Raw genomic sequence first — 72,089 nt, forward strand, 5'->3', positions numbered from 1 at the left:
AACACTAAGATCACCTAGTCCAACCAGCAGCCCATGCCTGCCACCACTCAGGACCACAACCCCCAGTGCCACCTGGGCACCCTGCTGGCTCACACTCAGCCTGGCAGCTAACACCCCCACATCCAACGTCATCATAGGAACACCAGTAGCATTTCCTGTTCTTTACAGATTTTAAAACACTGCTCCATTTCAGCTGATGGTTTAAAGCCAATGCCTCACAGCACCGCAGGGCACAGCGGCCAAACCAGTCCCTAACCCACAACTGCCCATCTTAAAATCATCATCCTCACAATTAACACACGTGAAAGCAAACTTGGCACACACGGATGGACAGATTTTTTCCCTTTGAATAACCCGGTTACATCCAGTTTCCACAGCAATTGTAAGAGTGTTTACAGTGCTTTTTTTCCTCATTTCCCTTTTCTAATAATACAAAGCAGACGCGGTGTGCCTGATTTACCCCAGGAGGCGGTGGGAGAGGAAAGGTGCTCCTGGCTCCTGCATGGAATGTGTGGAGAGAAGAGGGGGGGAGGAGCTGCGGTCGGCCTTATTTATTTTGTTAATATCTTCAGACCCCAAGGGTCCCATTCTCGTCCTCCCTGGCTGATATCCAGACTGGGGCTGTCAGCCCAGGGAGAGTGTAATATCTTCAGGCTATGGCCCATTTCAAGCTTCTCCACAGCTCTCCCTGAGCATTCCTCTCTGCTCAGGGAGGCTGTACTGCTGTGGGGCACAAGTCACCCACCTGGCACCCCCCTCCTGCTGTGGGGCACGTCACCCACCTGGCACCCCCCTCCTGCTGTGGGGCACGTCACCCACCTGGCACCACACCTGCCTGGGCTCCCCATGGCCCACACTGCCCCACAGCCACCGGCCTCATCTCATCACCCCAAGTCCTTCACCCCCTCACGAACCCTGTGAGGAATCCCTGGGCTGAGACTGAGGGCCTGGACTTCCCCCCTCAGGGTTGACTCACTGGCAACTACTCCCCTTACGTGTTTTCCTTCTCTTCCGGCTCCTCAGGGAGGCTTGATATTTAATTACAGCATCATGAAAGAACTAGATATTTAATTACGTGATTATGTCAGATAGCCTAGCTTAACAGAGCATCATCAATCCTCAAAAACGCGCTCTTGTTGGTTTTAAGCCAAAGCAGAAATTGCAGACAGGGCCAGATGAATCCTTTGGGCAGTAGAAACAGAAGCAGCATCAGGCAGGGCCACATGCACTTGTATTTTTCCAGTAAAAATATCGAACCTTGAAATAAAAGCCATTCAAAATTAAGCTTAGTTGCTTATTCCACTGGCACAAGGGTATGGCTACCTAGAACAATGCCATTCATTAGCATAGTTACTGTCAACCAGAGCTCAGCACTAATGAGACCATCATGCCTCCAGTGCCTCGAGAAGCCAGCCAGCCTGCTGGGTGCTGCCTGGTGCCACATCGCTGTCTCTAATGGCATTACACCAGGAATGCACCAGCTAATTATGTACACAGTCACAACGTTCAAACCTCAAAGCAAGTTCTGAACAAGGCCATACAGGGGGAGGGGGATAAACAATTAAATCGTTTTCTCTTTACCTTAGGGTTTAGAATTATTGTGACAGCCTTGAACCAATGGCACTATAACAAAAAACAAAGAAAAGCACAAAATGCCTTGCACGGCATAGCTCTGCAATGGAGAATCCCAGTGTGAATGCCCCAGTGTGATATCAACTCTCCAGCCAGAAGCACAAACTAGAATTTTGCTAAAGTTGTGGCTCAATCAGACAGCAAGCCTGGTTTCAAACATCTACTCTGTAGCACAAACACACACTAATAGGCAAATTGCTGCAGTGGTTCAAACTGACCTTATGAAGCTCAGGTTTGTTCTGACTGCTATGGAAAACTACCTCTGTTCTGGTAGGCTGTATGCCACATCGAGTATTTCTGGTCCTTACACAATTGGTACAAAAACACAGAGGCAGCTCAACCAATATATTGACAGTATGCTCTGGCTAAACAGACAGGAGTAAACCGTGAATCCATTTGACAACCTAGTTGAATTAGTACTACTGGGTGATCCAGTGTTATTCAGTAAGTATATTCACTAATAGTGAAACCATAACCTGGGTAAACAATTCTTGCTGCAGTGACAGGCTGTAAAGTAGAAAGTTTGGCCTTCAGAAAGTATCCTAGTTCTCTACTGACCACACATGGCCAGGTGGTCCTTGATCAAAGCCCACGTGTAATGTATTTAAAATGCCATCTGACCCAGGGCAGCCCTGTGACATATACCACTCCTACAAACATCATCTTATATTACTACCACAAACATCCATCTCACTGTCCAAGCAACAAAGTATGGATTTCATATCAAATTCCATGATAAAGTGTAATCTGACTCTCCTGTCTCCTCTAGTTGCAATAGTAAAACTATTTACTTAGACATCAATTTAGCAGTGAACATAGGATTAAGTGTAACCTAGGCTTAAAGATGAATGTCACACTCCCCCTTCCTGACATGGCTGGAAAAGGTGTGCTAGGATTTCATCCTGATGCCTGCATCGTCGTATCACAAAGCTCCCAAATATTTTGGGGCTACCCTTTCTTATACACTGACACTCAAAAGAGAAAGCACACTACACTTTCTGGAGCTCTGCCCTCAGATATGCCAGAGAATTAGGGATCACGTAGACAGGCTGCAACAGACTGAAGTACAAACTGCTGATCCCTCCAGACCTATGAAACTTTAACTCTCATCTGACTGTTTTCAAAAGGAAGAAAAGGCATAGATTGTGTGGCAGTCTCCTGTAGACCTTCAGTCTACCAGTAAAAGCACAGTCTGATATCTCTCTTGGTCAAAATATGAGGCAGAGATCCTCTTCTGTGGAAGATGAGCATGATACCTCATAAGACAGTCGTAATGGCTGAAATCTGAAATGCTTTGCCAATCCTCTTAATGCCAAAAGCCAAACAAAATTGATAACCCTGAGAAGCTACCGGTAAGATAGAGAACAGACTCCTCTGAACATCTGGCTAATATATCTGACCTGTGTTCTGTTTTGCAGGAGGACTCTGGCATCCTAGTAACAATATACAGTGTCTGTGCTCTAGGTGCTTTTTATTTTATTTTATGATGCATTATCTACAAAGTGGCAAATTGTAGCTTCACTATTGATTGAATATATTTTTTTAAACTTCTTAGCCTGTAATGTAGGCACACAGCACAAAAGTCAGCTCCTATTGTATATACTTAAAGCTTTTTTATCTTTGGTTCTTTACAACATCAGAAGCCATTCAGGAAACAAAAATACCCAAACAAAAGCAATGAAATAACATTTTATATGAATATACGTCAAGTGTCTCAACAGCCACTAAGAACAAACCCATAAAATCTACTTCCTCTCTCTTGCGTGTCAGTTTCAGTCCAAGGAGGGTTCAAGACAAAGTCTGAGCTCTTTTCTCTCTGCACAAACAAAGCACAAAAAGAATGCATAAACAGAATTTACATCTGCTACAAATAATTCAAAGTGAATTTTATTACCATTTTCTATCTGCATTTTTCAATCTTGGGAAGAAGTAATTAATGCTGGAACACAGAACAGCTGATGACTAAGAAATTACCCAGACTGCCCCATCCTTTCAGCAAGATCAGAAACCACAACTGGAGGAGGTAACCAGAACTGTCAATGTACTTCAGATTCAAGATCTGATGAATGATTTCCATTAAATTCCACAGGAGTTAAGGCAGCCAAACCATGCTGTCAGGTTTTAATCACCAACAGAACTGAAAACAGTGGCTGCCTTTGTAAGAGAGGAGTATGCTCCAATTATGGGATCAAGCAGCACAGAAAATAACAACAGCCCAACCTGATTACTCCTTTATCAGTCCACGCATAGCTGTTCTCTGTCATCAGTTCTTTGTCCACTGGAGTTTTACAGACCCACAGATGAGAGCCTACCACATCCCACAGGAGATCATTAAACAGACAATTCCTCTTTTATAAGATCTTTAGCTTTATAGTCACAATCCACATTTTCCTCCTGGCTGCATCCATCCATCTTTATTCCAAGTCTTCCTGAAATGCATCTTGCTGAGTAATAAACCTCTAAGTAATCTGTCGCCCTTCTCTACATTCTAGTAACAATGAACAGATTACATTGTCAGAAATGTAACACTACAAATTTCCAGTGCATATTTTCAGCAGTAAGGTACTAGGTATTCTAATAAATACAAGGTTATAGCTAGAGGAAATGAATTACCAAGTTATAGATCAGCGAGCAAAAGGTGAAACTGCTGAAGAGATGCTCTTATTAGCTTATCCACTTCAGGCCTTATTTATAGCTTTCACTGTGCTTCCTTATCCATCATTTTTATGGTATGTAGAAGGAGCTACAAAGCACAAATTGCTTTTTTTTAATTAACATGGACATTTTAGACAGGCTCAGAGCAGGATAACCAGGCTAGGTTACTTTTTTTTTTTTTCCCCCCAGAACATGAAAGCAGAAAACATATATTTTATTGATCTGGGAGAGCTGTAAGAGCATTGAATAAATTCCCCATCAGTCTATTCAATACACTTGTCAGCTTGATGCTTCCCAATGCGTTTGGCTATGATTAGTCAAGAAATGACAATAAGCTGGGAAACAGCTCTGCTGAAGTGGCCCCAAGGGTTTGGATAGAGAGTAAGTCATGGGAACCAGCAAAATGCCCACTCAGCCTGGAGCAAAGAACACTTAAAGGGGATCTAAGAGCAGCCCTCCAGTACCTACACAGAGATACTCAAAAAGAGAAAGCTAGATATAAGCTGAAACAAGAGTAGTCTTAAGGGAAAACTTTTTCTCCAGAGGACAGTCACATTCGGTAGAGGATCTTCATCTGGCCTCACAGCTGAACAAGGGTACTCAGGAGGCCCTTCCTAACTAGAACTACCCTAGGAACCCAGGCCAGACTCATGACTTCAAGATTTTAACAGTTAGCATAGAAGGGACTTTCTAAATTGCATTCAAACGCAACTCTGCCTCTTCCAGCTCAGAAAAGGTTGATGGTGCATGTCAGGCTAACACCACCATTCCCTACAGTCCTCTTAACCTGTTGGGATAGCATAACTCATCCAGTGGCTTAACAACACTGGCAGCCAGGCCACACCAGGGCTGCTTATAGCAGCAGTCTGAGTGGGAAACAGTGGGAAGGTGTTATGTTGACACTTGGGCTGTGTGGAAGCATAAATTAAGCTGAAAGTGGCAATGAAGATTATTCGGAAATCATTTTCTGAAAAATCTCTCAGCTTGTCCAGGGCCACAGGCAACAAAGACACAGACCATCACAAAATAAAAAGAGAGAAAAATGCACAAATGTGGTCATTTTAACATAATGAGTAAATAACACTTTTCAAAACATGTGATTTTGCAATTACAGCCCACATCAGAAGCTTTGACAAGGAATACAGAAGTTGCACAAAAGTTGAATGAGTATCTATTTCATAGCTGTTCCCTCACCACTGTTTTAATATCAGCATCAGATCTGGAATTGCAAACACTGTTTACTTTGTCCCATAGCTTTGGTACTATCTCTTTTAAATGTTTTAGTACATATAAACATCTCTTCAATACTTGTGAGGGAAACCATACTCTTAGCACTATCATATTTTTAAAGATTCTTTCCTTACATATTTCGAGTAACTTTTAAAAAACTTTATTCAGAATTTCTTTTCAGCGCAATTGAAGTGGTTTCTATAGCTGGAATGAATCACAGCACACTGTCAGGGCTTCCAGAAAAGGTCCTTCCACCCCAGGAAAGTTCAGTTGCGTTCTGCTCTAATGGCTCTTGGCAAGCTTGCACGATTGTTTTTGTACAAACAGAAGTAAATTTGCTATAAATAAAAAATGGAACTTTACATGAACGAAGCAAACATCAAATTCCCTAATCTTCAAAAGAAATTCTATCCCTGAATAATTAACTATGATATATTTATAAAACTAGAATAATTGAAAACAGGATTCTAAGTTGATTCATGTAGACTGCGCTGAAATATTTATTATTGCAAGTCTAGCAGATCTGTCTGGGTTTTGTCACTGGAAATGTCTAAACTCAGTGTCCAGATGTTTATTTAAGTTGCTCCCACATAGTTCTAATGTCAATTACCAGAGGTTATCAGAGAGCATCACTGTGTATCTTCCTTGACTAATATTCTCATTTCTTCTGCATCTTTGATGTTTTCTTTCATTAAAATTCCTGGCTCACAGCCACAAAAATCTGCTGCGCGGGCAAAAGAAACCAAGTCTGCAGACATGACATATGATGATGCCCTATGTCTGTGCAAGGATAATATTTATCATCAGTTATCATTTAAGCAGTGCTATATCAGTACAACGTCAATTTAAAGCAGCTCAAACCAATGTATGTGAAACCAATGAAGGAACATTTTTAACTGATACAAATCAATTGTGTCAGTAAATAAAATATTATTACTCAAAATGAAGACTTTATGAATCTCTGTTACCTTCCCCCACCCCCTTTCAGGAAAAGGCAGGGAGAAGGCCAATAACAAAGTAATTTCACACATAATTACAACTGCAATTGATGAATCTGTAGCTCTGGAATCCACAATTACATTGAGACTTTTATAGTAACCAGGAGACAATGCAGGACACTCCTAACTGACTCAAGCAGAAAGAGCTCATAGATTCATTAGGTTGGAAAGGACCTACAAGATCATCTAGTCCAACCATCCTCCTATCACCATCCCTACCCACTGAACTACTAAATCAAATCCCTTAGCACCTCATCTAAACGCTTCTTGAATGCTTCATCACACAGTTTCTGAAGATTTCCTACATTCAAATGTAAATAGTTGGCTAACAGCTCATTTTTATGTAAACCTGTTGCCCAAGCCCTGTTGGTTCATCTAATTTGTGGGCGAGTTATCAAAATTTATTGTTACTAGTTGTAAGAAAACAGAAGAAAAATCAATGCCAATTCAATAACTGGAAATAGAGACACAAGATGCCTGGGGACAATACTGCCAACACCATCTCGTGTTTTCATGCCAGAAGCCAAATGAACCAGGTTCCTCTCTTGGGGAGGAATGGTACCCGTTTTAATTCTAATTCATCAGTACAAGCAGACACCCCACAGTGTTAATGGATAACGATCTAAACAACTTCAAAACAAAAATCTCACTGACTTTGTAATTTACATCACAACTTCCACAGTTGGTTTGGGAAGTGTTCCCATCTACCAGGTAATGTCCTGGCAGCTAAGTCCTTGGTTTTGCTGAGAGTCACTCTGTCCAGCTGAGACTCTCTACAAACGCTGTCATCGCACCTTCAATTCAGTTGCAATTTGTGTGCATAATAAAAAAAGTCCCGTGGCTCCTGCAGAAAGCAAGTTTTGTCACATAACCCACACATGACCTGCACTCCCTGCACACAATCTGCAGGTCACGGCCAGGCTGGATAAGGCCTTGGGCAACCGGATTGAATGCCTGATTTAGTGGCTGGCAACCTTGCCTGCTGCAGGTGGGGTGGAACTAAATGATTTTTGAGGTCACTTCCAACCCAAACCATTCTGTAACCATTCTAGAGTGGTCCCAGATCAGAGGTGGACGAAGTGAACCACGTGTTGTTATAACCAGAGCAGGCCACTTCCACCACCATCGAACTCACCTCTGAGTAAATTAAATGTACACTATTGGCAACAAAATCCAATTGGGAAAGTGTTTTGAAATGAGAAAACAAACTGAAGAAAAACATGGACAAAATTTTGCAAATGAAATTCTTATCCGCAGAAGTATATTAAGAAATACCTCCTATCAAGTGCTCACCTTCCGAGATTCAGTAAAAGCTCAGACTGCCACTACTTGCCACTCTGTATCATTGCATCAGTCTAATAAGCATCAGCATTAATACCAGCTGTGTGCATAGGAGGGAGTAATATGAATATGTTCATTAAGCATTACAGCTCCACTCATCCCCCTCGTGACTTCAGCTTATAATCCCCTGTGCTAAAGTCAAAAGGAAAGCAGCGAGGTTGTCATTTAGTACCAATCCTTCTAAATTTCTCTGTCAGAAAAATCATTCTTACACATAGTGCAGGAAGACACATTCACTCATATCTGGAAGATGAAAAGTAAAATACGTAGTTCAGTGATTCTGGCAAGTTAAAAATCAATTCACTTCCCATACACATTTCACTGTGCTTGTTTGTGTCATCTTCGCATATTAAGTAATTGCTTAACTGTTATTCACATATTCCCTTGCACAAAGATTAAACAAAACACAGAGGCAATATCCCAGCTCAACAGAGCACTTGCATATAAATGTTCCTAGAGGAATCACGCCTTGACTTCAGTGTACGCTTTCATGCTTCAACAAACCAAAGGCCCACTTAGTAAAATCTTATTAACAAAATGATCAAACAGTGGCTTTAAATAAAAGATAACAATGCCTCCAAAGCTTTGAGTACACATGGAATAGCAATGACAGTATTCACAAAGGATTCAGTGTGCATCCCATGGAAAGTCAGTGGTAGTAAAAGATACCTGGACTATGGTCAGCTATCATTTCCCAGCCACGGTGTCAGCAGTGACACAGCACTGCAGAAGTGTGAGAATAAAACACAATCGTTAGCTTGTGAGGGAAAAAGAGCACCACACAGAGTAAAATAAATGCTGTTTTCACACAGCTGTACTTTCTACTTCTCTTTCCCTCTCCCCAGACCTGTGAGTTCACAGCCCAAAAGCAAACAGCAGGAAACCAGGAAATGTCCGTGGTGATCTCCACACCACAAAAGCCATCCAAAAGAATCTCATCAGGGTGTCCTCGGCAAGGCTGCTAAAGGCTGCCAGCTGCTGGTGCGTCCACAGCACGAGAATTGGCTGTGAGTTCCACATAGAAACCCCCAAACTACTGCCCCAAGGCTGCACACGGAATATGGCAGCTCTTCCTGTGCCCCCCCACGGTTTCCATCAAGCAGTCTGCAGGGCCTGGGTGTTCTTCCCCTGACTGCTGATGCAGTGTCCCAGTGGCACATTCAGAAACCTGTTTCCTCCACTCAGGAACCCAACCTGCCACTTTTATTTATCCCGAGGTCCATAGGAGCAGTCCACGAGCCGCCAGACTGAAAATTGCTGAATTAGATCTAGTTCTTAGTAACTGGGCAAACCTCTGGGCCCTTTCTAGCCTTTATCTATTCTTACATTAAAGAAATAAAGTTAATGCACAGCAGCACTTTGATCTTTAATTCTTTCAAATGCTATTTCTCCAGTACTTACCAGTCCTTCAGGCTGCTAAATGCCCTAGATCATGCTGTCTGCACAGCTGACAAATCAGACTCCATGTTCTCTCCCTCAGGAAAGCTTTCACCTGTGAGCAGAAATTGCCCAAGAGATGTTTTTCCTGCATGCAGCTGGGGATCACAGACCCCTACCATGTCTCAGGCAACGCAAAAACAAAATGCCTGCAGGTGCTGCCACACAGATACCTCTCCCACTTGCTGCAGCTATCAGATTTGCAGCACACCATTCAAGCACCTAGTGCCATCCTTCAGACCTCCGTCGTTGCCCACCTTCAGACCTCGTAGACCTTGTCCATTTGAATTCCCTTTGGTTTTCTTTCCATTTATAGCAGCTATCTCCTAACTCCATGTCTAGTGTTTTCCTTGTTAAGCAGTGAAGCAAACGTTCTTGATTTTCCCCCAGATCTGACTGCAAACTTTACACAGCCAAACCAGCGTGTTATTCACATGAGGAACTTCAGAAACACATTTTTGATTATTTATTTTCTGCCAGGTGAACAGTTCACTCCAACAAAGCAGCTCACTCCCATAGAGCAAAGCAAGCTCCTCAATTCCCAACGTGCGCTTTGAAAGCATAAAACTAGTGAATGGTGAAACACACAACACCACACTTGGTCAGGAACTTAAAATTAAATATGACTAAACCATCCCAGCACCCACCCTCTTACTGCGTAGCCTATTACAGACTTCTGCCTTGCATACCTTTATCATGGGACTCTCTATACTCACCACCCACAAAATCTCAGCACAGAGCACACATTTGTATTCAGAATCTTGGATGATCCCCCCACAAAAATATACACATTTCACAGCAACTTACAATTTACACCTTGAGCTTAATTCAGCACCCACACAGCTCTCCCTTCTGCAGCACTGCCAGGTATGATGCTGAGCAGCTCCCACTTGGGCAATCCACTCCACCTGTTACTGCTTTTTTTTCTTAAAGGTACAGTTTGCCCATTGGAGGGATTCACTCAGGCATGTCCCAACATGTTGAGTGTGTTAAAACACAGGTCAAGAAAACTGCCCCTGCTTCACCATTTAGAAAGCAAAACTAATCCTTAACAGCCTCATGAGGAGAACGTAATTTTTGTTATCATGAACCACACATCAGTAACCTAGGAAACAAATTCTTTACTCTGTACTTTTCATTCCTTTAGCACTGAAAAGCCAGCATGGAAAAGCCACACATTGTAGCATAATAGGGTGCGATGAATAGGCATCAGAGAGATGCAAACAGGTCTGGAAAGATAACAACCTATGTTTCAAGCAGAGACAAAGGGAAGGCCAGTACACTTCTAAGGCCTTTTGTCCTTAAGGAGCAAATCAGACTGAGATGAGACTCAAAGGCGAGACACAGCTGGGCCAACAGGCGGCAGCACGGACCGCGGTGATCTGAGCTCTGAACTGTATCCACCAGAAGGGAAAGTTCTGCGGGCCCGTGCAGCCAGAGCCACTGCAATGGAGAAGGCTGAGCAGGGAAATCCGTGCAGCTGAGGGATCGGGTGGGTCATCAGTACAGAGACCAAGGTCTGAATGACTAAAAATGTGCCAGAAATCAGTGCTGACAAGAAGCTGGGAAGATGAAGCAGGAGCACAAAAGAGGAAAACAAAAAAAAAACCAAAAACAGGAGAGGTAATAAGGACACAGGAGTGGTAAGAAGAAAGAGACAAAAGGCCTGAAAGCATCCCAAGCATACACAGTATGCAGTCTGAACCCAGGATGAGAAGCTTTGCTATGAGAGCAGCTACAGCAAAAAACACATTCACATGTCTGCAGATATTGAAGTGAGGGAGGCATGCAGGTGTCCAGGTGCACAGCTGCTATCTAAGTGGCGTTGCAGAAAGCAAGAGGAGACCACAATGGCAGAATTGCTAGTGAAGTGCTGTTGGTGGCATCAGCTGCTTTATGCACTCAGTAAGCAGCAGAGACTTTCAGCCCTTGTTTCTAAATGACACTGTGCAGCTTGTTGAATGACTTGCATCGTGGTTCTGGAGACATCACTCATGCAGTATGTACACATCCAGGGAGAGCCTCGCACACGCAGACGTCCTGTATGCACTGCTGCTGGAGCAGCTCAGGCTACACAGGGAACCCTCAGCTTTGTTTCTTAAAGCTAAAATAAACTCACAACAGGGTTTGAGTATGCTAGTCAACAGTGGAATACCATTGTGAAATGCATCTCACTTGTGTTCTGTATCTTTGAAAATTCATAATAAAAGGCAGAAAATGTTACTGCAAAGATTTGTTTTTTATCTTCAAAGAACAGCTAAGCCTGTAAAATACATAGAACTTATTTTCTCCAAGAAAACCAGAGGTAGATCTCTTGATTTACAGTAACATTATGAAAAAATAGTATTCCAAAGTTTGAAAGCACTGTACAAAAATATGAAAAGACACCAAAACCTTTAATAATCTGAACAGATCAATATTTTAAATGTAATCTCATGATGTGCTTCGCAGTGGCTTCCAAACACAGAACTGCAGAATCCCATAGAGCTCAAAGAGAATTTGAGTTAGGTAAAAACTTCATGTTATTTTCTATTTTCAGCAAAATCTCAAAAAGTGTTATTTTAAGCTATGGGCATAGAAAAAAGTTCTCATGATAAGAAGAAAATAATCACAAATTTATTACAGTCATTTGGGCATGTATTGTCCCCATATGGTAAAAGATAGATGACCTCAACAGAATAAATTATGCCTCAAAAGAAGTGACTCACATTTATACAAACAAGGGATTTCATAAATATAGTTTCCATGGGGCAGTTCACAGGCACCATAGCTAACTTTATGGTCATGGATTATGAGGCTCTTTGCACTCACATTTCTTGGCAAAATAAACCTCTTGCAGATCATTCATCACAGACTGGAAAAGCACTTTAAGGAGTTCACTTTACTGTAGTTGAAAACTACTGGGCTTTCCACAAGGTTTAAGTGCCAGAGGTGTTCCAAAAACAGTCTCCACGTAACACTGGGGCTATCACTTTATAAACCTCACAAACCTAGGTGTTATTATAAACCCTTTCCATAGCTGTAACATTAAAATTTTCAGAAACAACTGACTAGATCAAGAATTCTCAATATTCTTGTTTGGGTTTTAAGAAGTACTGCATACAGATCAGTTAGTGGCCCATCCTCAGACATCCCTTCCTGAATTCAGTCCTCAGCTGAAAAATAATCTTCATCTCTCACTTCTCTGTATTGCATCGCAGCCTCCCCTTCTGGTTCAAAGCTGGTCATTTTTATATTCAACCTCTCTGCAAGCTTCTGTGCTGCAAGTTTGGCTTGCATTTCCTATGTTAAAAAAAAAAAAAGACAGAAGTTAGGAAAGTGTTTTTGTCATTTTTATCCTGGTTGTAAAAAACAACATCAAACAACTGAGAAACTTGACACAGTAATATTAGCAATTCCAGACTGGATTTAATTAAAATATCTAATACCTAACAACAAAAAAAAATCTTTACATTTTAAACTTTACTGCTCTATTAGTATTTGAAGACAGTTTTGGTTTTTTTGAGTTGAAGATCTGAAATTCCCCTTATGACAGTTCTCATCTCACGTCAGCTTTAGCCAAACAAAATCAGTCTATACATCAGCCCTGTATGTAATCATGTAGCAGTAGCAATGCCCTTCATTCAGCAACTCCAGCAAAGAAGTCCTTCATTTTACAGATAAATTAGCTACCTTCAAGTGTCAAAGACAAAACTAGCAAGTGCTCGTAGAACAGTAATTAGCAACAAACACTGTTACAGTATTGCCTGGTTTAAAATGTTCCCTCCGCATCATTTGGAAATCAAAATGGAAATCCATTACAAATAGAAATCCATTACAGAAGAACTGAGCAAGCAATTTTCTTAAAATTAATGAACTTTGGAACATGGATTCTTCAGACACAGAACAAACTAAGCCAAAGGAAGCTACCTGAGTATCTTAAACATACTGACCACCACTAGTCTTTCATTTATGGAAGAGCCAAAAACAAATTAAAGGCTAATTCATCAGGGTCCCACTTCTATTTCTAGTCAGAGATGAAGAGATTGTAATGAAGTTAGCATAACTGCACGTGAAGAACAACACTAGATTTTGTTTGAAGCAGGAACAGCCATTTCAGAAGGCATTAAAACATTATTTAAATACCTCATTAAGAGTCTCAAATATAGTCTTCTCAAAGACTGCCAATCTCAATTTTATCATCAAATTCAAAAGTATCAAAAGATGCCATTATGCTCTCTTCTTGTTCTCGTGTTTGTTTTGTTTTTTTTAAAGGTTGAAGTAATTAAATAATTGCTTTTGAGGATAAATCATAAATTCTTACCTCATAAGCTTCTTTTTGCTGTATCTGAATTGCTATGGACTCCTCTATGGACAGCAGCTTAGCAGGGGCATGGTGAAGCGGTGGCAGCCGAGCTGCTGTGATATCATTCAAATGTTTCTTATCTCTAAGTCTTCTTTCTTCAGCAGTAATCGGAGAGCCAGCCCCCCCAGGTGACTGACTGGGTGAAGAACCGTGCGATGACCCACACTGCTCTCCTGATAATCTAGGAGCAATCAAACACAGAGCTTGTGACCAACATTTGAAACACAAGGCTTAGAAACTTTGGTTCTAAAAGCTACCTTCAGCATCTAAGGGTACAAAAGTTTAAAGAGCATCTGAAGGGTTATGCCACTCACAAAAAAACAAGCAAAGAACCAAAGAAGTTAGAAAAGACCTCTAAGATCATCTAGTCCAACTGTCCAACTATTACCAATATTGCCCACTAAGCCATGTCCCTCAGCACTACATTTACCCTTTACTTAAACACGTCCAGGGAAAACTAAAAATAGTACTATTTTCCTCACCTAGTAGCATACAGCTTCTCTACACAGAAACAGTGTCACAAGTTACACCAAATAGCAGACAAACAAATGAACAATTAATCAGCAACCACAAAACAGCAATGCTTTGGGAGCCAAGGGAAACAGAAATTGTTATTATTGCCAACACCGACAGTGAGAAATGCAGAGTCACAGAAATGCAGGAAAAGCAAAGGCCCACTTGCTATTGAACTCTTACAAGTTCTAGAGTCAATCCAAAACAAAGTTTTGCCAGTTTTGTAACAGTTCTATAGCTTAAGTTATGAAATCTGATGAAGATGTGTGATGTTTTTTTCAAATTGGAAGAACTGGACCACCACTCAGCACTGAGATTCCACAGCACTTAACTGAAGACCCAATATATTAGCACAGTATGTCATATGACTTTAAACGTCCTTACCAACAACCAGAAAATGAACTCACCTTGTTTATTTCTGCAACACTTCCAATCCTAAGCAAGTCAATTATTTCTATCTAGAATAGATTCTTCTGTGCCATGATACTTACGTGTTTGTTTTGAATTTGCTTTTCTTTATGACTGGGTTTTTTGCTCTGGACTCTAGAACTTCAATATAATGTGGTGTCCTGGGGTGCAGGCTTCCAAAAATATTGCCCTTATGTTTTGACACGTTCTGCTCTTTTTCCAATACTTTTTCACTATTTTCCCCATCTCCAATGGTAACTTTTTGAAAGGCATCAACCAATGTGCCTTTGCAGTAGTCTGAAGCACATCCTGCACCACCCTCAGCGTCGCTCTGAGATGTCTGCTGATCACTGCTCAGATGACTGACTGGGGCCGACTCGGAGACAGCTTCACACCAGAGATTCTCATCTTTTATAACAGTCTTTATTCCATCATTTTTGCCCCGAGTCCTCTCATTTTCCAAAGCCGTATGTGTGGGATCATGGCCCAAACGTTCTGCCTCCTGTCTTTGGGAAAAGATCTTAGGAACTTCAGCGTGAGGGTTATCACTGAGGGCTGAGGGATCCTTCTGTTGTAGCGTGGGCTCACCCAGGACGACGTGCTGCCTGTCGGGATGAGCCCCGCCCTGCTCAGCCTGGAACTCCAGCCTGATGGCAGACAACAGCTGTGCTGTCCGTGCCAGCTCCTCCTCTTGTGAGATGGCACGCATCAGCTTCTCGGCAAAATCGGAGATCTTTTTGCCCTTATCTGGGAGCTTATCAATGAACTTCCTAAAATAAGAACAACAATAATTAAGAATAGCACCACGAGTTGTTTAACTGTGTCCAAGCAACCCTACTTCATTCTGGCACACAGAGCTGCTCTACCAGAGCGGTTATCGCGTGCTCATTCTGTCAGCAAGCGCCTTCCCACGCTGCAGGATTTCCGAACGTCGGCCAGACGCCAAGCAGCGACAACTGCATGTGGCGAGGCGCCTGTCCCCTCTCTCCCTCCCACCCCGCGCTGCTGACGCGCGCAGCGTGCCCCATCTCTCAGCGTCTCCATGCCGCTCTTACCGGTCCGCCAGCAGCCGCTCCTGCCGCCTCAGCATCTCCCGCAGCTCGGGCAGGCTCCGGCCCCGCAGGGAGCCCGCCGCCGCCATGCCCGGCCGGGCCCGGCCCGCCCCAACGCCGCACACACCGGCACCGCTTCCGCAGCTCCGCGTGGACCGCCATCTTACCGGAAGTGACGGCGGCCGGCACGGCACGGCGCGGCGTGGAGGGCGGGGAGCGCTCTGCGGTCGCGATGAGCGCCGGACCGAACAGCGCCGTTCTCAGGTGGGCGTTGGAGAACGCGGGAAGGTCCGCGTGGGGACGGATGCTGCCTCCGTGAAGTGAGGGATGAGCGGACTGCGCCGCGGGGATGATGGCTCATCTCTGTTCAACTGCTGTAACTGCGTGTACAGAAAAATAACGCTGGCGAGTTCCAGCTCGTCTCCCCAACCTGGACAAACGCAGCAACGGAACAAAAGAAGAGAATGAGGTGTAATAAGGTGATTGCTGGGTCGTGACTGATAGGTCTGTATCCTCGCTTGCAACGCCACTCAGCGGTCCTGCTTTGTCCCAGCTTGTGGGAAATAAACGTTTATCTTTACAGTTTGTGAGAGTTAACCTTTAGAATCTGCTTCTGGCTGGCACACGGTTCCACAGTGGTGAACTAGGATTAAATTAAAATTTAAAAAATTAAATTTCATTTAATTAAATAAAAATTAAATCATAATGATGTGTTGTTATAGTAATTTATTTCCTGTAACCGTATTTTCCTAAAACACAGCAAACCCTGCACTCTTCTGTTCATTTTTTAATCTGCTGGCTCCCTTTTACTTTGGGGAGTTTTCACATACCTCAACTTGTAGATGGCTGCGCCAACCTTTGTCTTTTTCTGCATCTCTTCCCTGTTCTAGTGCTGAAGCTTAGGGTTGGAAAGGCCTTAAACCCATCGGGACTCTGCAGAACATTTCATCTTTTTCTCGTGTAAATAGCTCCAAGAACTGAATAGGAGTGAGATGAGATGCAAGTGGAATGAAACTGTCAGCATGTGTTTCCATTCTGCAGAGCAAGTATTTTCTGTACAGAAATACACACTTAATGTGGAGAAATACTTCTGAACTATTTGCTCCAGATGTCAAAATGAGAATTTAAAGCCTCTCCCAAAAAGTTGAGAATGCAACTCACAGAATCCTATCTTGCAGTTTCACCACTGAGCATCATCTCAATATGATTTTATGATGTACTTTTGGCAGTCTCTGCTGAAGAGATATACACGGGAAGATTAACGAGGTGAAAGCTTCACACTGTACAGCTGAGCATTGCAAACCAGTCACTAGTTGTCATGTTTGGAAAAAACTCTGAAATTATTTGACATGGAAGATAAATTGCTGTTATCAATGAGAGGATATAAACTTGAAAAAAAGAATAACAAGAAAACACTGGGCCACATTCATCCCAATTTCATTCTTCTGAAAGCTGGAGAGCAACGTCCCAGCTGCAATCAGATGTTATCTGTGGGTTCTGCTTTTATTTATTTGTAAGTGAGAGTGTTACGTTGCCCCCGTCCTGCTTATCCTCTGCAAGTCAACAGTTCTGTATTCTACAGAACAGTTCAGCTGCTTTTGTGACTTGGCTTTGAGAAGAGTCTTCAGTCTTTAGCTAAGGAGTGCCTTCCTGTTCTCAAGAGCACATCTGCCAAAGGAAACACTGACAAGGATTGCAGGCTGCAGAGCAACCACTTTTGCATTCATACATGTTTTGAACAAACAAGATTATGCAGAGTAAGAGCTTGTGAGGTTTTAAGGTAAGTTTATTTCCGAATATTTACACAACAGAATGGAAAGTTTAAATACAATATTTATTGCAGTTTATCCTTTTCAAGTCTTACATACAGGATGTTTTAAAAGCATACAGTGTAATTGCATTATTTACACAGCATGTATGAAAACTGTATCCCAAAATACTTTCCAGAAGATCTGGAATAAATCACAGAAGAACACTTGCCATGGTACAAATGAAGTCATACAATTGACTTATATTTAATGCACTTCCTTGGACCTACCTATATGGCTCTTATTATGTTTACAGAAATGTCACTACTTGCTAATGTTAATAGTACTAAGCATTCCAATCTCAATTTTCAAAACTTGTACTGAAGTGCTAAAGTCTCTTCAGCCAGCTTTGTTATTCTCTCTGATAATTCACACTGCTGTTGATTTGACTGGAAAGCTGTATACTTTCATACAACACAATTAAATAAATACTGTTCCTCTCCTGTTCTTCCCAGCTACCAAATTTAGATCAATAGTTCAATCAAATAACGGCCATCCAATGCACTGAATATCAAAATACTCTACAATACAGCATAAATAGAATTTACATGGAAAAGCTGTGCGGGAGAGATTTCTGCTGTCTGGGTGCAGTTCTGAGCAGATGATCACCATTCTGCAAGTGGAAGTATTTTCAGAGATACTCTCAGAATTATATTATAAGCAGAATTAACTTCCTTTTGAAGTCTGTATCAAAACATTTTGATATTTCATCCTGCTCTCTACTACTACAGTCTGAACATGTAGCTATGAGACTCTGTTTTCTGAATTCTGGCCAAAACCAGGCAGATCAATGAAGTATTTTTACTTAATTAAACCTTATGATTAATGTCTTTATATCGTAACAACTTGCATTTCCTTTTATCTATAAATAAAACCTTCATTGGTTAATCTTATTTTGAACATAACTCACCAATCACAGTTAATACAATCCTGCAACAAGGCTTTTTGGCCGCATAAAATGGTAACAGGCTGGTAATGAACTGAGGCTGCATCCAGAACGGATATTAGTATGGCCAGCTGCGGGTAGTCTTCAGTATTTTTCTCTTCAGAACATACTGTCCAATTAACAGCTAATATTTTTTGCTTCTGTGGGCCACTAGAGGGCGACATGATTACACACATACAAAACTTGTGCCTGGAATTCGGGTTGGGTCATTACCCATCATCTTTTGGATTCATCTGTAAACATTTCCATTTAAAATGCTTTTGTATTTAGAGTTCAACTCCCAGATCTTTGCTGTACATAACCTAATTCATTAGTTGTTGGTCAAATTAACTGTTATTTGGGAACTCAAATCTTCCAAACACACTCAATCATCAAAACTTCAATCAAGAATACACTATGTGGGGTTAAGGCTACAGCTTCATCATGTGTCAGCTGTTTTCTCATCTTTGATATTCCAGTATTTGATATTCCTCTGCTATGCACAATGAGATGGTGCTTTGTTTGGAGGACCTTTTTATAGGGAACAGAATTCTTAATTCTCAGGGATCTCCTTTTCAAGCTCTTTCCCACTCCAGAGCTTTTGCACCTCTTCTCTGGGAGAAGCAACTTCAGTAAACGTGTATTATAATTTCTGTTCAGCAGCTGTTTTCCCTTTTGAAATCTAGGAGATACTTTTCACTCCATCGCATGCAAACTCAACATGAGGCTCCATTTAGAGCTATAAAGTTAACTTGGTAAAATTTTGAATTTTTCTTGTTAAAAGTAATACTGAGCAACTGTTAATGCTGTGCCTTCTATCCCAATAAAGATTACAGGCTTACCTCAACAGTAGATAGCCTATGTTCTTGTCAGTGGCTTTGGCAGGAGTATTTCTTCAATTCTACGCATTATAGAATCTGCAATACTACGTCTGACTTTTTAGAAAGAATGACCATTCTAAGTTCTCAAAAGTTGATCAGGTCATAAGGAAGAAAAGTAGCTCACGTGCAAATGGATGATAATCCAAGCATAAAAGCTCGAGAAGTTTCAGTTTCTCGTTTTATTTTGCTTTTGCTTTAATTACACCAAGCAATTTTGTGTTCCTGTGAGGTACCTGTACTGCATCAAAACATCCTCCAATCCATCCTCCAACACAGACTTCTTTACTTAGTAGTTAAACAGCACAGTTACAGAATAAACAAACTTTTCTAGCAAATTAAGAAAACTGTGAAAGAATGCAGAAATAAGTTTGGGATTATGAGGTAAATATTATTTTAAATACAACTTTGAGTGTATTAACTGAACAGACAGTACTGAGTTTAAGAACTTGCAGTAGACTGGAGACATAAGCAATTACTTTATGCAGCCCTGTGACAAGGTGAATACCTCCTTGGTTTCACATTTGACACAAGAATTATACAGAACATAATGTGTTTGTTTTCTATAGCAGTTGCTGTAATAGAAAAAACTTGCCACACATTGATGTTAACAGGACTACAAGAAAATACTAAACTTGTTTATTTCAATAAAGCTGGGAGATCAAAACAAAATGTGAAAAATAAGACTATGTAAATAAATGCAGTAGTTAGATGCAGTCATTCTGCTGGTACTCTGAAGTCAGGGATAAGATTTTAAGTGTTTGGTGGGAATGAAAACTTATTCAAAACCAAAGTATTCATTCAGGATAGTTACTGATGTAGGAATGGCAGGAACTGCAGGTTACTGCAGGCAATATGCTGTTCTCTGAGAATTCCTTCTTGTAATGCAAAAGGAACCTGAAAAAAGCAACAGGGATTTTCCTACACAGTTACAGGAGAATGTATCACCAGTGGTCACTCTGCCCTGTGAGTAGGAAGTACAAACCACATATTCATCCAACAAAACAAAATCCATCATAAAGATGCTATATTGCTTTATATTTTGAGCAACAAACACAACATTCATCTGTACGCGTAGAGGGAATTTTCTGAGAACATCCCAGTTGCATTTCTCCCTCTCAGCAAGAGAATGGTGGTTCCTAGTCAACTTGTTCTGTGTGAATGGAATCACTGCAGGTCTCTATGACAAGTAGGAGCAGCTCTCACACTGTACACAAAGGTGGAGCTTTGAGATTAATGCCCTCTACCAAGGTAGTTTTAGATTTTGTTTCTAGTAGTATTGAAAATAAAATAGAGATTCATCGTACAAACGGAATTAGAACACATTTCAAGAAAATCTGTACAGCTATACAACCCCTTCCATGTAGGTATTTGAAATGACACATTGCACTAGACAGCTTCTAAAGAAGCAATATAGACTGCCGTTTCATTCATCCCACTTCTTGCCCATCTCCCTCACAGTTAATGTCAGTAGTAACTTCAGATAGGAAGCTACTAGAAGCTGCTTTCAGGATAAATTTAGCAAGACTCCATGCTGCTGTTCTTCTCTATGACTTGATAAAAAATTATCTAATCAAGCTGCAAAGGCGCAAAATACTTGTTTGTATTTAGAAAGCACATTGACTTGAATGCTCAAGAGGTACTGTTCTTTGTGCTATATTCCAACACTCTCTTGAATGGGATGTATGTCCTTATTGGCCTTGTGCTTTCAGGAGATCTTCCGTTATCATTACTTGTACTGTTAAGGATACAAGAAGAAATTACAGGGTTAATGTCAGAGCATCAGATGACTGGACTGAAAGTGACACTGCAATGAACCTGTGCCTTGTTATTGATATTGACAGGCTAAAATTAAACTATTCAATGTGTTTGATATGTTCTGTATTTCTTTTCTATAATGCTGAAAATAATATTTGATTAAAAAAAAACATGGCCAATGCTGACAAATTTGCATGCAAGTATCCACAAAATCAAACAAAATGATTCAATCTGCAGGGCAGTTGAGATGTACTAGTTTACCTGGTGGTAGTTAAAGTAATACACAATGATCCTCCTTACCTTACACCCTCCCTTGTGGTGATTTCCTTGGGGAGTGATTCAAGTGAAAGTTGATAGCACTACTACCAGGGCTCAGTGTGACCCTGCTGCAGTGTTTGGGATTAAGGAACAGGAGATGGAGAAGGGGAGGCACTATGCCTGAATCTTTACCCATCATCAGAGAACACAGAAAAGCATCCGAGTGTTCAGGTGACAGACTGTGCTGTTTCCTTGGCAGTTGTCCATTTAGAGCTAGGATAGTTTCAAAAATTTCTGCAGTTCTAAATGCTACTGTTGGTGTTACCTCCCCTTCAGCGTGGCCTTTCATGCATTCTGTGGAACATGAGTAAAGCTCACTGAACAGGCTCAGGGCAGTGCTGTCCACTGTCTCCTGTTATGGTGCTAGCAGACATAATTCCTCATATTTTCCATATTTCACAAAGCCATATCTCTTCTAGCTTTTCATGTCACTGCAACTAAGCACTGCCCAAGGGTCAGTAATATATCTGCATCTAAAACTGCTCAACTCATTGAAGTGCATTACATGTAGTATCTACTAGGCGCTCTTTGAAAACTAGGAACATTTTGCAGAACTCAACCATCCGCTCTTAACTGTGTACTGACATAGTGCTGATTAAGGGACATTGTGAAAAAGTTTGCTATTAACAAGAAAATTGAAATACCTAGATGGAAGATCACATCCTACACCAGCATCTCTGGTTTCTACATGGGTCTTTGGTTGATTTTCCATTAAATAGTCCAATTTATCTTGTAATTCTTTATTCTGGAAAAAAGTGATTTTCAACACAAGTTTATTTTAGCTTTGTTAATTATTTAATTAAATGAGAAAATACAATTTCAATCTGGCTTTCCTCCATAAGAAATAAAGTAGAAGTATTTACTGAGAAAATAAAACAGTCCCTATTTCTGGGGAATACAATAAATCAACCATCTTTTTTCAGCAGTTTCTGTTTTAAGTACTGATGATCCTGCTTTAAAATCGTATGATAACAAAGCTAACATTGAAACTGTACATCCACCCCCATTCACTGAGTAGATAAAGTCATCACGTGGAGCACAGATGTGGAAATATAGTAACCCTCATGACCACCAAAATCCCAGGCTACCTTCTACCCATACTTGTTATCTCCTGCTGCCTACTTCTCTCTCAGCCCGAGGAAGCTGAGAAACAGCAGCACAAACTCTATAATGGAAGTATAGAGATGTTGTATGACATACATTCATCTTGTGATGGGTGTTTAATTTCAGCAAAGTTTTGTTTACTGAAGAATAGCAAGTATATGGAGTAAACATGCATTCAAGAAGCATCAGGTGACACCGGTTTCAATTTTATTGGGTTCCATAAAATTATATAATGCCTTACCTCACATTCTAAGAAAGAAATTTTGTCTAAAAGCTGTATTATAAATAATTCCTTTTCTTTGACTTTCTTTCTTAGCATTTCAATCTGCGAAGAAAAATAAAACAAAGACATTTGATCTAATGGAGTTAGGAAAAGGAGGAAAAAGATACTACAGGAAGAAAAGATGTTTGATTTTATTACAGTTGTTGTTCAGCAATGTATACTTATTCACAGACTGCTTTAACCCACGAATTAGCAGTCATCCCATACAGTTGTTTATATAAAGACCATACATGAATTTACCTGGAAAAAAAAAAAAGTAAACATTGCCACGTAACAAAACAAACTCAGGAAAAATCCATCTCTGATTTAAAGGCCTTTGCTCTAGACAATTCTAACTAAACCCAAAAATATGGTGCACTTTCTTTGGTTTTCCTCTGAGAGAACGGACAACAGACAGCAGAACTCGCTGCCTCCTTGTGACATGTTTACATAACATCAGTCAGAACCACTAGATCAACCTATGTTGGCCTTCTAAAGAACTATGCCAGAATTTTAAAATATGCCTTCTCTTTCTAACGTATGGAGAAGAGCCAACATTGCAATGCTGCATTATCACACACAAACAACCATATTCTACCGGTAAACCAGAACTGAGTGATTAGACTATCCAGATACGATAAGGCTGTAAATTAAGTAGCTTATATAAAACCTTTCAGTGGATCTTCACAACATTATGAAGTCAGTCCAAAACAGCTGTACAAGTCAAACATATTTTGTAGAAATAAATTCAGCAGTTGTTAAAATTGGGGGTGCTTTTATAGGGCCAGGAAAACAGCAGTACTGCAGCCTCCCCCTCAGATGCAGCAGAGCGACCCTGCGAGGCCACTGCAGAAGGATTCGGGTGAGAACACAGCAGGGCACCCCTTCTACATATAGGCATGCTGCAGCCCCCAGCACTAGTTGCCTCAGCACTACTGCTGACCAAAGGCTAAAACAACTCCCGGCTATGTTTTGAAACACCTTTAAGCCTTCTCACAGGCTTGACATGGATGACACATCCCACCAGAGTAGTTTACTACAGAAGTTTATTTACTGAATAAAAAAATGAGCGTACACCGTCTTCTGCCATTAGCATAAGGATGACAGTGAGCGAACAAGACAGATTTGATTACCCTTCAAGGTGGACATTCACTTACAGAAAAACAGGAATAAGTCTGGAGGATTATATTATATTACTGTATTAAATAAAATTAAGTCTTAATTCCGTTAATTTAAATAAAACACATTGTGTAAAGTAAAAGAGCAATATTTCCTTCGAGAGAGGAATGTAACGAACAATGGCCTCTAATGCTGACAATGGGTAAAAGTTCTTCAAAAATAATGTCTAGCTACCTAATGATATTTTGTTTTGTTTTCTATTAAAAAAATGTTAATTATAGCAAACTAAACTAAGATCATAATGCTCAGAGCACCATGAATGTACACTGCACAAAACCTAGTCTTGAGAGGGTCTTTGATCCAATGAGTGGCGTAAAGTGAGAGAAAAAGTAACAGATGGCAGAGTGGTAGATGGGTTGAATGTGAGGTAAGGACAAAGAAAGCAGAAGCAGGATAGTTCAAACACTACATTGAACTAAGGGTCCAACTGGTCGCCAGGGCATTCTAGCATTAGAAACAAATTAGTACAAGTCAAATACTCCAAACTTCCTTGGACTGACTTATTGCTGGACTGACTCCAGTCCAGTCCAAAAATATCACCAAGATCTTCCTATGTTTTCTTTGGGCAATACCCAAAGCCTATAATCCACCTCATCCTTGCTGTGTCTGCAGACTTTAGCATTTCAGCTCACTGCCAACTCAGCACCTTGCTCCCAAATCTGTATTTTGCAAAACTACCCTCTCAGATTTCTCCATCATTTTCTACAAGCACTACAGAAGTATATCTGTCAGCTTCTCTCCTTCCAACCTTGTCTACAAATGCTCAGACTTTTCCCTAGCACTCATTTCTTCTCTGCCTTGCATTGCAAGATTCACTAGCCATCATTTTCCCTCCAATTCTCCACCTGTATTTCTTCATACTCACAGTAAGAAATCAAACAAAATTTCCTTAACAACATAGTTTGTATTAACAACTCAACCATTCCTTTGGAGACAATTGTCCTAACAGTACAATTATGAATTTAGTAATCCTGGGACATACCATCAACCTTTCATCTAGCAAACCTACTCTACTGCATTTATTGCTCCTGTCTTTACTTTTCATGTTGGGTGACTGCTGACTATTCCAGAAATTGGGAAGGGAACAGCAACAAGGCCCAAGTGATAGTACTGTAACTTACCTGGTCTTCCAAGGACTGAGAGGCACCATGTGCTTTTCAGCAATTCCTTTGCTCACCCCACTTCACTTCCCCCACACTTGGCACAGGAAAGAAGGGCACCTGATATCTCTCAGTCACAGCCAGATCCATAAAAATCCATGCAGATTGTGTTAGGTGCACAGCTTGCATTACACAAATCCACTGCAATTTACAGTGATCTGAATCAGCACATTAAGACCCCATGGGCAATGAGAATGTTGCTGAATTTATCTAATAGCTGAGAACTAATATTGCCACAGCACTTTTTCCAAGCTCCCCCTTACTCTGTCATAGTCCCACTGCTGTTACAACTTCTATGTATTCTCCTCATAAAATCTCAAGGTCACCGTGCTCAAACTCTCCCAAATTCCAGACAGCAACCTTTTCTTGCAGTATTTCCCAGAAAATTCAATTCTTGTTGTCCAACCTATCAATGAAAATATATCTATTTCTCACTACAGCACCCTACAGGGTTGTCAGTATGTCTCCTCAAATACCAGATGAATTCATCATGCTACTTGAAAGGATGGTGTAAATACTTTCTGGGATGAACAGCATTTCTGAATTCCTCTTGCTCTATCAACCAACTTTGCTTCAGTAAAAATTGAAAGCTAGATGTATAAGCCAACAACATTAAATTGGTTTCATGGACCTAAGAACAGTCTAAGAACAGTCAAGAGGAAGTTTGTGAGGCTTAAAAGAAAATTCTGGAGAAGTGGTGTTATTAGGAAGGAAATCAACAGCATTATGAAGCAACTAAGGGATAAAGAAGAAGTTAGAATTCAAGTGTTAAATAACAGAACATTGATAAAGTCTAAAATAGCAAACCTGATTTTAATCTGCATACTTAGTCACAGTATTGGAGACGTGAAACATGCAGTGAACTACTGAATTAGAACAGATGCAGCTGTTAGGTAAATTCAACATTTACCACTTTATATTGCCAATCAATTTAAAATATTTATCGGAATATGACAGTGCTAATATAGTTAAGTGTTATATATTATTCATCTGTAACACTGATACAGAGACATTAACGAACTGGTCATAAATATAACTAAATAAAGGACAAACACTTATTACATTATATAAAACAAGACATACAAGACAATGCAACATCAGCCTGAACTTCAGAGACAGTTGCTGTATACAGAAAGCAAGATTTTACCCAAGATTCCAAAATGTTACTGAAACTTAAGTAGTATTTATCAGAGTCTAGTGTTGAAATTTTGTTCATGGAACGCAATGCAGCAAATAGGAATTAACATCTTTTAAAAAAATATTCCCCTTAAATATACTGTGTGACTCCTCAATACTTGCTACTTCAAAACTCCTATTTTTATGTAAAGAAGAAGTAACAACTAAATTACTGCACTGTCCCAAACTAGTCAGCTGTACGAATACATCACAGCAGTCTTTAATGTGCATCTATTGCTGAAATTGACCCATAGGGCCAAGATGTTCCAATGGACTATAAACATCCACACCTCGTCTAACACTTCAACCCAACTATTTAGAAACTACTTCAGTAATGTGTAAGTCTCCTAATTAACGACTTGGCCAGGCAGTTCCTAACTGAAAGCACTGATGGTATGCATATATAAACACTCTCACCAAAACAGTCGTGGTTCTTTTGCCAGTAGATAAGCAATGTATTACATTACTCAAGTCCACTGGAACGTGCCAAACTCATGAACAAAGTGGGGCAGGGAAAGGGGTATTATTTATGTTCTGCCATATATCTTCTTTCAGGCTCCCAAGGTGACTTTCTTTCTGCATTTGTTGTTGTGTCTTTTGTGTTGTTGTTTTTTTTGTTTGTTTGTTTTGCCTTTTGTCATTGTTTCCGTTTTAATGTATGTACTATATAAAGCAGACTTGGTTGATAATAATTTGACATCTGTCTGTGGGGCTGATCACTCCATCTCGTCATCCTCTCATCCTTCTGTGTGGCTTCTTTTACTTGACCTAAAACTGTACTTCCGTATTAAAGCTGGGCTATTTTTCAGTTTGTCTGGAGTTCAAATATCTTGATAGAGACGTTCTCAGCTGGTTATTAAATCTTCATTGGGAAAATTTCTTCTTTATTCTCCATTTGTGCAACATAAAACATCATTTGCTCATTAGTATTTTGTCCTTTCATGCAAGTATCTTCCACAACAGAACAGGACACGACTTCTCTCTGTTGTTTGGTCAGCTTTTATTATCCAACGAATCTGAGACTAAAGCTGGAGAACAACTCATGGGCCATGACCTAGAGACAGTTCAATTCAGTAGTTAGGGAATTCTATGTGAAATCTGAGTTCCGCAGATAATTTTGTGCCATGGAATCAAAAACCTTCTCTTTCAGTCCCCTTCAGAACAGCTCCCTATATCTACATCAATCCATTCACTATGCTTACAAATCTAAATACGCTAAATTTCTCCCCTCTCCTTTTCTTAACAGTGTAATAATATAACACATAAAGTAAGCTTTCTGTGACATGAACTGCAGTCTGTTTCAATTTCAGTTGCACAGGTATCAAATCGAAAGATCTCCTAATCTCACAAGGTTTGAAATAAAGTCAATAAATGCTTTCGTTGCTTATTCAAATTTTGCATTTGATCTGAAGATTTTTAGCTTTATTATCAAACTAAACCGCTTCCCATTTCCTATACTGGCACGGGTGGGTTAAACTGACTGACCACGTAGAATGGATAAGTGAAAAGAGCAAGCTTTCATCTCTCTCACTGAACTAGTACTGCCATTAAAAAAACATGGTTGCACCTTCCCTTGCATTCCCATAGGCCCCTGTGCCTGCATCTGCCTGCCCAGAACAGTCTCTGCACTGAAGACTCCTTAGTGGTATTGTCTGAAGTGTTCATCCTTCCAGCTTCTGTACTGAGACTCTCCCTTGCAAAATTCTGCCTCTGACAGAGCTGCCTTTTTCTTGGGTCGCCTTTGAAGGCGACTCTGCCCAGCCATAAATACAAATAGGAAGAGATAGGGGCTGGGTTTCTGCACACCTGCCAAATGCAAGTCCTGCACTTTCAGCTGCCAGCATTCCATCTAAAATTTGCACTAAACTGGGAGTAAACATTTCTTTAACAAACAAGTTCAACACAGGGAAAAAACCATCAGCCTTTAATCTTTTCCAGTTTCTGTCCAATGGCTTCAAGCCAATGCTGGATAACTTTCAGATCAGCTCTTGCTCTAATTGGCTCTGATCTTGGTTCTCACAGCAGAGGATCCCTACGAAGCTGAAGAACAGTTGTGTGAGTGATGTTGGTTTTGTGTTTTGTTGTTGGTTTTTTTTTTCCTCTATCTTCCATTTTCTTCTCAAAGATGCTTTCCATGCTTATGCCTAATTTATGACTGGCCTGTCTAGGTCAAATTGAAGAGGTTTCTAATAATGCCTGAGATGGGAGGATTTATTTTCAGAGACAAAAATCAGAAGCAAACGATTTATTTGCTAAGGAGCATGAGTACACTGAACCACGACTATCCTCTTGCCTGGGTTCAGTTCCACCAAAGGCGGGTTGCATAACTACTGCGCTCAGTACTAGCATGATGGAAAAGACTTGAATACTGTTTTATTTCATGCCTACTACAAGTGATGCTTCTCTGTCAGTGTCTCCTTTCCTGCATGCCTGCATTAGGACTGACCACAGCCTTCTAACATTTTAAATGTCATCAGAACAGCAATGAAGGTGTTAGAGCTGCCTGTTGCATCTAAAAACTCTGCTATTAAAGCTTTTTTTCACTCTCCCTCAGACTGCTTACTCTTCTTTTACAGAAAGCCTCTCATTTATCAATTGCACTTGGCCCATCATCTTTCCCTAAAAAGGACTGAATAGCAGTCTATTTTGTGATTTCTCAGCCATCAGATTTGTCTCAGTACTTTTTCAGTTCTGATATTCTCTGCATGAATTTGAAGCAGCATTTTTTGTTTGCTCAGCACCCCTTTGAAGCAGCGTTCCTTTCCATAGCTGCACTTTGTCTATACTGAAGATTCTAACAGCACAAACCCACTGTAGTTTACACTGGAGGAATAAATTCCCCCTTATACTTCAGATCTAGTCCTGAATATACCAAGATGAATACTAAAAACCTTATTACTAGGTGATGTGCTCATCCTGCAGTCAAGCAAGTACTTAGCCACTTTTCTTGCCTAGTTTTTTTCAGCATCTAAAAAAAGTTCTGCTGATAATTTTGACTATTTTCTTTCTTTCCATTTCTATTCTGGGTTTCCCAGATTAGCCTGTGCTCAGTCTGATCCTATGCATAAAAAAAAAAAAAACCGACGTGCTTCAGAAAGCATGCTTCCCCAGCTGCCAAGTCATTATTTCCCAATTTTATTATTTAAATACAAGTTATTAACTGTTTTAACATTTTCATAAATCTTTCTATTTTATAGATACCAGCCATGAAAGTATTTCAGTAACAAGATACATGGGAGATTTTTGTGACATTTTCCTGGATCTTGCTAGTCCCTACATTCTGCATTACATTAGATTTAATGCAGAGAAGATATGTGTTCAGATGCACTCTGATGTACACATTTTCTAGGACTCAGCAGAGCTATTCACCCTAGAAAAACCATCTTAGTGATACTGCTCACTAGTTTAAACTGATCTTCAAAAGAGTCTCTTCAGACAGCATTCTCTTTCAACATCCCACCTCTTAAGTATACATCAAAGTATAAAAAATACTACATGCATGGGAAGCCCTGTTTTTCAAAGTGCACAAACATCTGCAGTGCTTATCTTTCCAATGGTGGACAACTACAACTCTCTGCAGCCAGTTATAGCCACTATTTTTAAGCCTTTAATTAAAGCAGCATGCCAGCAATAAGATAGATATTTACTGAAACACAGCACAAACACACACCACAGACACCACCAATTAAAAACACTAAGTGCCTACTTTACTTGGCACCATCTGACCTGATCAAGTATCTGCTAAAAATCTTCACTTAGTTCTCTAATCATAAGGCAATTCAAGCATTCATGCAGCTCTCAACTGTATTAAAAGAAAAACTAAAATATACAATAAAGAAGAGAGTAAGAATGTATCCTCTGGGACTACAGAGTAATAAAGGATCATTTAACTGATTTTGAACAGCAGGTGGTCAGGCATCAGATAAAGTAGATATATTTGACAACTAAGTAGTGAGTTAGTCATCAAACATTCTGCTCTTTAAATAGGATGACCAAAAGATCTTGAAGAGCTTTCTGTGTAGATGAACACGCCAGTAAGTGCATGTTACAAGGATTCAGAATGCTAAATTTACCAATTAAAACTGGCACTTATGATATAACCATTATTGGCCCAAGCTTTATACATGTTTTTGCCAAAACACACAATGGAATTGAAAATATTTGCTATACCAATACAGCCCACTAGAGGTCTGGTTACACTGAGCAGTTTAGAATATACTTAGTTACGTAATGCAGTACTGCTAGAATCATCTGGATTGACACACACCTATATCACAAAGTGTCAAGTTCCCTAGTAATTTCGATTAGAAGAAAAGCAACTTCATAATATTATTGTTGGTTTAATGAGATATAAACCAGACTCCAGGATAATAATAATTGTTCCAGTAATGCTTTAAGTAGATAGATTAGATTATTAGATTAGAGATATTTTCCTTAATAGAATACTGTGGTATAATGACCATCTGATATGATGCTTGAGAATATTAAAAATGGCAAGCTGATCTAGAAACAGTTTTTCCATTCCACTTCTTTTCTACTCACTGCACATAAAATAGGATCTCTTAGTATCACTCATCTGGTCATAAAGCAGAACTCCATCAGAATCTTGTAACCAACATATAAGCCAAGAAAGATACAGGCAAATATTATACAGGTAGAGGTGTATATAATACCACCTTGATAAAAATAGAAAAACTCCATGTCTAATCAGATAACCTCTAACAGCACATTGTGAGTGCCTTAGATTAGAAGTTTCCAAACATGATTTTGTGGATATGTGACATCCAAAGACTAAAAAAAAGATATTTCATGAATGCCTTTACTCTGTGAAATAGCAAAGCTTAGCATAATACTTCTGTCTGACTGCCTTCCACTCATGTATAGGAAGAAGACCCTTAACTAATCTGAATGCTTCAAACTAAGTTGTATATAATAAGTGTGTTTCATGCATTGACACAAAGAGTTCCAGAATTAAAGATATCCTAAAGTATACAACCCAAAGCCATGGGGTTAAACTGCCTTCACCGTGCCTTTCTGCTTCACTGTTTCCAGATGTTTAACTCATCTTCCACTGCATTTGTAACTAAGGTGGCATAAGGAAACAGCATATAGAACACAGCTCTCTGGATTATGTATGAAGAAGAATCAATGTTCCCAGAAGACTCAAAATACATCGTTCTACTGGATCTCACCTCCTCAACCATGTGCTTAACTTTCTTCTGTTGGCAGTGGACCATATCATCCAGATGCTTTATTCTCTCCCTTAGGCTAGCTGCTACCTCCTCCAAATGCTGTGACCTAGCAAAAGATGGAAGGGTTAAACATGTAAGTGAGAAGGTATGCAGTAGAAGCAAAACAAGAACAAACTGCCACAATCTCACCACAAATCAAGAAAATCAGGTCCAGAAGCAGGCAAGTCAAATTCCACTGGCAGATGTGAATTTTATTTGTCTAAAGTACATTTTAATGGTAGTCTTGTAGTCTTAAGTAGATGTCTCCACCCAAGTTAACTCACCTTTCCCTGACATTCTGGCACACTTACTCAGAGCCCAAACTGCTGACAATTAAAAAACATAATAAAGCTCATCTTGAGAAATCTGTTTTTTTTCTTGAAGTAAAAGGCATTTCGACAACTATATCTTTTATCACCCGAAAGACACGTTTATCCTGGCTTATTACTGCCTGCAAACCTTTTGGAAAAATAAACTAAATAGAATTCAAGGAAACACATCTCCAGCTGTCCTTTTAAGTGCTCTACTACTGGGCAGCTGTGAATTGAGGATTTGGCATCGTTGCCAACAGTAGCAGAAAGCTAACTGGAGTAGAAGTAGAAATAAGTGATCAACAGTCAGCAAGAGTTGCTATGGATGTTTAAAGTTTGCATCTATGGCTCTGTAGAGAGATTCTGCTTTTCTTCAAATCCATTTAGCACAGAAATAGGACATCCTCTGAACACCTACCAAACGCTGAAACAAGGAGGGAACATTTAAGATAGTATTGGCATACTGGCCATGACCTCCTCCATTTTTATCCGAATATACAGTTCTTGAAATTCTAAAATAAGAGCAATTTGCTACTTGCAAAATAAACTTCTGTACTCATAGGTACAGGACCAGATAAGATTTGAGAAGTGGAGGAGGGGAATCAAGCACAAAAAGAATTTTTTAATCTTGCTCTGTACACAGTAGAAGAAACTGCTGAAGCTGCAAACAGAACAACCATTTTAAGGAAAAGCAGCAGATGGCAAACTGCATGACATGATTCTATTGAATGTCTGAATTGTACGCTGTTTCCTCTCTATAAAAAGCTTCACAGATTTGTAGGGGCTGGAAGAGACCTCTAGAGAGATCACTGAATGCAACCCCCTGCCAAAGCAGCTCCCTAGCCCAGGTTGCACAGGTAGGCGTCCAGGCAGGTCTTGAATGTCTCCAGAGAAGGAGACTCCACCACCTCTCTGTGCAGCCTGTGCCACTGTGAAGAAGTTCTTGTGCTCACTTGTGCAGAAATTCCTACGCTTCAGACTGTGACCATTTCTCCTTGTCCTATTGTCATGCACTGCTGAAAAGAGTCCAGCCTCAACTCTTTGCCTTCTGCACTTTAGATATTTATAGACCAGATATATATATATATATTTAGATATATTATAAATATATATAGAAAGAATATATAAGAAATATATATATTTAGATATATATATTTAGATATTTATGGATCAGATCTCATCTAAGTCTTCTTTTTTCAAAGCTGTATAGACCCAGGTCTCCCAGCTTTTCCTCATAAGACAGGTGCTCCAGGACCTTTATCATCTCCTTCCAGCAGATCCCTGTCTTTTTTGTACAGAGGAGCTCAGAACTGGACACAATACTCCAGGTCAGGCCTCACCAGGGCAGAGTAGAGGGGGAGGGTCACCTCCCTCAACCTGCTGGCCATGCTCTTCTTAATGCACCCCAGGATGCCATTGGCCTTCTTGGCCACCAGGGCACACTGCTGGCTCATGGCCAATATGTCATCCACCAGGACCCCTAGGTACCTCTCCTCAGAGCTTCTCTCCAGCAGGTCATCTCCCAACCTGTACTGATGCATGCAATTATTCCTCTCTAGGTACAAGTCTCTACACTTGCTCTTGTTAAACCTCATCTGGTTCCTCTCTGCCCAACCTTCCAGCCTGTCCAGATCTCACTGAATGGCAGCACAGCCTTCCAGTGTGTCAGCCATTCCTCCCAGCTTTGTATCATCAGCAAACTTGCTGAGTATGGAAACTATCCTCTCATCATGGCAAAGGAAAGAAGGCCATCATTTTTTATCTACACATTCTATGTTGCATGGAACATCCATATGCCTTAAAATGTTACTTTAACAGACTGACATGAAAAGCCATTATTTCCCTGAAACCAATGATCAGTGGTCACAGATCAATGCAACTAGGCAATAAGGTGCTCTGAGCAGGAACTTCCTCTTGTGTTTGTGCTTCATATAGAACAGTAGGATGCCAGAACTTGAAAACTGAGTTTCTAGGTCCCCAGAAATATCAATAGTAATCAAGTATGCTTATTCGGTTTCTGCTTATAACCCATCTTTACCCAGGCTTTGCATTGAACTTTCTTATGCCTACTTGTGGTGCTGTGTTGGTCCCAAAGAAGTAGCAGTGGATGCACACACCATCCTTGGGCAGAAGCAGCACGCTCAGGTGCCACCACACCGTTAGCTCTTCCTTCTTCGCCTCATGCTTTCCAGAACAACCATTCACAGAGGTCTCACTGCCAACATCACTCTCACTTTCCTCAAATAACTTCACAGCCTATTTCTTCACTGTGATGCTATATGACAGAATTTTTCCACACCTTCATTTTGTTCATGTGCATATGTTCCCCACGTTTGTAGACCAGCTCCTCTAAACTTGAAACATATTCCCTGTTCTTCTATACAAAAGACAAGTTGACAGTCATATGCAAAAACTCTTGCTCTCTTCATGAGTTCGTCTTATCAAAGGTGAACTTTTTTTATCCTACAGCTTATTTTCTCCTACACCTTAATATTGATACAGGGTATCTTTTCTTTTAGAGCTGTATTCCACAATCTAGAAGGTGATGAGCAAGGTATTTGTAGTTAAGGTTATAATAAAATGAATTTGGGAATGCAGATTTAAGAAAAACGCAACCCATTAAATAGGTTGTTATACATTGCACCTAAAACATATTCTGTGTGTTTCCAAACAACTTTTCAGGAAAAACGTATGGAAGTGATTTGTTTCAAAAATTAATCCTCTTCATATATATTTTTTAAATCTAAATAAAGAAATTGTCAGATGGACAATCTCTCCTAAGTTGCAGATTTCGAGTTAGGAAAAATAAAATTCAGATGTCTAAACACAAACCAACTAACTCAACAACCCCTAAAGCTATCTAGCAATACTATTCCACAAACAAGATGTATCTCACCTCTCACTGTCAGAGCTGTTTTCAGATTTTGCTTCGGACATTTGTAATTCACTTAGTTCCAGTTGTTTTTGCAGCTGCTGACGCTCCTAAACAAGAAATGGAATAGCATCCCTCAGTTCTCCATACGTCAAAATGTAAAGACTTCACTAAGCATATTTAATTGCAATTCAAAAGACAATTTGTGAAATGAAAATAGAAAGTAATTAAACAAATTTACAGCTGTTACAGAGGATTCATGCATTTCTTGTATCTGAGGATTACAGATTGAAATAATAAAAGCAAATTCCAGCTATCCATTGAAATCAGACCAGACTTTCACACTAACCATTTGAAGATGTACAGTGATACTTGAAACTGACATTTTTGAATGAAGACACAAATCATCACAATCTTTAACTACATAAGTGTCATATTTTTCACATTATCCTTCCAAAAAGATTTCTCAGTTCAAGGCAGAGATAAAAGCTTTTGCTCTGTTTCCCCTCTCCAAAAACATCTTTTTCCAGGCATCCACAAAGTGTTTGTGACGATCTGTGAGAACTTGGGAATTGAGAGAATGCAAATAAACACAGGAATCTGCTATCCAATTTAATGGGAATTTAACAGAGGCATTCTGTTTTACTCTACAAATATCAAGTAGATGAGACCAAATTAAATAGCTGAATGAAAGAAACTCATCTGTACTGTAAGAAAGGTATTGCAGTCCTTTACTCATCACATAATACTCACAAGCAATAGGCTGGAGCCCAGATGAAGTTAATGGAGCTGCTAAAATGGCCTGTTAAGCTGACATGATTCCTCAGTGTAATCTTTAATTCTACTAATAAGACTTGTAAGTGTTAAACAGAAGAGGCTCAATATAAATGCACACAAAACTAACCAGTTAAGGCAACAAGACTGGCTATTAAATATATATTCCTCAGCAGTAGCAAATATTTACTATACTGAAGTTTATACTGAAGTTGGTGAAAAAACATTTCACTTGTAAAAACAGAAGATTACGTTCTCTTTACTTACTAGAATGAATTTCCCAGTACATTCTCTGCTTACGTACTCTAGATAGCAAGACCCAGACCTCTAAAGATGCCTGCTATTTAATTAAATGAGAGACACCAAAGTACATCCTACAGTACTGGAAGCTTTTAAAAGGGCTGCTCCTATCCCTTTAGCATGACTCTATACAGCCAAAGAATTAAACAATAATATTCATTCTTAGTTCAGTGAACGATACTATAAAATGAAGAAGAAATTTCACTGTAACTGTTGGAAATGGAGGATATATGAATCAGTATCAGATATTTGAGAAGATCCAACAAATGTGATTCTGATAAAAAATATCAGGGAAGAGAAAGTATTGTGATACTCACAGGCATAATAATACATTAGAATAATAATCATATGAATGCTACAGAAAATGTTGAACTGGAGCAAAATCCATAAGAAAGAAGAAGAAAAGGTGGGAAATAAAAAGTAACAATACAAGAACTGCTGGGACTAGTTTTATAGTTGTGCTGCCAGCATAGCAAGAGATAAATGTCTCAAAGCATTTCTACTTTCAGAGATTTAAAAGGCAATCCTCGAAGAAACAGTTCTCAATTATATTTTAAGTAAGGGTTATTGAGCTAGAGGGAGAAATATTTTTTAATACTGTCAGAAAAGGAAGAAGCTAGATTTTCGATTGAAATGCATTTTAGGTAAGCTTTTCTTCCCTTCCCAAAATATTCTGAGCTATTATCAAAACGAATTAGAAATCTACAGGGAAAACTGAAGTGGCTGCTACACATCCACAAAGAAAATGCAAAACCTTTTAGTTTGAAGCCTTCAGCTTAGCACTGCATTCAAATGAGGAGAAATTTGGAGATTTGATTCCAATCAGAACTATTAATAGTTTATTATCAAGATCTGTACCTAACTAAAATACATTTTTCTGGACCTACCAACAACGTTTCTATGAGCTTTTGGGTCAATTATGATTAATTCACTAGGCTCAGGAAACCATGTACATTGCAGGAAGACAAAACAGTACTTTTTGAAGTCATTCCTTAAAATGATGCTTTACTACATAAAGCAGCTCTGACTGTAATTATCAGAAAAGTAGAAGAAATCATTTGGTCACAGTGTCTCCTCAATAGTCCAGGTGAATTTATTTACATGGATGCAATAACAGAAATGGTAAATCACTGAGTAGTGTACTGAGCAACAGGCAACTAAAAAAAAATGAATAGAATTCCCTTCAGGTACTTCTGCATTGCCTTTAAATATAACAAGCAACTAACTCTCATACCTCTTCCATGCGCTCAATTAACCGATCCAGCTCGCCAATTCTCTGGTCTTTCTCCTGTATAGTTGTTTCTGTAATCTGCATCTTCTTATTTGACTCCTCAATAGCCTTCAGAAGCCGATTGGTTTCCTCCTTCATGTAAGAACATTTACAGTCACAACAACATACAGTACATTAATGAGAAATAAAACCATTCTTAGGCTGTAGAAGCAGGATAGCAGTTTATAAGCAAAGCTCAAAGCTTTTCAGTACACTTGCCTAGAAATCTGGAAGAGCTGTGATCCAAAACATGTATAGAACAAAAGATCTGGGGCATTTTGAAACACAGAGGTATTGTAAACTATCATTATGAAAGTGTGAGAAAAATATTCAACAATTTCTTAAGATATTTGTTCCTATGCAGTGAAGTAACAGCATGAGAAACTATGCTATTCCAACGTACAGCTTTTACCCTATTCAGCTGGGTACTTTCCTCACATGTAAAACAGTAGGAATAGGAACAGGCTAGGGAATCTGCTGTCAATCTCAGTCATCTGTCTTAAGAGAACATGACAAACCATTCAAAAAAAGGTTTTACTTGTGGATGGACTAAAACAAGGAGATAGGAAGAGTTACTGTCTAAATAGCATCCAGAGAAACTTTCCCTACCTCCCCCTTTGAAAATATCACTAAAATTGCACAAAAGTATTCTTTTTTATAATTATTTTTTAAAGAAGATCAGAAGTAAATTAAAAAAAATCAAAATACTTAATTTCAAATTTTGAAGTCTACACTATCATTACTGCTGCTGTGTTTGAACATACTTTTTGCTCAGCCCTACAACTCCAATAGCTTCAAAAACTTTGTAATGGTGGCTTGACTAGTTACAAAGAAAGAAGCTATGCATACTCTGGACCACTGGGAGTTTGAGAAATGACATGCTTTTACAGACCAAATATACATACTAGAAGGATTTCCTTCTCAGCTTTATGTTTCTGCTCTTCTTCTCTCATTTTTTCCTCATATTGATTATACAGTTTTCTCGTCATCTCTCTCATGACTTCAGCATTGGCTTCTTGTGAGGATTCCACCTACAACAAGGGGAAAGAATGAAAGTCACAGTTGACTCAGAAGTTAATAAAGCACAGATCTCTGCAGGACATACATATGATATGAAACTATCACCTTGAATTTCAGCTCCATCTTGCTATAAATTTGACATAATTGAAGCTGATTTTCATTAGTGGAAAGATCATTTACAACACTGCCAATGTAGAACTCATTCAAATTTGTGGAAGTTAACATTTCATCAAATTTCATGGTGCCTAGATTTAACCAACCATTGCTTCTTCAGGATCAGACCACAATTCTATACTGAGCCCTTCCATAACAGTCTCCAAGTCATTTGGAGACTCTTGTCATTTTATGAAAGTGTATTTTAGAGAGAATTAGCTCCTATTTCTAGATGACCATGAACTCTTAAAGCAGTATTACCTTAAGCTGAATCTAAGTGTGTTTTTTTAACTAGAAGACACAGTTGCACTTTCCTCAATCTTGCTTTTTCATGTACTGCTCTTTGTGCAAGCACAAGAAATGGGATGAACACGGAGCAAAGTTGATCAGAGAAAAAGCCCAGGCTGAAAATTAATAGAGCCAGGGGTTGGAGAGGGTTAATTTTTAACCATAGAGCAAGCAACTCTACTACTGCAACAAGGAAGAGGGCAAGAATGGCAGTTCAGAGACAGGATTTCCCCCTTAGGGTGGTTCAAAACACTCGCTGAAATACATCCTCAGTGATTAAATGCTAGATAGGACATTCACAGCTTAAACCCATTTACTACGTAAGTTGCAATAAAAGCAGAGTAGAAGAGCTCATCCAGGACTTATTTCCCTTACTAGAGATACTAGAAATCAGAGAAGGTTATACTAACATGCTGTGGGAGCTACAGCAGGGAGGAGGAGAATACATCTGGGCAAAGATTTAAGTGGTCCCTGCTGATCATACAACCACAAAATACCTGGTTCTGATTTCAAGGTTTTGTTTATTTTTCCTTTTTTCATCACTTCAAGGACTGAAGAGGTCTATTAAACCCTTGTGTTTATCTTGCATGGTAGGAACAAGTTTCCTACTGCCCTGTAGGACAACAACAGCATGTTTCATCCCTTGCAAAGAGACCAAGCTCTGAAGGATTCCACTTGTACTGCAATTTCCCCCTGGGCACCTCACCCAGACAAAAACAGGGACAGAGGCAGTAATTTGCACTTTTTGAGAGGGACTACTTTTACAGCTTGTAAAGCTTCATTATGAAAAGAAAATAGGAAATAAATTGTCAGTTGAAATAAGCTAATGTTAGTCATTTCTCTTTTAACAATTCATCATTAAGCATAAATGCAGGTCACTAGAGAGCCAAAAAGAAACATCTTCTCTGAATAAATAAAACATAAGTAAACCAGAGAGAAAAAGGTTTACAGAAGAGGTGTTTTTCTTTCATTTAAAGGAAATTAAAGGAACACACTTGGCAGACAGGAAGAAGAATTAAGAAAATGGTCAAGTGTACTGCCATATAAAACTATACATTTATTCCTCTGTATTTCTCTGAAATAAATAGCTTAATTGTCTTTCCAAAATACTCACTGTTACACATCAGTTGACTGTATGGTCATAAAATTTAGAAGATTACCTATTAAAAATTAGACAATACCATACAAACAAACTCAACATCAAGACATTGTATAGCATTGTGCAAAGTTATAAAATCTCTTAACTTACATCAGTGGACATTAATTAACAGTTAACAGCTTAACAGTTTGAACTTCCACCTGCCAACATGCCTGGATAGTAATCCCATGTTAGGAGGAGACCGACTGTTGCCAGCTGAGATACTTTGTTATCAAAACATAATCAATTCAAAGGAATACAACAGCTCTAGGGAATGAGCGAGGCATGATGGATGATTAATCCTTTACAAATAGAGCCAAGGAATTCATTTAATATACTCCTAAGGCTCTTACTGTGCAATATTTTCAGGGGAGCTTATATACTGCACCTTTAATTTCAATAACTGATTTTCAATTTGTGCTGTTTCCAGTTGTTTTTGCTTCTCTCTCAGCTTTTCCATAGATTGCTCATGTGTGTGTTTTAAATTCCTTATTTGTTCCCTTATATCAGTGTTCTCCAAAGTAACATCCACCAGAGTTTTCTGAAACAAAGAGGCAAAACACATGTTAAGATCCACAAATAATTCAGTGAGCTAAGATAGTCAAGATACTCAACCAACATTTAAGGGAATCCCAATTTGTCAGTGTAGTATGAACGATTTTGCAAGTTTTAACATTTAAAATTCTCAACTTAGTTGTATTTGGTTTGCTAGAAGGTGTTTCCATGAGGAATATAATCATTGAAATCAAGTCCCGGAACACTACAAAAAGAGGAAGGAATATGGATACATTTAAGTACAAATACTACTCCCAGTAATCTTCCTTTCTTCTCTCCAAGGGCCATACATATAAAACACACTAAAGTGAGAAAAACAGCGACATACGAGAAAACAGGAACTTTTAAGTTTAGATACATGGGAATTTGAAATCACTTAAAACAGAAAAAACATTCCCACCTTCTCCCTCCCCCCAAAATTTCACAGGTATATAAAGCTCAAAGGTGGTTAGCATCCACACATGCCACTTCCATTTCTATTAAATAGTAAAGGTAGGAGAGCCAGGAGGTGTTCTGTTTTGCACAACACAGAACAAATCACATTTTCACCTTAAGGTATTTTGTAGAGACATGCATTAGATCTGCAGCAGATCAGTATCTCTCGACTGCACAATCTTTGTTACAAAACAGCTGCTGTATTTTTTTCCTTAGTTTGATAAATTATCTGCCTCAGGTATCCAAGACAATACTTTACGGACTTGTTTAGTGTTAGAAACTATTTTTGTTATTCATGTTTAACATACTCTTTTAAATCCATGTCAGAAAAGGAAGTTGTCAGCTGTGAAACAGCTGTTAAAATGTACCTGCAAGTCTATTGATGCTGATGTCAAGGAGCTGTTCATTTCACTAAAGCTATCTAAGGCTGCAGCCTGCACTCGCACATGATTCTCTAAGGATTCCTGATGAGCATTTGTCACCTGAGCAGGAAAAAAAAAGAAGTTTTATATAGAATAATGATCAAGTTTACCTATTCTCTCAAAAGGACCTACAGAATTGATAGATCCCATGGCTAACTTTCACAGTACTAGGATGCTTAAAATATATAGACCCCAAACCACATCCCTGTACCTCAAAAGCAAACAAGCAAAATATATAATGCATATATGCTAACAGAAATAAAGCGGAAGTGTCTATATCTGCTGCTGACATGTAATCAGCGTAAAATCTGTTCCTTACAGAAAGGACAAGAGGATATTTGACAGATGTCTATTCAGAAAGCTCATATATACAGTGTAAGTGGGCTGCTGGTGAAAATCAGAAGAATGCAAGAAATGAAGAAATCGAGAAAGGTTTGGGTGAATGAAAGAATAGCTTTAATTGAGAAGGAAGCGACTAATTGGATATGTAAAGAAGCAACATCAAGAGGACCAAAGGATGAAGCAATACGAAGCAGGCAGGAGAAGTCAGCAGAGAACTATGATGTGTGAAAATCTGTCTTCTTTTGTTCTGCACACACATACGTGCACACGCATGCTTAAAAACTTGAAGAAATAAAATCATAAAACACCATTTAAGAGGTGACAGAAACCCAAACTGAGTAAACAATCAGGAACCATTCAGTAATAAGGAAGAAAGTTGTTACTAATGGAAGCCAGCCCAACTTGGATTTATGTGATGGACCAGACAGATGTGTTTCTTGTTAAAGCATAAGAGCATCAGTGATCAGTATGAAGATAAATTAGTGTTTAGTAGCTAAGTTATATATAGATTAGGTCAGCCCAGGAAGCAGAAGCTATATAGTTACTGTTCTATACAAATGTGTGCTCAGTTAAAAACAAATGAAAACAGAAATGCTTTATCCAAAGCATTAAAAAATTTTTTTACAGTAGCAAGATAAGAATTTGTGTGAAGAAACTTACTGCCCAAGGTAGAGTATTTGAAGTACAAACTTCAAACTAACTTAATGAACAAAAAGTAGTCCTGGAAATTGATGGGAAAAAAAGCAGTGTTCAAAGCTGAAGCTAAGAGTACAGAAAGGATTTTAGACAGGATCCTCACGCAGCATGGAAGATGTCAGTCATGTAGAAAACAAACAAACAAAAAAAATTTAAAAAGCATATGTTATTAGATAGAAGAACACCTGTGTTTTCTTCGGGCACTCTCAGTTATTAAGAAAGCATGTGTATGAGAGGGGGGATGTCTCAGTGTGCCATTAACTTCATAAGGAATCATTTGTAAACTGTTTATTTGCTTCAGAACTGGAGATTCTGTCAGAGGCAGTCAGAAAACTATTAAGAGAGATTTTCAGACTCATGTAGGATTTCCACTGGTCAAGTGGAGGATCTGGAAGCATAGAATATCATTGTGGCTATTCAGTAAGGATCAGCCACAAGGAAGACAAAGCTGCATCTGAGCCAGCATTTGCCTGCATGGTGCTGGATGGGGGCTGCATATTGTCAGCATCATGAAGACTGTTCATTTCACAAAAATTCACTTTTTCCCTCCCTCCTCTCAAGTTGGGGTGAATTTATTTTTTATATTTTTATAGTACTTGACACAGAATTTTGTTCTGTGTTCTGTTCTTTATACATAAATACAGTACACAGGGACCTGACAGACTCCAAACAAGAAGGTAAGAAAGGCATGAGTCAGAGTCCCAGATCCTTGAAGTTAGAATATATTTAATTAAAAAAGCTTCCTCTGAACCAAAGCTGTGAATAATAATATTGAATATAAAATCCACAGCAGGTTGTCAGTGATTTTTTGGACCAAAGAACTCAATAGTTTAAGACAAATGGTACAGACTGCAACAGCTCTTACTGAAAAAGCACAAAAGAAAGAGAGTTCGTCTAAGAAAAAGGTTCTATTAAGAGCCACAAGGTACGCCATTTTAGGACTGTCACACACTAAAGAACACTGATATTTCTTTTATTATCATATTTAAACATTACAGTTAGTAAAACAGAGCAGTCTGTTCAAACTACAACTTTAAGTTGCACAGATTACTCCTAATTATATAATCAATATTTTTTCATTTCACCTGGCAGCTTACTGCTATAAAGATCTCCAATAATTCCCACGTCATCTAGAATGAACGTGCACCCAGGCAATGCTATCAAGATTATCTTTCATTTCCAATAACCAGGCAACTAATTCCATATACAAAAGCATCCCTGTCCTACTTTACCTTCCTGGAGGGAAAAGGTAAATAGATAGTACAGGGACAGTTACTATCATATGGTTTCCCTACAGGTGAATGCATACTTACTTTCAGTTCACTCGTAAGCTGCTGTATTTTTCGTTTCATTTCATCATACTCCCCATACATTTTCTTTCTTACTTTTTCCAGAGTTGCTCTCACCTGGTGTTAGAAAAATCACATGCCTTTATCAATCAGACTTACTGATGACACTGTTTATATCGGGACACGGTATTGTGTTTCTGCATTCTTTATTGTTACCTTTAGAACTGCCCATTATTAATGAAACTTCTACCAACAGTTTACTCTTAAGACAAGTTAAGTCTTAAGAGCTGTCCTCATAGGGATGATCTAAACAAAAATCTGAGTAATTTTAAATTCTCTGCACACTTAGACAATATAAATAACAAATTTCAATTAAATTATCTAGAAAACTAACCTATTTTGTTTACTAACAGAATTAAAATTAACTTGAACATATGTGTTCTTTCTAAAAAAAGCATATATGTATGGATTTAGTATACATTAATTCTATTGAAGTGTTTAATTAAGTTTTCACAGAGTGTCCTTTGAAAATAAGCCCTTTAGCTTCACTGAATCTGGACTTTTAGGCCCATATTGAGCTAAACAATATATTAGCATATATTTACAATGTAATTTCAAATCTGAAGAACGGAGTACCCAAACTGATTTTATTAAAAAGCTATGGATGTAAACTATACTTTGCCTTTCTAATAAATAAATAAATAAATAAATAAATAAATAAAAATAAAGGAAAAAGGAAAAAAAAATAAGTATGTTAGAAGCCAGCTTGGGTTTGCATGCCATTGAGAAACATGCAAAGAACCAATTTTCTCAAGAGCACACATTGTAATCACTTGTTAAATGCTTGCCTATAGTTTATCTTCCGGCTACATAGTTCAAATTCTTCTTCCCCTCCCCTCAACTGAACACACGCTGGTTGAAGATCATCTAGGGCAGTCAGCTTACCTTGCATCTGCATAGCTGAAGTGGGGCTTGGGAAGAAACAAGGGAAAAGCACTAGAAAGGGGAAGTTTCTGGGAGCTCTGCAGTATATGCAGTCCCAGAAAGAGAATGCTGCCCACCAAACCTACACAAGGCATGGGCACAAGCCTACTGCAGACTGCACGTGTCCTTTAGGATGAGAAACATGGAAAGAAGCTGACTCCTGCACTTCTGAAGGAAGCACTCCTCGCCCTGTCTCTACCCATACATATGCACCTGCCCACATACACACTTGCACGGTGCAAGTTTGACTTCAGTACAGGAAAAAAAAGCATCAGCAGTTCAGAACACAGTCTTCCATTTCTGGGCTAAGTCAGCATATACGTGGCACAAGCTGAGGGCTCTGCTTTTAAAGATGAAACTTATCTGACAGGCCAAAGTTCACAACTAGCATAGCTGATCACAGCCTACACCTCTTCACAGGTCTTACCCATTTTTTTCTGAAATAACAGGTACCTGGAACCCAGTGCAAGACATGCTATCAGTCTGGCCTGACATTTCCCACTGTACTACAACCCAACAGTGAACAGAAAAGTGCAGGGAGATGGTCCCAGTTCGAGCAGCCTGTATCACGTTCCAGAAGCAGCACAGCCTAAGGAGCTGCTGTGTGCTGTGTGCCAATTTATCCATTCCCTGACACCACTTCAGATAAACTACACAGACAGGCAAAGGGCACCAGAAGCAGCTCACGTTCCTTGCCTGCATAGCAGTAGCAACATACCCTAAATGGCAAGTACAGGTACTGGAGAGTGTTAAACACTGGGAGCCTGAAATCTGTGAGTAATATAGGAGAAAAACAAGTGCTGATAGCTGGAGACCAGGCAGATGCTAAGAGCACATATAATTACAGTCTCTTAGACTGCTGGCTTGACTCAGTGTTCCTCCCTTTTATATCAACACAGTTCTCCTGCACTTGAATCACTGTAAGATGATAATCATTGACCAATAGCTTCCTGGGTGGCAAAGGAAGATGGAAAGAGGTCAAATTATTCACTCTGGGCTAACTAGTAGGTTACTGCTAAAGCCTGAGAGACAAGGTCTGACAGGAAAAGAGATGGTGAGTCTCAAGCACAAAAATGAGCAGCATCAGAAATTCGAAGAGTTTCTGCCTGTTATGCTAAATGAGCATGCACAAAGAAATTAGGACAAAGTCATCTTATTAGGCTATTTTAAGGCTGCCCCAAAACATACCCAAGTGATTTTACTATATCACCTAATTCAGGAGCCTTTTCAAAACTATGATGGAGGAGGGGGAAGCAGAAGATAAGAGAGAGTTCAGCCTTTCAGGTGATTGTTTACAAAGTTCACCCTATATAACATTTGACATTATGAAGGCTTCAGGATGGGAACCTCAATGGCTGTTGGGCAGCTCGTCCAGCTCTATCCTCCCCCCCCCGCCCCCCAGTCACTAAGCATTATGGAGTATCACCTGGCTCCAAGGATGTGAGCTTCAACCACGTAGCTTCTAGATACCTACGTTTTTTTCTACTCAAGAAATAACAAGACATACCATCAACTTCAGAGTGGGTTCTCTATTCAAATCTGGGGTTATTTGGTGTGACATTAGTCATCTCACACATGCTCACAGCTCTATGGAAATATACGGAAGGGATATCCAACAAATTCTGAAGGTGAAAGCATAACTCACTTCTTTAATGTAATTCATCTCTTCTTTCAGCTGATCAGCTGACCAGCCATAGACCACCATTTCTCTCTTATGGTTGTTGTCAGTCCGGTGCACAACGCCATACACCATTCCATGAGAGAGCTTCCCTGGAGACATGCCATTTGGTACGTGGTAGAGCTCCTTAAAAACACATCATAATTTATTTTCAAGCCAGTTCTAGAATAATTTAAAAATCAAATAAGTACAGTAACAAAGGACAAGCAACAACAGTGAAAGCACACAAGTACCTATGAATAATAGATCCCAAGTGTTTGGGGGCCAAATTGTCAACCTTCATATTTTGAGATGATCAATGATCAGTTTATAATCAGTACAGATGTCATTTTTCACTAGCTTTAGGGGAAATGGTATGTGTACAGCCAAGAGCAACAGATGGGATTACTGCAAGGAGAGAGACATATGAGAGAGAAAGTTCCTCTGGCTTATATGGTTATTCTCCGCATTCTTCCAGAGGACTGTTTGCTCTTACAGTTTCCTTTTAAATTCTTGCAAACACAAAAACTCCTTCCTTCTGCCCCCTGCAAAGTCCATACTGCGCAAAACATCAGAATTCACAAGTTTAATCTAAATATTTAGACAGTTCTCAGAAGAAAATTAAAACAAAATTCAAAGCTCTTAAGGAGAGTTCAGATAGTGATATTTTACCCTGTAGATAAACAAACTATAAGTTTAGTTTGCATTTTAGGCTAAACTCCTCCAAAACAATCAAACATCCCTTTCAGTCTGTAATTATATTACAAAATGTGTAGAACTGATGTTATAAGAGACAAAGTGATGCTATGAAACATCATGTGAGTGTTTCAGTGTTAGGAACTACTATAGGAGGACAGAACGTCAAGAACTTCAAGCACAGGTCTTGATAAGAAATTAAAGTGGCAGCTTCAAAGCGTTTATGTTTGATACTTTAGTGATCTGCAGAAATCTGTAGAAAGATTTTTGTAATAAACTTCTGTACTATTTTAAGGTGCTCTTTGCAACAGTCTCCACTTATCATCTTGTCAGTGTGCCTTGTAAGAAAATTATTCATGCTAACAGTAGGAATCATTTCCCTCAGTATATAAATATCTGCAAGGTCAGATGTAGCCACCCACACTGACTACTCACCTGGCCTCCCTTCTGATAAACCCAGAGCAATATACCCCCGCAGCAATTATCTGAAGTGAATCAGACTCCACAAATACTAATTTATATTTCTGATTACAAAAAATTTGAACAACTAGCTCAGACAGATCTCCACACTCTAGCTTTTAAAACGAGGAAAAAAAAATAACTCTTGCATGGCACTGACTAATTTTCTCAACGCTGAAATGCTTTTACTGAATCATTACTGGCTTAATCATTTCACTGAAGCTCTGTGTGCACTCAGGACTGGGAGGGGAACAATCCTGGAGTAGACTCCCAATAAAGACAGTTTCAGGCAAAGAACAAAGCTGGATGTAACCATTTAAAATGAAAACCACCAAATATCCCTTATAGGAAAATACTGGTCAACTAGCCCTATCTATACCAGATATTATTTTACATGTTGAAAACACTACATGCAAGGCTTTGTATCCTGATAACCCAAAGTTATATAATTATGGTTTGCTTGTTTTTCTCTTCTCTTTACATGCATACAGACAAAAATCCTACATCTGATTGTTTGAGAATAAATACAGGAACTAGATGGGGATATGACTCAAAACTTTTGTATCTGTTTACTTCCAGGGTTGTATAGCTGCTCTGGTTGTTTCATATCAGCTCCTCCCCCGCGTCTGGATGAAGGGGATAAATACAAGCTTCCATCTTCCAGATAACAAGATGAACAATCACTTTGATTGTTTAGACGTTACTAAGGCCACAGACATTGAATTCATAAATCCATAACCTTTACGCACTCTAATTCATATTTTATGAGTTGAACAGCTGAATACTAGCAACTACCAAGATTCTTTGTGCCTCTGAAACATTAGCAGAATTGTTTAAAGTTCTGTTTGCAGAATTCTGTATGAAGATTATGATCAAGTTCCTTATTTTTAGAATATTACAAACACATTTCTAAGGAATGCTTTAGAAGACTTTTCCCCCTCTAGCACAGGCAGATAGATTCAGACCACTAGGTTTGCAGGAAGAGAATCAATCACCAATGACACTTAAATATTTCACAGATGAACAAATTTAAATTTACATGATAACAGGCACATAATGATAACTATAAGTATGCACAAAGCCAGACTGGTCACACTTCTACGGCAATGACGATACACAATTGTCTGTCTATATTTGCACAAGCCTCCCAAGATTTCTTTGTCACTTCTTTTTCAGAAGATTAAAAGAATCTCCATCATCTGTTGGGAGTTCCAGTTCTGCCATGTGCTACTTACAATATAGGATATTGCTTTTCCTTCTCACTGTGTTCCTGTCTCCCATATATATCCACTCTCATAATTCAATTTTCTGACAAGGTTCTCACCCCTCTCCATTCTGAATCATCTCAGTGATGATAACAGAATAAGTAAATACTGTAAAATTAACCAGAAGAGTAGGTGAAGCTGGGAGGTTTCTTTAGATTAGTCAACGATTGCTTTTAAGATCAAACTATCAGCCAAATCTAGAGAATTTTTTTCACTCCTCAACTGCCTGTGCACTTGCAGATCTAGAACAATATATTTTCCAGGAGCAATTCGTTGCTGCAAAATTTTCTTAAAACCCATTCTATGAAAAGGCTGACTAAGCTCAAGAAACTCCTGAATATTTCTTTGCGGCTATTGTCAGTTATATGACAACTCAAGTTAACCACAACAACACATCATGTTGATGTACATTAAGGCAGCTTCCAGGAACATGCTTTGTCTAAGTTGTAGCAACAGTCATGTTGCAGTTGGTGTGATCACACAACATAACCTAAAGAAAAGCAGACTGTTTACTTAATTAATAAATATTTAATCCAGGAGCTGACACCCCAAGGTTGCAAAAGTCTTAATAATTGCCATCATCCTGTTTATATCTGTCCAATTAAGTAGCACAAGCAACACCTGAAGCCAGCATAAAAACAAACTCATATTTAAATGTGAATTGTGAGCTGCTTTTCACACTGCCCGTGGTTTATCAGCATTATGTAAATAACACTATGGAATGAGTTACTTCTGAATCCATTTCTATCAATTTTTTAAATGAAAGTTTGATAAATATTTTTCAAAAGTTTGGTAGCAACAGAGGTATCTTATTTTATGGAAAAGGAGCATTTGACATAATGATTAGCAGTTTCAGAATTAGTAGACATATGGCCCTGAAATTCTGCTGTATTGTGATCATCTGTTTACCAGCACTATCTAACAGCTCTTCTTTTAATCTACAATCAAATCAGTTAAGTGAGGCTTCATCTTTTCCTCAATTGCCACATTTCAGAGAATTCTGAAATAGCCAGTCATCTTTTGTACTCTATTTATTAAAAATAAATAAATAAATAAAACATTCACATTGTTACCTAAATTGCATATTTCCTGTCCAGAAAAATGTCAAATTTATAATATTGAGTTCGCTAATTTCAGAATTTCAGTTCACAATTATCTGCTCTTGCAAAGGCAGCCATATTTCTTCATATTCCCCTATAGTCTATGAAAATCACATTCCATTTAGGGACGTTTTGTACATCACAAATATTAAAATGTGGAAAATATGCTAACAGATAGACACAGGTGTTCTTAAACTCATGACACTGAATAAGAAGCATCACTTAGCACATTCCCACTTTCAAGCTCTTTGAAATATCATAGAATTTAGGTGCCACATCTAATCAAATAAAACTGTTTCCGTAACACCATTGTTCATACACTAAGATAAGGCAAATACATTAGTTACCAGAGGTCAGTGGAATGATTTCTGTGGTCTTCATTTAGTGCTAGTTTTGATAATGAGTTGCTTAAATAGCACACAAAAAAACAGAATCAGTGCTGGAGAAGATGAGAAACAGTAATATCAGCCACCTGTAGAAGGTGAACCACATTTAAGTCTAAACTCCTGCCATCCTGGTGGGAGTGGGCTGGTAGCCAGAGATCAGCAGAGAAAATAGGCACTGTCCCAGATTCAAAGTGCACAACAGCCTCATATTCACTGCGCTCATATTCCTTGATCCAGGCCTGACACAAGTTTCTCTTGATTCTCTGCACCATGCACTGGAGAAAATTCCCCTTCTGGCTTCCTTACAGCCTGTTTTTGCTAGGGGAAAAACGTTTACTCTGCTTTTGTATTTCTGCTCAGGAAGCAATAAGGATTTCAACTCTAGGATGTGATTAATTAAAAAATGTAAATTATAGAGGATATACGAAGCCAAAGAATCAGTTAAAGGTTAAGATAAAATGCTATTCAAACCCTGTTGAAAGCTACAAAAACAGTAAAGAAGGACAAATTTATAAAGCATTATCTCATTTTCACCCTCTTGTCCATGTTCTCAAAGTAAAAAAAAAAAAGAAAAAAAATTTGATGCATATATCTCAATATTCTGCCCTCAAATATCTAGTTGCAGCTTCCAATGACACTTCCAAATTTAGCCATGAAAGTGAAGAAAGGAACTGACCGATGGATAAAAATAAGCCCAAGCCCAAACAGAGACAATACTATTGTTTAGTAGCATTTTGTTATGCAGGACAAGGCAGGCTTCAGAACACACAGATACTGCATATGATCTGACCAGCACAATAATCCTTTGTACTTCATGGTGAAGTAAACAGCCTCATACTACTTTCATCTATTGCCTATCACTAACAGGAGAAATGGAACAAAATTATGATAGTTCCAGGCACTCCCAGCCTGAAGTGCTAACAATACAGATAGTTAGCTTTTTGCCAATAAAATTAAATCAGCCAACCAACTTGTACTTGTGACTTCACTTCTCACGTTTCTTTCAAGGCATCACAGACTAAGCAGGAATACAGACGTGCAGCCTGAAACCCATAGCACAAGTTCTCTTTCCCTTCAGTTTTTGAAATCTGTATCTAACAGGGTAGCGACTTTTACAAAAGACAGGCAGAGGCCATCCTCCTGCCCTTAATGCCTGCAGTAATTTTGTCACAACAAAACTATCCAACTCTGGCACTTCGTTCTATTTTTCACACTGGATCATTTTTATTTCATATCAGAATGGCATTAAATTAATCAATCTAGAAACATAAAGCACTGATAAAGATTTAATGAATTGACTTATTTATTTACAGAATATATTACATTATTATTTACATAATGTATTTTCTGCTAAACCTGGTCTGCAATGAAAAAAGCTAAGTTAACAACTACTGACTTAACCGATAAAGAATCAGTTCTGTACTGACAGTGAGCTCCAAAGCAAGGTGCTGGGAGGTTCAGCGCTGGCAAGAGCTCCTGCACAGCTCATTTTGCAACTGCTACACCTTCTGATAGTATTCAGTTCCAGAAGATACAGAAAATTAAGAAATTAACAGCAAGCAATCACAGTGTCACATTAGGGCGGCTCAAAATCACCTCCTTCTAATGAAAGATTAGAAAGAGATGATTACAACTAAATGTCACGCCACAGTGTATTTATAGTTCTCTGGCATTCCCTCTGACACAGCAACGTCTATGCTCTCCTCCCTCACCGCTTGTCTGCCCAAAGAGGAGAGAGCTCAGCAGCCAAGCTTAGATCACCCGACCTGCTTGAGTACTTCAGCACACACTGCACACACCTCTGGTTACCCTTGCAGTTAATTTCTGTAAGTTAAGAGTTGTGATTCTTAAATATTAAAAATATTTTTCCAAATGTTTTTTCTTTGCACCCAGTATTAAAGAGAGCACAGAACTCTAACTTCCAAGTCTGGCTCTTGCATTTGATTCTTGGTGAAGCTGTGTGTTTTGACATCAAATTGCAAAGTGTAAGGCAGAAAGCTGAGCTCTTCTCTAATTTCTCTCTATTAGCATTGTCTCCAGAATATAGTTCTTATAGGACTATGTGAAAATTATCTAACATTTGTAAAATTTCTTACTCGAAACATGACGTAAGGAATTTCATTAACACTGAGTGAGCTGAACATGGGTGGATCAGCAGAGATACCCAATCACTGCTCTCAGAAGGATTATTTGGTGTGGGTTTTTTTTTTTTGTTGCTTTTGTTTTGGTTCCGTTTTTTGAAGCTTACAGTAAGATAAAACTATCTGAGTACACCAGTCAAGAATCTTGTGTGCACTATGAGTTACTGTGTAACTAATTCAAATGTACAAACCAATATAGTACATAGTCAATAAAAATCTACAGATAATAAATTCCTGTCTTCTTTTAGAGGCATGAGGGAAAAACAGTTCATGTTCAGTGATTTTTTTTTGTAGTTGCTTCATGTTCAGTCTACTTTTTTTTTTAATTACACCAAAAAAGTAAAACACAAGTAAATGACACAATTACTCTGTGTTGTTTGGGGTTTTTTTTAATTGCTAAAACACTGAATAATTAGAGCCCAGTTCTGATGATTTTATATACACTTTCTAAAAGCATACAATATCCCTCTCATTAAATACAGCGTCCTGCAGACAAAAGAAATGTCACATGAGGAAGTGACCAAGAATTCCACAAGCCCTAATCACTGACACTTCTTTCTCATTATTACACTACTCAGCACAGTCAAATGAGTTAAGCCGTGAGTCAGTAAGTATCCTCCTCTAAAGCAAACTTATATTACACGTAGGGCAATGGCCCATACGTTTAAGCTACACTAGGGATTCCTGAAATCAGACACAAGCTGACAGAATTCTAAGTGGTGGCTGAAAGTACTTTGATTGCTGCAAGTAAACACTTCCTGTACACGATGAATTATTACATTCTAAATGTTCAAGTCTCAGGCAATCCAGCTCACATACACAGTAAAGGTTCATTTCTTGCACAATGTTAAACCTATATGAAATATAAAATTTCCCTGTTCAGGTGAGGATCAAAACTTTGCTTACTGCAAGACACTGCTGCTTATAGCAGTCCAGCATATAAATATTAAATAATCAAGTAACAAAAATACTTCAGTCACACATGACTGTCAATCTCTGTGCTGTTTATTACTTTCCCTCTATTTTGTATGCATCTTTGCTGTTCCTAACACCTGAGCCCAGGCTCAAAGTTCACAGCTGACTTGCTCAATGTCCAAATGTTCTTCAGTCTTCCAAGATGGTCCAATTACCAAAACAACCAAAATGAGCTTCCAAGGCTGTCAGTATTTACCCCCTGTTTGTACAGCATTTACCTACAATTGCTAAAACTTACATGTTTGTTTCTTTCTGGTTCTTTTGCTCCCTGTTCAGGCTGTGAGACTTCATCAGGTGGTACTGTTAAACGTAGTCTGCAAACATTCATCTGAAAGGAAAACAAAAGACTGCTTTTAGATCTAAGAGTTACAAAAATTAGTTTTAATAATTTGCTTTGCAAAATGAACCATGCCAACATTCAAGTTTTCTTTTATGATTTTCTACCTTCTTCCAATCAGCTGACAAAAAAGCAAGCTATTAGTAAAAGGCTAGAGGGTTTTTTAGCTGGCAAGAAATAATTCAAGGGCATTCCGTAATTACATACCTTAAATAGCAAAACAAACCTTTTCAATTAACAGCATGTTCTTATGTACTCACAAATGACATTGAGAGCTCAGATATCAGAACAATGAACATAATTTCCTAGTTTCTCAGCTTTGTTTGCAGATTTGGCACACTTTTAATCTTCAAAAGGGATTATTTAGAAACACAAAGTATATTCTGGAGTGAATGTCCCTTTTTTGTTCAGTATTTGATCCAGGCGTATCTCAGTACAGAAATTCCTCTAAATTCAAACAGAAATACTACTGAAATGTTATATACAAAACTACTTGTGAAAGCTAAGTTCAGAATTCAGAATTTTTCACAGAAAATTTAAGAAACAGGCCAGGGAGTCTGATCCCTTTTCATCTTTCATCACTGCTGGCCTTGCTTTTGGCTGAGATCTTTGCTGTAACAATATTTTTAAAGCATCATATCTCATATGAGAAATTTGGTTACAAACGTTAGTCTTAGCTGTATACATGAGACATTTTTGTAGAAAACAATCCTAAGTCCTAAGCAGAGCAAATGATGTAATGGGAATTTTTTTAGTCTAAATTCAACACTTCACAGCATCTTCCTGTGAAACTTCAGCTATCTGGTGAAAAAATGACTCTAAGCTGTTCTTCAAAATGTCTAAAGCACTTCTTTCATGGTTAGTTATGTTTCACTGCCACAACAGTACTAGGAACTTAATCCTAACATTTAACCTAAATTTCCCCCTCTTTTATTTTTAAAACCATTCCCCTTTATCCTATCACTGTCTGGACATGAAAAAAATTTGGTACTCCTCCTGTTCATAAGCTCCCTTCAAGTACTGCAAAGTCACAAGGAGGTCTCCCCCAAGCCTCCCCTTCTCCAAGCTAAACAAGCCCAACTCCCCCCACCTTTCTACACTGGACAGGTGCTCCAGCCCTTCAGCCCTCACTTTGGTGGCCCTCCCACTCTAACAGCTCCACATCTTTCTCATACTGGGAGCCTCAGGCCTGAACGCAGTACTCCAGACGGGGCCTCACAAGAGCGTAGTGGAGAAAGATAATCAATGCCCTCTCTGCTGGTCAGTCCCCTTTTGAAGCAGCCTGGGATACAGTTGGCCTTCCGGGCTGCAAGTGCACACAGCTGGCTTGTGTCCAGCTTTTCTTACACCACGAATCCCAAGTCATCCTCCACAGAACTTCTCTCACTAAGTTCTTCTCCCATTCTGTTGCCCTGACCCAAGTGCAGCACCTTGCACTTGGCTTTGTTGAATCTCACTAGGTTCACATGGACCGACCTTTCAAGCCTGACCAGACCCCTCTGGATGGCATCTCTTCCTTCTATTCTGTCAACTGCACCACTCAGCCTGGTGTCATCCACAAGCCTGCTGAGGGTGCACTGGATCCCACTGTTCGTGTTGTTGATGAATGTACTAAACAGCACTAGTCCCAAGACAAACCTCTGGAGGACACCACTCATGTCCAGCCTTCACCTGGCCATAAAGCCAGCTCTCCAACTGCAAATATTCAACCAAATTTGTGTCTACTGATTAGTCCAGCTTTTAAATTCAAATTTCTCATTTAGAGATAAGGATATGGTATGGAATCATGACAAAGGCCTTGAATGTGTACTTGTTCCCTGAAGTACAGCTTTCCAATTACTCTTGCCCAAGATCACAGTACATGTCTTTATTATTATACCATTTCCTTCTGCTTCAAAAACAGCAACCATGTTCTGCTTGCAGGCATTCAGAGCATAGCAGCAAAGTACTTCTCATAGACCATGAATTTCACCATTTCATCATCCAGTTCTTCAGATTCTCATATCAAATAAGTCTTCCCTTCACTTTCAAGGCTCTTCAAAACACAATCTCCTCACAGCACCACCATTCAGAATCTCTAAAACAAAGATTCTAATTCTCTCTGCTTTCTTTAAATCCCATCAAGTTGACCAATCCACACTGGTATAACATCAACTGTACTAAAAAATTATGCTACTTTCTGCTTCCTTCCATCTTCTTTTAGGTCTTCAGGTCTGCAAGGACTTCTAGAAAAATGTCCTGAGATAATGTTTACATAGAATGTGTGACCCATATTTGTATTATACAAAGGGGAAAAAAAAGTCCATAACAAGATCTAGCTGAATTACAACCTACTCTTTAGATACATCTGTGGAGGTTACTTTCTGTGAATTGAGCTCTTCACTGTTATTTCATCATTCAGCCATATGGTATCAGCTTGAGAACAAGAAGCCACAGAGAAAGTGATAGAAGAAAGAAAGCTCAGCACAGAAGCGGTTTATACTTTAATATTTCCTAGAAAATTATGAAACGATGAAACAGGTTTAAAAATGATGAGTCCCTGCACATTGGCTTCAGACACTGATTGAGTGCTATTTGTATTCTTCTGAGAACAAGACTCTTCCCTTACGCTGCAGAAACTATCAGTCCTTCCTGCATGCAAGTTATCAAGATATATTAGTAACAAGTTCCTTGGTGTTAGAGCTCATTGATTCATAAAGTAATAAATACTAGGCTTTATCACCTTTTTAATTTCTACTTCCCCCTGTTCTTTCTTCTCATTGGCTTAGCAAGGCTCTTTCCTCTAAAACAAGTGTGTTTACAACAAAAAGGAAAAGAGATACTGGCATTCATCCATGTAGTCAAACAAAGACCAGACCTGTAAATCGGAAATAGAACTGAGTTTGTGCTGTGCAGGAAGTGACAGCTGAGGCCGACTTTTTCTTACAGGGGTTTCAAATGAAAGAAAGTATAGTTAAAAGGAATGAAAAGATTCTTATGAGAAAACATGACAAATATCTCAAAGAAATAGAAATGCATACTGACCGGCAACTCAATGTCAGGAGAAATGGAGTTACACGTGTAAGTTTTTCCGAAGCTGGCAAATGGTTTGCTGTTCAGTCAGCAAAGGACTGCTTATAGCCAACACATTTACAGGTTCATGGTGCAGTGACTGTAAATAAGTAATTATCCCTGTATGCGTACACCAGCTAGTGAATCATGACTGCCTGTCACAACACAGCAATGCACGTGTTACAAGGTTACTAGGAAGGAAGTCACAGAAACCCAAAAGGAAGGCAGGCAAGTTGTAACAACTAGCTCAGAAATACAAATCAATAACAGCAATTTGCTGAGACTAAGAACGCCGTACAAAAGGTTGCTAACCTAATTTTTCTTGCCTTTTTATTATTTATTCTTTTTACACTGTCTTCTCAATTACCTTGGTAAATCACATTTTTCACTTCCTTGTTTCCAAGTTAAATCATAACTATTGAAACACCTGAAATCACGATCATATTTTCAACAGTATTTCTGACAAAAAAAATGAAGATGTACTGCTTCACTTTGCAGCCTGCTGCACATAAATGCCATTCAGAGGGTGGCATGAGCAGTCATTTGACAATTCCAGCACTGAAGTCACGCCCAGGGACGCTTGTATCACAGAGGTAAAGTACCACCCAGCTCTGAATTCCTTGCTGGGACAACCTCATACAGGCTGTACTCTTACCACTGTTTATAACAATTGCAATTCTGTATCTTTGGGTTAACAGCAGAAATGTATAACGTAGCCATTGGCTCCTATTATTCCTGGACCACAGGAAGTCACACACTACCTAAGTTTCAGAACTACATGCTGATATGTTGAAATTCACAAACTCTACAGAGATTAGAAAGGATAAACAACAGGCCCCCACTTTCCCCTTAACCTTCAGAAGCAGCTATTGATACGGCATCTATATTGTTTTTGTTATGTAGTGCTTCCTAAAGAAACAGCTCTCCCCACCATTTGTCGGCAAGCTTACTGGATCACATGAATGAGCAGGCTCACACAGAAAGCACAGCCAGCCCTCTTCCAACAGCAAAACATGGCTGCAGTGATGCCCTAAAATGAAAATGAAATCATAGGAGGAAGAGTCTCTGCCAAACAGCGGCAGAATAATGGGCAGCTGAGGATGAAGAAGTAATTTCCAGAAACAATTGGGTTTTGTAGGGATAAACCCTACAAATGGAGAATGATGGGGAGAAAGATGGAGAGTTCCACAAGTAGGGAAAAGACTGTAATTGTATTTCCTTCAGTTGGTGGCTGACAGTAAGAACAAGTGATGAAAAACAGAGGGACAGACACGGCTTCCACCACACTTTTATGTCACCAAAACAGAGACTTTATGAGAATAACTTTTAAAAAGAAATAGGTGTGCAGGTATCAAGTTTCCCAGGCTATCAGATTTTAGTTTGGTTTACAGCAACTGTAGCTCTGACAAGCCAACAATGTACGTAAGCATCACTACGCCAACATTTTATACTCTCTCCTGGCTTTGACACCAACAACCCACAAGCAGTATTTCCAGAGCTCATCTGACATCATCTGTAGAATGACTATGCTGACAGGAAAACAAAAGCTGATAGGTTCACCCCCCCACAACACCAGACTGAAAAGTTTGCTGACTGCAATGGAAATTGACAGGTGAAAACACACTCTTCTACCAAACAAATTACTAAGAGTCTAGAGGGACAGCATAACTGAGAGCTACTGCAATACAGTAGTTAAGAAAAAAGGCAATCTAGGTTAGTTAAAAATGTTAAGAATTCATGGCCCAGATCCACAATCCACATTCATGTTTACCATCCTACTCAAATCACTAGGGTGCAACTTAAGACAAAAACAGATGACAGATTCAGTTTGAGTAATGTTCTTCAGACTCTTAATTCTCCTTTCTAAAAACAAGAAACGTCCAGTAAGGGATTGATTGTAGCTAAGTACTGAAATAACTGCAGTGCTAGCATTAAAATAATGATCAAGGCTTTGATAGAATAACCAAGGTTACTAGCATAGCAGTATAAAAATATAAGCTGTCCACCAGCAACCTGTCTCAACCTAAGACTTTTACAGTACTTCACAGGGAAGATGTGGTTCGGTATTTATCTAAATTCAAATGAACCTTGGAGTTAACAAAAACAGAATCAAATTTTGCTGATCTTTCCAATTCCTCACAATTTAACACTTTGAGATAATATGTTGAGTAACAATCTGCTATCCAAACTGCTCAATGGCCAAACATTGCTCTTTGCTTAAGATCAGATGTTAGTTTCAGAGTCCTGAAGGTGAGAGCAAAAATGAAGCAGGTTTTAATTTCAGTCCCCCCTTAACAAGCAAAGAAAGTACTTTCTTTGGTCATTTATCTGGCTAGTCTTCTTTGTTTATGAAATCTGTTACGAGATTCCCCACACCACTGCAATTAAAGGGCACTTTTCCCATGACAACAGGCACACAGGAATGTGGCACACATCTTTCATTTACTCTGCAGTTAATCTAACAGTCTTCCTCATCTCTTCTGACAACTCACAGTAAAAGACTCATATTTTGCTACAAAAGGAAGAGCAGCTTCCCACATTTTATTTGGGAACTAGATCCTGCTCATTTACTTTGGAGAATTTATTTCATAAGCTCATTTTACACTGATTGCGGCAAGTACTTTGTGAGGATAAAAATAAGAAAATTAACACCCAAACACAAAACTCTCCCATCTTTAACTTTTTAAAGAAATACTAAGACAGGAAAACTCAGTGGGAGCAGAGTAGATTTTGTACTGCACGTAAGAAGTATGATTTCTAATCACTCAATTTTTTCAACATAAATGACAGTTTCAGTTTATTATGAATCCAGAATTTTGTATTTCCTAGACCAAAATTAAGGATTATCATTACCAAAATTATCACATGAATGGCAAGAACTTCTTTTCTGTGAGAGAGCACAAGTTGCTTGTTACCATGTACAGCTTGTGTTAATTTGATGTCCTTCACTGGTTTCATTGCAACTGATAAGCTCAAAGTTTGGAGCGCCCAACCTATCCCTAAATATTTCAGCATTTCTCAAGATCACACAAAGTGCACTTCTCTGTACATGTGAGCTTAGCATTTGATTGTGTTGATTTATTCCTTCACATAAAACATGCCCCTCCAGTGATAACACTGTGGCTACAGCAGAGCATAAGGGCTCTCTGAAGCAGGGTGGCTGTGTAAACGTTGCTGTCATACCTGCCAGAGTTCTAACAACTTTTAAGACACATTTTCCCGAGCGTAAATATATCACGGTTTATCAATGAAAATTAAGAAGTTAAAAAGGTCAGTAAATCATACTTCTACATCTGTACTTCAAAAGAAATGACCACTGCCATGTCAACCATTATGGGGAAAGAGTCTCAGGGGAAGTTCTCCATTGTATGTATCAGGAAAAAGTCCACCACAGCACAGCTTCCTCACGGGTTTCCAGGAGAGCAGCCAGGAAGTAGCACTAACAAAAGCCCTGCAGGGCACCCCGAAAGCTCTGCCTTTCCCAGCACCTACCACAGACCTACTACAGAGGCTCAGAGAGATGTTTTCACACACCGCAAGCTTCACCTGAAAACACCGAAAATAAGCAAGCCCAAACGCGCTCCTCCGGCAAACTGAACGAGAGGGGTCACACCGCCCCACGGCGCGGCCCGCGGGACATCCCCGCCGTTCCCCCCCACCGCTGCCCCGCGCACCTTCCGCCGGGCGCGGCCGCCGTCGCCGGCCGTCCTCCTGGGGGTGGTGGCGGTGACCGTGAGCCCCGAGCTGTAGCGCAGCATCCCCGCGGGCCGCCGCGCTGGCGCTGACTGCGGATCCCTCTGGCCGGCGGCGCCGCTCCGCCCCCGCGCACACACCGCGGGCGGCCGCAGGGGCCGGGCTGCGCAGCGGCTGCCCCGGCGGGGCGGGCCGGGCCGGCGAGGAGGGTGCCCGGCGACCGTGCCGTGAGGGCGACCGAGAGCCCGGCGAGGGGTGCAGCCCGGCAAAGTCACCGGGCCCGCGGGGCTCGTGAGGAACGTGCCCTTGGGACACGCCGCGGTCCCTCTGCTGCCGGGATTTCGGTGCAGCCTGGGGACGGGGCTTGGAGAAGAGAGCCGAGCGGGTAGCGCGTGGCACCCGGCCATCTTCTGGGCTTGGAAGAATGGAGCTGGGGCTCAGGGGAGGCCTCTCCGGTACACACCTCTGAGTGCTCTAACGGGATAGTGCTACGTGAGAGCTGGGCAGCGTCCTCCCCTGCTGCTGCAGGCCTGGAGCTGGTCGGCCGCGCTCCAGGAACACGCGGCAGCTGGGCAGAATGACCCCGGGTGCAGGCAGCCTCAGGTGCGAGGCACCAGGCAACTCAGTATGCAGCTGGTGGCACAAGCCTTGGTGCTGAAGGTCCAGTGAGGAGGTGAGGCTGGCGCTGGAGATAGCTGGCACTGAGCACATGTTCTTAGATTGCAGGTTTGGACTTCAGCAGATGCTTGTCTGAGCCGGGATGTGGCCGCAGGGAAGGCTGTAACCCTACACTGCTGTGCAGGCCTAGGTGGGCACACACCAAGTTCATCTGTGGCCCTGTGCATCTCTCAAAAGCAAGCAGCACTATTCCTTGGTAAACCACAGGAGCCACAACCAAAAGAAGTGCTTTTGCGCAAAACAAATTGCAGAAGAAATATGTATCCTTTGGGTAATTACCTTGAAATAATTAAGACCATGAGAGAACACAGTTATAGCTATATGATGTCCTTGGCCATTACAATGTTAACAAGCATGCTGCTATGACTAGGTGCTGTTTCCTGGTTTGGAGAATGACAAAGAAAAGGAAGTAATTTGCTACCTACTGAGGGACTGGTGCCTCATCTTCTGTGTAAAAAGTGTCTATTCTTCTGCTTCTCAGTGTCCTGTCCCTAGCGCAAGATACTGAGCCATCAGAACAAGATGCTGAGCTATCAACGTGACGTGGATCTGAGGAAGAGAGGAAGAAAACGTTGCCCAGGAGGGGAAGAGGGAATGAAGGGTCTGCATTACTGTTCTGTCTTTTCTGTTGTTTTCCCAGCTTCTGTTCTCTTCTCCACTTCAGGAAGAGCAACTACTTGTATTGGCTTATCTCAAGATATGCCTGCAGTACTGTGCAAAGATGTCCTGAGCCCACAATCAAATTTTCATATGAATCATCCATCATCTTAACTCACAGCAGTGATCCTGCTTTCAGAAGGGATTTCCAGGTGCAGAATAGGTTTATAATCAACAACAGGGATATGCTCCCCCATAAATCACTTAATTGTTGGGCTGACCCTTATCAGTCCCTGGTCTGTCTGGTGAGCAGAAATGTGTCGACCTAGATGCTGGTAGACAGCCTTCGTGTGGTTGAGCTGGGAAGTTCATATCCCTGTGACATTCTCCTGGTTAGTGAGAAGCTGTGCCTTCAGGACTTTTCTCTGGGGAGAGCTGTGTACAAAGCACTGTAATCATCGAAAAAAAAAAGACAGAACTGCTTTTCCAAGAGCAGGAACAGTAACCAAAGTTTACACCACACTCTGATAAAGGACCTCCTTTCCATGGCCTACGGTATGACAAAGTCAGGTACAATAACTGGATCTCTGGGGGAATTTGCACCATCTGCACTGACTTTGAGAATTAAGATAAATTTGATTGAAATCTTTTTTTTTTTTTTTTTGTGAGGATGGAAGAAACACCTAGCCATAAATAATACAAGCATAACTACTACAAATGCAACTTTCTCAGTTTTGTCCATATTACTAAGAGCCCTCCTCATTTCTTGGAATAAAATAGCAAGACATACCTGCCTGATACAGCAAATCTCAACAGTAACATCTGCTTTGGGTCCCTTCCTTAAATTAAAGTTGTCCTAGAAGGAATAACCTGTAAGCACATTTCCTAGTCTCTTTTGGTTTTTGTTTTTGTTTTCTTTTTTTTGTCTACTCTATACACCATCTCCTTCCCTTTTCCCTAGTCAGCAAAGTGCAGAGTTCAGTTTGCTTTCTACTTTGCTAGTTGGCTGTGAATCCCATGAACCCACTTGTGAGGTTCTATGTGCACAGTAAACATCTGAAAATGTCTTATTACCTCTAAGCTCTGCTAAGGCTGAAAAGAGTATGTAAAAGTAAGACTCAAAAAACAAAACAAAAAAAATCCTAAACCAATAAACCAAGAAAACAACAAAAAAACTCTTTGTATGAAAGCAGTGTTTGGAATAATAACCTTTTTTCCCTTCCCACAGCTCTGATACATTACAGAGCTGCTGGTATTGAATGAACACCTGGTACCACCAGCCTTAAAGTAAGATACTCAATAAGAGATGTTGCAGAAATAGGAGACATATATTGATGGGCTGCAAGAAAGCTCAAAGTTGCAGAATTACTTCTGGATGAAGACAGAATAAACACACAAAAACAGTGGTATTTATTAAGGGCAACAGAAGCTTAGAAGTTCATGACTGGTATGTGAGTTGGGAATAGCTGTTCACTACTTCCTACCCTTGGGAACAATGGATTTGAAACAAACCAGGCACCACATCTATGTGTAAAATTAAATTCTGGTAGAAAATACTACAATTATGAAAGGCATAGGGTTGGATGCCTGTGTTTAGTGGTGTTTGTCAGGGCTCAGTGCTTGGTCTGGTCTTACTCAACATCTTCATCAATGACTTTGAGGAGAGGATAGTTTCCACACTCAGCAAGTTTGCAGATGATACAAAGCTGGGAGGAATGGCTGACACACCGGAAGGCTGTGCTGCCGTTCAGCAAGACCTGGACAGGCTGGAAGGTTGGGCAGAGAAGAACCAGATGAGGTTTAACAAGAGCAAGTGTAGAGACTTGTACCTAGGGAGGAATAACTGCATGCACCAGTACAGGTTGGGAGATGACCTGCTGGAGAGGAGCTCTGAGGAGAGGTACCTGGGGGTCCTAGTGGCCATGAGCCAGCAGTGTGCCCTGGTGGCCAAGAAGGCCAATGGGATCCTGGGGTGCATTAAGAAGAGTGTGGACAGCAGGACAAGGGAGGTGATCCTCCCCCTCTACTCTGCCCTGGTGAGGCCTCACCTAGAGTACTGTGTCCAGTTCTGGGCTCCTTTGTACAAACAAGACAGGGATCTGCTGGAAGGAGTCCAGCAGAGGGCCACAGAGATGATAAAGGTCCTGGAACACCTTTCTTGTGAGGAAAGGCTGAGAGATCTGGGTCTGTACAGCCTTGAATAAAGAAGACTTAGACGAGATCTGATCCATGTCTATAAATATCTAAGGTGCAAAAGACAATGGGATGAGACTGGACTCTTCAGCAGTGCATGGGAACAGGACAAGGGGAAATGGTCACAGTCTGAAGCGTAGGAAGTTCAGCACAAATGTGCATGGGAACTTTTTCACAGTGCAGTGACAGAGCACTGGCACAGGCTGCACAGAGAGGTGGTGGAGTCTCCTTCTCTGGAGTCATTCAAGACCTGCCTAGACGCCTACCTGTGCAACCTGGGCTAGGGAGCTGCTTTGGCAGGGGCTTGGACTTGATCTCTGAAGGTCCCTTCCAACCTCTACAATTACGTGATTCTTTATATTCTCTCAAAAAGAATTTGAATAAACTCACAAAAGAAGCTACAAAAACTGTAAATCATGAGAGTATGCACAGAACTACTGACTCGGGAGGTCTCTGAATTGTGAGCTTTTTTTCTCTCTCACTCTCAATGACATTTAAGACAAGAAGTAACAATCCATAGATGATCCACTTCCTCTTTCCATTCCCTGAGAGATCAGGGATAAATACCTGCTTGGTTTTAGCTTGTACATATGACCCTACCTGTCTGGCTCTGATACCATCCGAATTAGATTTGTTGGGATTTACATCTCTTATTCCCTGAAGGAGCCTAGCATCCTTCTACAAACATCTCTTGCTATATGCTGGACATGGCACTAACTTACAGACACAGAATGGAAGAATGGAAAGTAAATCACCACTTATTAGTTGGACTAAAGCAACAGTATTCTGCTGTTTTTTACAGTTGTACAGACTGTACAAAGGTATATGCATACATATAGCCTCCTCATGGGCTATATAGAATGTGGCTGCAGATAATAATCTGACCAGGATGAGCTTTCACTTCAAAACCTGCCGGTGCTTTTGTGAATGCAATGATACAAAGGAACAGCAGGTTAATTACAAGATGACACCATAATGTGAATATCTGGGGCAATAGTTGTTGTGAAACAGCAAATATGATTACACAAAATCTGCAGCAAATTTGTAATGTTGGAAATGTTTGTATCTTCCCCCCCCCTCGCCAACTATCCTTTTTGCCACCACCAGCATCACAGGTCCAGGAAGGCCAAAGACCATTATGCTATGGAAGTAATGAAACAATGTAGTAGAAACGACAGGCCTTTATATCAAAAGCCTCTGGTCACAAGATGAATAACAGAGAATACAATACATGGATGGAAAGTACATCTCCTCTCATAAAAGAGCAAATCACAAAGGCAGTACTGCAGGAATGGGCAGCCTGACCTTAGCTTAACAAATTTCTTCAATATGGACACATTAAAAGGCTGATTCTCTTCTCCATCTTCAGACTAACAGCTGAAAGAGTCTAGAGGAAAGAGTACGTCTTAGTAACACCTCATCAGCTAGAATATTAGCCCTGTGAGATTTGAGAATAATTGCTGAGTTACAAATTGTGCAAGAGCTCATGCAAGTGGTCATTAAGGTTATAAAATCCCAGCTGGATTGCTACAAAAATGAAGTGTTATAATTAACTTCTAATAGCCTTCACTTTCCAGTGGGATTAAAATCCACTGTGCCTTCATCATCCTTAAGGCATTAAACCCATTTATAGCAGAGACTGTCAAATGGACAAATACACGTGAAATACTTCAGAATTAGTCTTGGGAAGACCTGTGGGCTTGATCAGCTATTTTTCTTCAGAGCTGTTTCTTTTTCCTGATAGCTTTCACATTTGCATTCCACAGACAGGCATTTAGCTCAGCACCATGTAACTAATTCAATCTTTTTTGGGCATTACAGCTAGCATCAAAATGCTGTCCTAATAACAGTCGTAAAACAGCTTGTTAGGGGATGTGCATCTGAAATTTAGTCTCCAAATTCAGCAGACATAGGTCATCTTATATGCAGTATACAAACCGACATATAATATTGTACAGTTCTTGTCTTGAGCAATGTTTTTCTCTTGCACTGGCAAATACACCATTAGCTACATTTGGAGCTAGTCTAGTTCACAGCTAGCCTTTTGAAGCAACATAACACATACAGCTATTTGAATACTCAGCTTGGTTTAGCTACAAGCATCAAATCACTTCTGAAACCTATTGACATACCTGTTTTCTGTCACTTAACACACTCAGTATACAGCTAATAGAGGATAACGACAGAAACTCAGAGCCTTCCCACTGATCTCACATAGACAATCTATATTTAGGAATGCACATATCAGGAGTTCAAAGAGCAGAATAAATACTTTATTTTGAAAAGCTCTCGGTACTCATTTTATGTAATTATTTCAGCTATGGTTGAAATAAATCAAGAAGGAAATTCCTGGAGTTACCTGCAATAGCAGCTCAATCCAGCATTACTGGAACAGTAAAATCACAGACTACTATTGCAGTAACAGGTTTTCTTTTAATGTTTTCTGCTTGTAATTGCTGTCTCACTTCCTTCTTAAAGTCCTTCTTTGTGCTGAGGTTCTGAAAGTACCTCTGAACTAATTCTAGATAGCTCAGTAAATAAATGATACAAGGCAATGAGCAGGATCATTTCCTGTGGAAGAGACAGAAAGGACACAACAGAACAGGTTAGTCTCTCAAAGACATACCTGGACAAGAACATAGTTCACCAAAGTTTATCAGGTAGTGACAACAGCAGCAACGTTCTGCCATATACCTTTATTCACGTGTCTTGGTGTATTTCATGCTGTTTGTACACCTAGCAGCTGGTCAGAACAAAGCAGATTACTCTGAGCAGTCTCAGACTGTTAAAATGCAACTTAGAGTAGAATAAAAATTATAGCTAAGATTTTAAAGACAGATGCAAAGCCCCAGAAGGATATGTTCTTCGCTTTATGTGGAAGGGGTTTTGACTGAGCAAGTCTGTAAGTCATAATGTTTACACAGCTATAACCATGGACTTCATTTTATCAAGATAAAAGCTTGTACTTTAATAAAATCAACTATTACAACAGATATAAAAGGTATAAAGACAAATCAAGGAGAGTTTATAATGAATACACAACTGCCTATGAATGAAAGAAAATAGTTCTGTCATTTTTCAATCACCAGTTCTTAGGACTGTAGATAGCATCACCTCACATAATGCTGAAGTATATAAGGCCTCAGTCCAGTTCTGATTCAGCAAAAAAAGTACCACCCCTTGATTCACCTTCAACATTTCCTCCTTGAAGGAAATCTCCTGTTCAGCTAGCATATGGTCAAAGCCCACAGCAATGTTGCTTGAGATAGATGTGCAATTCTAGGTCTATCATTCTTTCTTTGGCGGTAGGCTTTGTTTTAGTCAGTCCACGCCATGCAAGAAGGATGGTTCAGTACAAATGTCATTTAAAAATAATGCAGCACAGGAGTAGCAGCATTGCTCATCAAGGGGTGTGACTTGGCCAGGTCATATAATTGAACTGGTTAAGGTAGGTAGGAGAGCAGAGAACAGGCACACCCACCATTAGCACCACAGGTATATTGCTAGCTACTTGCATTTGAAATTATATTTCACTCCCAGGAGATAATACCAAAGGACAGACCTCTTCAAAAGGCTGTTATTTCAATATTGTTATTCTTGTAGGAAACAAGCAAATTTTAGAAACAGAAATAAACTGCACAGTACAAGTTCTAAAAAGGGATGGACACATTTCAAGGAGTGACAACATTAATTAGACCATAAATAAATCAATAAATATCAATGCATGTATTTCAATTCTAGCTCAGAAAGAGGAAGATTTTTCCTTAATTTCACCCTAGGAATGAAACAGATGAGGAAAAAGGGTAAAAACTACATTCTGCTCTATTTTATGATGGAAGACTAGAATAACAACTAGTGGATTTCAGTCCTACTTCAGGGTGGAATATGATGGAACATTTTTCTAATCAAAATAAAACAAACAGGCACTTGTCTAGGGCATCTGAACCAGAAGTTCTTGGTTGTCTAGTTGTGTAATGCTTTAGACCTGGTTTAGGGCACCTATTCTTCCATGTTCCCCATTTCAGAATGTTGCTTCCAGTCCTAAAAAACGTTCTAGTAGACCTATCTGTATTTAAAATGTAAGGAATTTTTTTTGATCCTATCAACAGCCTCCTTTCTTCTGTACCAAGCCATTATAATAATAATAAAAAAGGAGATATAATATAGAAGATATTGGTGGGTCTAACTGAGGTAAAGTAATTAGAGGGAGTGTAAGGAGGATTAAATAGTTCAGGGCACTTACTAATAGCTCAATCATAGTGACTAAATATTACTTAGAGAAATGCCTCTCTAACAAGACTGGGAAGGAAATGGATTCATGCACCTAATCACTGACACATTTGGTCATACTCTGTATTCATGAATCTGGATGGCCACTCCTGAGATTTCTAGCATATCCTCCTTCAGGCCTCTTCAGCCCAGAACTTTTTCCTCTAGCTGCATGTGGTGTCTCATCCAGTTAGCAAGGACATAGCTGAGAATGAGCATGGTTCTAGGTCCTGATCACCAAGCAAGAGATACAAGCTATTTCAGGAAGTCACCTTTAGGAAATATTACAGCCATTGAAATGGATGAAACCAGCAACAGTGACTTAAAATTTCCTGATATTCTGCCTATTGATGATGTGAAATTGAAATAAACGCATGGCTTTTGGATGATACAAGGTTGTCTACAAAAGGAACTCAACCAGTTTGCAAGATCACTTATAGTTTAGAAATTAAAGTTTCTATTCTGATATTAAACTCTTTCCACAGTGGAACTATTCCTATGCAGAAAGAAGCCACAGGTAAGTATAGTGAGTGGTCTGTCAAAAGACCCTTCCAATGCCTTGAAAGACGCCCTCATTTCTATTGAATTTTTATTTACTCTGTAAATTTGTTCCAATTGGGAGATTTTAAAAATGGAAGTCTCAAAAATAAATAAATAAATTAGAAGTCTGCATTCCCTGTGTTTCAAAATGGGCCTACAATTTACCTTTACTTGTATCCAAGGGAAACACTGAAAAAAAAATACAGAGAATACATAGCAAATGGCTCTACAGTATGACAAACTCTTCACAAGCTCCACGGAAGGCCACTCCTCTTTTACATCACTCAACTCTACTTTATCTTACTCTTTATATCCATATGCCTGAGTCCTGTCTGTAGTGCCTCTACCATGCCTTTGTAAAGAGATTTCAAACTATCTCTGCTGAGGAGGTCTTTAAGTTCTCCATACTAATTTTAGTAATCTATATTTAATTTTGTAGATATAAGTTAAAAAATCAAAAAATTAAAAAATTTAAAAAAAAGCAGTTGGCATTAACTGCTGCCACAAATGATCAATTGCTATCCTTTCTCTTTCTCACAGCTTGCTTAGTCATGGTCAGGCCCTTTGCTGCATTTCTGGCCTGTTCAGATTACTTCTTCAACAAGTTTATTTATTATATATGTTAATGGAGCAAATCCCTACCTCTGGAAGTCTTCCAGAAAACTTCACAAGCTTCCAGATTGGTTGTACTGAATAACTCAAGAAATTCTATCAGACCTTCTTGAATTAGTCTATTTGGGCAGAATCTTATCATCATCAGTTGCAGGCTTGTTTTCTCCATAAGTATGGAGAAAAACAAATGCATCAAAAGCATGGAAAACAAATGCATCAAAATCAGCATCAGCAAGGAGCATCCTTTTCCCATTAACTTGATCTAAGTATAACTCATGTTGTTTATGTTTTCGTTTTGTTTTTAAATACAACATATTTTAGTTTGTACAAATTAATCTTGCTGATTTTAGAACTGCAACAATATGATGTTAGCAGAGACAGCAGATGTAAGAGAGGTATGGAAAGAAATGAATGCTTAAAACCAGCCTGGAACACCTGTTCTCCCTGATAAGAATAGAAGGATACAAAGTATTACTAAAAGACAATTGCTCTACTTATGGTATTTGCCTGAAAATAACCAAGACGCAAATGGAGTTGCTCTGGATATTAATGTGGGTTAATAGAATTAAAGTAGTACAAAGAAAGTATCATATTGCTTTTTATAATTAACCTCAATATTCACCACTGCAGCAGGTCACTGAACAAAGAAGTTGCTAGTACTGAAGAAAGAGATGCACTGTGTGTATGCATGCAGGACCAGGTTTGAGTGAGCTAGTTATCATGAATTCTGCCAGAGCTGTCAATCAGGTTTACCCACAAGACATCGTGAGGGGAAGTAGGAGGGGTCCTCCTGTGTTAATACTTTTTATATTCTTATGAATATATTTAAATAGAAAGATTCTACAGAATTAAACATTACAGATTTGAAAACATTTGAAATGTCCTCCAGAACTGTATGCCTAGTAAGTACTTCTGCCTCTGTCCTTAAGGAAACGTCTTTTCCATAGATCCCATCAAATACTCCAGAAAATTTTCAGCCCCCGTTTATATTGCTCTTTGTCTGACACTACCAGAAATAGCTGCAGTATAGAGGTTAGATTCCTTGGCTATCTTTAAATTAGCATATTTAGGTACCAGCAACAATTTTTCCACAGCAACACAAAAGTTAAAATGTGCTGACTTACCCCATTATGCAGATATTATTTGTAATTCCAGTGTTTCTGTAGCCACATATAGTCCAGATGCTTATAAACACGTTGGCTGAATTTTTAGCTGTCTTTTTTTTTTTTTTTCAGTCAGAACTATCTGATCATTTAATATAAAATCTTTTTAGAAAAGATGAACTTTTACTTTTGTGTAAATGCAGAGGTTTCCCTTGGACAAGAACAGCATGATTTTGTACAGAGCTTGGTCACTCAGAGGGTTTGAGGCTCAGAGGCAGAGCTTTGAGCAGGGGGCCCAGGTGAAACTCATGAGGTTCAACAAATCCAAGTGCAAGGCTTTGCATCTGGGTTGAGGCAACCCCCATTACCAATAACTGGGAGATGAAAGGACTGAGAGCAGCCCTGGCAAAGGACCTGGAAGCACTGGTGGATTGCAAGCTGGACATGAGCCAGCAATGTGCCCTTGCAGCCCAGAAAGCCAACCATATCCTGGGCATCAAAAGAAGTGTAGCCAGCAGGGTGAGGGATGTGATCCTACCCCTCTGCTCTGCACTGGTGACACCTCACCTGGGGAACTGTGTCCAGATGTGGAATTGTCGGTACAGGCGAGACATGGACTTCTTGGGAGTGTTTCCAGAGAAGGGCCAGAAAAATGATCCATGGAATGGAACACCTCTCCTATGAGGACAGGCTGAGACAGCTGGGGCTGTGCCACCTGGAGAAGAGAAGGCTGTGAGGTGAGCTGACAGAGGCCTTTCAGGATCCAAAGGGGGGCTACAGGAAAGAATGGGACAGACTCTTTAGCAGGTTCTGTGGCAACAGAACAAGAGGAAATGGTTTTGAGCTCAGGGAGGGGAGATTTAGGTTAGATATAAGGAATGTATTTTACAGTGAGAGTGGCAAGACACTGGCATAGGTTACCTAGAATTGTGGTTGATGTCCCATCTCCCTGGAGACTTTCAAGGCAAGGCTGGACAAGGCCCTGGGTAACCTGATTTAGCTCTGGTGTCTTTGTTCATTGCAGAGGAGTTGGCCTACATGGCCCACAGAGGTAACCCTTCCAACTGTAAGGATTCTGTGATTCTATATATACAAACAGAGGGAATCTGTTCAAATAGAAATTGTGGTCTTGTTAGCCTATAAAACATGACAGATTCCTAATGATATGGCTAGTGTGGGCACCCAGTAAATAAACTGCACTCCATTTCACCACAGTTCATTAATGTCCCGTGTGAATTCTGGAAGAGTGAAGTCATTCTCAGGGCAGACTGACTGCTCAAAATTCACTAATTTCTGTGAAATGGAGAGATGCTAAGATCGAGTCATGTCAGGTGTCACATTTACAATGTGTAAACAGTCAAGTGCTCTTAGAAACGTTCAGACACATGTACTTCTCTTACTCTGCTCACACTTTTCATGGTCAGCGTCTGAAGATAGGCATAAAGAGCTCAGATCTAAAATGATGTTAAAATGAAAAATTTTTTTTTTTTGAGAGTACCTTAAAGTGTTGAGGCAAAAGACAACTTGATGTCTGAGAAATTCTCTCTCTCGTGTTCTAGTCCAGCCACAGTCGCTACCTCATTTTGTTTCGCAGACCAGCGCTTGCTCTTATGCAGAGCAGAACAGATGCCAAGACTATATCAGAGTTGCTGTCTACCTTGTTTGTCACTGGCCAAGATTTCCTGTTTCAGAGAGAGGTTAAAGAACTCCACAAGATACAGACATTAATTATCCTCCCACTCCCTCTAAATATCTCCCTGGATCCCTAATCATTAAAGACTGGCTTACTTCCTAAACAATAGGTTTAGTTAAACTCTGCTGACACATTTTCATGAATAATGGGCATTCTTAACTGTTATTAAACTTCAAAACAAGTTCAGTATTTCCAGTTCTTCAAATTAATTTCCCCAGACCCAGGATCATCATGTTTCTGTGAATCTGTTCCGGTCATGCAAGACTATCTTTGAGTATTTCTTACAGCAGCAGCACTTTTATAAGGAAGCATCACAACTCACTGTTATACAGCGTAGTGCCTGTTACTTCATTCACTTCAGTTCTTAAACATTGTTTTGACTGTA

The 72,089-nt window shown here is 39.6% G+C and overlaps 2 protein-coding genes across 5 annotated transcripts; both read right to left on the reverse strand.

The window, feature by feature from the left end:
• Window positions 1-11,869: 11,869 nt before the first annotated feature.
• POLR2M (RNA polymerase II subunit M) lies at window positions 11,870-15,715 on the reverse strand. Its single transcript, XM_065734227.1, has 4 exons — window positions 15,615-15,715; window positions 14,643-15,329; window positions 13,597-13,819; window positions 11,870-12,575 (listed from the first exon to the last, which is right to left on the reverse strand). The coding sequence occupies exons 1-4, from the start codon at window positions 15,698-15,700 to the stop codon at window positions 12,438-12,440; spliced, it is 1,134 nt and encodes a 377-aa protein (XP_065590299.1). The 5' UTR covers window positions 15,701-15,715; the 3' UTR covers window positions 11,870-12,437.
• Window positions 15,716-19,385: 3,670 nt separating this feature from the next.
• On the reverse strand, window positions 19,386-60,118 carry MYZAP (myocardial zonula adherens protein). Of its 4 annotated transcripts, none has more exons than XM_065733807.1 (13): window positions 60,001-60,118; window positions 53,177-53,266; window positions 45,905-46,063; window positions 43,300-43,392; window positions 40,895-41,008; window positions 39,925-40,077; window positions 37,843-37,968; window positions 36,902-37,030; window positions 34,618-34,703; window positions 31,372-31,477; window positions 22,644-22,727; window positions 21,943-22,043; window positions 19,386-20,960 (listed from the first exon to the last, which is right to left on the reverse strand). In XM_065733807.1, exons 1-13 carry the CDS (start codon window positions 60,082-60,084, stop codon window positions 20,855-20,857), a joined length of 1,431 nt encoding a protein of 476 aa, XP_065589879.1. In that variant the 5' UTR covers window positions 60,085-60,118; the 3' UTR covers window positions 19,386-20,854. The 4 variants fall into 4 exon arrangements, with proteins under 4 accessions (XP_065589879.1, XP_065589880.1, XP_065589881.1 ...); XM_065733808.1 differs by lacking the exon at window positions 60,001-60,118 and adding an exon at window positions 59,861-59,899; XM_065733809.1 differs by lacking the exon at window positions 40,895-41,008.
• Between the last annotated feature and the right edge of the window lie 11,971 nt (window positions 60,119-72,089).

The sequence above is a fragment of the Cyrtonyx montezumae genome, unplaced genomic scaffold (assembly GCF_038088225.1).
Source record: "Cyrtonyx montezumae isolate F1298 unplaced genomic scaffold, pur_monq_1.0 scaffold_17, whole genome shotgun sequence".
Lineage (NCBI taxonomy): Eukaryota > Metazoa > Chordata > Aves > Galliformes > Odontophoridae > Cyrtonyx > Cyrtonyx montezumae.

What these genes read in the sequence shown, in the direction of transcription:
- POLR2M (XM_065734227.1), bottom strand. Translation starts at nt 15,700, where the DNA reads ATGGCGGCGGCGGGCTCCCTGCGGGGCCGGAGCCTGCCCGAGCTGCGG. An exon ending in GAGCGGCTGCTGGCGGACCG is followed by an intron (nt 15,330 to 15,614) that starts GTAAGAGCGGCA and finishes TTCTTATTTTAG; the next exon opens with GAAGTTCATTGATAAGCTCC. An exon ending in AGCAAAAAGAAGCTTATGAG is followed by an intron (nt 12,576 to 13,596) that starts GTAAGAATTTAT and finishes TTTTTAACATAG; the next exon opens with GAAATGCAAGCCAAACTTGC.
- MYZAP (XM_065733807.1), bottom strand. Translation starts at nt 60,084, where the DNA reads ATGCTGCGCTACAGCTCGGGGCTCACGGTCACCGCCACCACCCCCAGG. An exon ending in TTAAGCACATGGTTGAGGAG is followed by an intron (nt 22,728 to 31,371) that starts GTGAGATCCAGT and finishes TTTTCTTCGCAG; the next exon opens with ATTGAAATGCTAAGAAAGAA. An exon ending in TTTCTTTCTTAGAATGTGAG is followed by an intron (nt 22,044 to 22,643) that starts GTAAGGCATTAT and finishes ACTTTTTTCCAG; the next exon opens with AATAAAGAATTACAAGATAA.